We start from the raw sequence: 72,089 nt of genomic DNA on the forward strand, positions 1-72,089 counted from the left end.
TGAGACCTTTACTCTCTACGTTTTTATATTCCTCTTTTGGTTTCCCATCCACGCACAATATCTTGTACGTCTCTCTCAACTCATGATATCCTACTTCACTAATCTTACAATGATAAAATTTTTAAACATATGACACTAGTAAAACCCTATGTGGAATTGATGATAGAGCTTCCTTCTCATCAATTTGTGTTGCCTGTCTAGGGTGAAGCTTGTATTTTAGTTTTTTACAAAATTCATTTTGAGTTAGTTTAGCCTTGTTGGCCTTATTCATCTATTTGGTTATAGAGGTTGAAGCTATTTCATAAATTTAGGATTTTGGTTAAAACTTGAAACTCTTTCTCAGTTAGCACACTCACTTGATTTTCTCAAACATGTTGAAATCTTGATTCAATTGCTCAAACTTCTCTCACACTAATTTTTCTTCTTTGCTCAATTCACAGTTTTGCTCTTGTGAATGCAAGGTGAAAAAATCAATAGTTCAAACCCACTTTCATATAAAAACTCTCCTTTAATGTTTTTATATGGAATAATAAATATTCTATACCATAGACTCAGTTACCATAGAAAAATCAGTTAAGTTATATCTTAATTACCAGCTTGATTAACATAGAAATAGCTTCACACACTCAACTAACTCTATGCCTTCAATTATTGACCATCTTAGTGTGACTCACCAACTCTACTCTCATCCAAAACTTCATGATTTGTTCGTATGCATCTTTCATTATTTGGATATGGATTTTATTCCATTATACACTAGGAACTAATGTAAGATATGACAATATTAATGTAGTTCCATACCTTTTTGCATGATTCAATTCGTAGTAGAGGTTTAACCTAATCCATTGGATGAGGTGTTACCAACTATAGCACTTGATGTACTATTATTGTTCATCTTCTTTCTCCATGTCTTACCCATTTGATTGCAAACTTCATCAACATAATGTTGGTCTCAGATTGGTGAGTGTCAACACAATTAACCAATTCTTAAGTTGATATCGAGTATAATATAGATGTCAAGCTATAGTATGTGTCAAGCCAAAGATTCAATAGGTGTTGAGTGAACTTCAAGTGCCAAGAAAAGTTCAAGTGTCAAGTGATAAGTGATGTCAAGTCACTATAAGTGCCGAGCAAAGTATAGATGTTGAGCAAAATAGAATTACTATAGGAGCCAACTAAGACAAAATTCCTATGTGTGTCGAGCATTAGCAACTAGTAAGTGCCAAGTAAAATAGAATCAACATATGAGTTAGTGTCTTCACAAACTAAGATGTAAACCATTTTTGAGCCTACTTAGGATAAATCTCGAAGGATCTTGAAGATAAGATCGAATCTTTTGCATTACCTTTGTAATCAGCATGTAGCCAATAAGAAAAATGGAGAAGGCATGCAACCAATAGGAAAAGTGAAAGAATTGAGCAAGAAATGAAGAATGAATATTAATCATAGATTCACACCTAACCCTAAGTCTTTGAAACCTTTAAAAGGATAATGAAACCCTATTGTGTGAATCCATGAGCAAGAGTTTATGGGAGAATACTAGAAAAGTGCAGAGGGGTGTAAAGACTTAGAAAGAGCAAAACAACATTGCAGAATTTAGTTGATCAAGAACAAAGTATCAAAATTTTGAGGATAGGTTGGTTTAACAGCCATGTTGTAAGCCTTTCAACAAGGTGCTAAATCCTTTAATAGGGTAACATTCCAAGTGAATGTTTGTAAATCCTTTAACCAGGTCACTTTTAATAAGGTGTAAAGTCTTTAATAAGACAAGCCTTTCATAGGGTAGACCATTGTAAGTGGTCAAACTTTGTAACCTTAAATAGTTACATATTGTTGAAGTGATTCTTTGTGGGTGTCATCCCCACCCTAGTTCTACCTTCTCATTTTGGAGGGTTTTTGGGTTACCAAAATCTTGTGTTATCTGTTTTCATGCATGTCTTTACTTTCATGTTTATTAGATGAACTAGATGCATGTGAATGATTTCAGCTAAAAATTTTTAGAGGTTAAAGGCTAGTTACTTTTAATTCACCCCCCCTCTCAGAAGTAAATGTTCCCACTTGTAAATTCCAAAAATTGGTATCAAGGCCAAGTTCTCACAAGGAGGAGCCTTATAGCTTGGAGAAAAGATCTAGAAATGGAAGTCTAAAAACTTGGGAAGATCATAGAGAATTAGGCAATTGATGTACAACTTGCTCTACACACTTTGGAAGATTATTAGATGAACTAGATGCATGTGAATGATTTCAGCTAAAATGTTTTAGAGGTTAAAGGCTAGTTACTTTTGATTCACCCCCCCTCTTAGAAGTAAATCTTCCCACTTGTAAATTCCAAAAATTGGTATCAAGGCCAAGTTCTCACAAGGAGGAGCCTTATAGCTTGGAGAAAAGATCTAGAAATGGAAGTCTACAAACTTGGGAAGATCATAGAGAATCAGGCAATTGATGTACAACTTGCTCTACACACTTTGGAAGAAGTCAGGGAAGAACTAAGAAAATCCTTAAAGAGAAGAAGAGAGATTGCCATAGCTGAGAATGATACACAATACAAGGAGATTGAAACCTCAAAATTGTTTGCAAATGGAGATTCCAAAGAATTTGATGCAGCAATAGTAGACCTAATGGAGAAGAATAGAGCTCAAGAAGAAGAAATCAAAACACTCAAGATTGAACAAGAATCACAAGCCATGATAATTTGTGAGGTAACTAAATAGAAGAAAAGAGGCAATGAAGATAAGGCTATGCTAGAAGATGACAAGAGAAATCTTGCCAACAGATTGGAAGAAAAGTCAATTGAGCTTACAAGAATTTCAAACATGTAGCTAGACACCCTAAGCCAGATGATGAATGCACATCATGAACTAAATGTCAAGAACATTGAGATCTCCACATTGAAAATGCAAAATGAACAATTGAAAACTGATTTGAAAAGAGAGAAGGAAATTGCAAAGAGCTTCAAAAAACCCAATGAGGCCATCAAATACTTTGAGCAGCTACTGAAATCACCAAGGGCTAGTAATAATACTTCAGGACTAGGATATACCAGCACTAAAAAAGGAGAGTCATCCAAGATTGTAGAAGAAAGAAGTAACAAAGGTAAGAACACTAAACCTACTTGTCATTTCTATGGTAAAAAAGGACATACCTCTATTGTGTGCAGGAGTAAGAATGCCCATCAGCATGAAAAACCTAAGAACATGAGTCACTATCATACGTGCAACAAGCAAGGACATCAAGCACATGACTGTAGGACTAGGACTATTAGAACACCAAGATTTGAAAGTCACTACTACAATTGCAAGAAGTATGGACATAGAGCTTTTGAGTGTAGATCAAAGCCTATGTGGACACCTAATAAGCTAGCAAGGGGAAATAACCATGGACATCACTACAATTGGGACTACAACACCAAGTATATCTATCATTACTATCAGGAATATGGACACATCCTTAAAAATTGCATCAGAACACATTTCAGTGGAAACTACAATAGATGGTCAAGTCAAACCACATGTTTTAGTTGTTTGAAGACTGGTCATATCAGAAGAAATTTCCCAACAAGGTCAAAGGCACCCAACTCAGAGATCAACAAAGGAAAAGAGAAGGTAGATGTTGAACACATTAGAGGAGAAATGAATAAGACATGGAAGAAGAAAGATGGGAGTATCACATCAAATGAAGGGATCACTTGACCTAAAAGGTCAAGTGGTCACACTTCATCAAACTAAGCAAAGAGAAGGCATGAGGGACTGATTTACAAAGCTTTATCATACATCAATTCCTAAACAAGCAAGTACTAAAAATAAGAGATCAACATGAATAGAGATGCAAAGTCAAAACTTCAAGTTTTCATTAGTGTTGCCGAGTTAGAAAAAGTTGCCTTGAGATGCTGAGTAAAATCCTAGTACATGTTGAGTTGACTGTCAAAATTAGTAGAAGCCAAATGATTACTTGCAGTCAAGGTGGTAGAGGAAGCCGAGTGAGGGATACTTCTATGCAAGTCGAGTGGTGGAAATACAATGGAAGCTAAGCAATGCAAAAATGCTTAAGAAGCTCAATGGATAGTTGTAAATGCACTAAGCATTAAACGCTATGAAAATAGGGTATATTATTGCATTTTGAATCATTTTACTTCATCATGAATGAAGAGCAAAGACAAAGAAGAGTGCAAAACAACTTCAAAGAAAAGAATCCAACATTTGAGTTGATTTCAACAATGGTTAGGCACAATTTCATCAAATTCAAGGTATTTACATTTGTGCCAAGTTACGCAACATTACATTTTCTTTTTGTTCAAACCCTAGATTGCACAAATGGTTTCTAGTTCTAGGAAACCACAAGAGAAAGAGTTGTTTGATGTTCAACTACTGTCAAATGAAATAAAACAACTAAATTTTTGGCCAATACTAGAAGTGGCATACAAAAATGACCCAACTAGAGCCATATCTATTATACCCCCTAAGGTAGTTATGGTCCAAAATGTTAGAAGATGTTACAACTGCAAAATTGGAGCCATAGAAGATATGGAGATGAGGAAAGCCTATGACAAATTGTGTGAAAATGGAGTATTGAAAGAAGAGTACCAAATTGTTGAGAAGAAGGGTTTGACACATGCCCTAGAATTCCCCAAAGTTTTCAAAACTAAATGGATAAGGATAGTGCTTAGTAGGATTCATGATGGAAGTTTATGGTTCGAGGATGGTCCAATAAAAATAAAAAAAAGGATTCTACATAGAGTGATAAGGTATAAAACCCTAGATTGACCAAAGACCCTTAGAAGTGATTCCAAGGAAGCTATTAAAAAGAACACTAGTGCCAAATGGAACAAGAGAGGAATGATAATAGACACTATCCAAGACCCTCTTGTTGACTTTGATGTTAGGGTTATTGCACATAAATTATATCAATCTAGTAGACTTAACAACGTACTATGCATTGCAATGGATGTGGGTTAAAAAATAGTGAAAAAGGATCATACTTATGATCTTGCAAAATTGCAACTACAACAAATCAATGAGAATTTAGTAGCAATAAGGAGAACCAATGAAGTATAGTGCAAGTTTGGTGCAATTTTGATTTGCATATTTTTCTATGTACAGAATGAATTTCCATTTTTTGGTGAAGTTGTTTGGAAAGAAAATAGGTCTATAAAAGCTCAAGTTGATGAATATATAGAACAAATGGGAGCTAATTTTGAAACCGTTATGACTAGCTATTCTGAAGATTTCAAGAAGACCATGAAGTAGAGGCTAAGAATACTAGTTTCATTAGTAGAAAATCTTGTAAATGATGTATGCTTTCTTGTAGATATTGATTATACTTATATACAAGCAACCATACCAAGAGTTAGATGGTTAAGACCTCTTGGCTATGAGATAAACATAGATGAGGCATCTGCAACCATAATTGCATTATTAGCTAAGGAAGTGGACAAAAGTGCACCACATTTTGGTATATATGATGTGGTAAGGTCAAAGGTGTACTCCACACTAAAGAAGAAGTACAAACTTGTAAATAAACTTAAAGCAAAATTTGGTGAGGGCATTGCAGAAGAAGAAGAAGAAGGTGAAGAAGTAGAAGATGATGAAGATGAACAAGGAAAGGAGACACTTGCTTTGACCCAAGGCATGGGTGAGGATGTAGAAGAAGAGGAAGGTGCCAAGTAGGAAGCACCAAAGCTAGAGCCTAAGAAGAGAAAGGCACAAAAATAGCCAGTTGCACTGCCCAAGGGGAAGAAGAAAGAAAAAAAGTCGAGCACAACCAAGCCAACTACAAGTGCAGACACAAGGGAAACAACACAAGTGGCTAAGGAATAGGGGAAGTAAAAAGCCATAGAGAAAGGAAGGCCTGCAGAAAAAAGAAGAAGAAGAAAATATGTTGCACCCCCAAAGTCAAATGAAGAAAAGATAGAGTCTGACAATGATCAATTCAAATTGGTAAGACATTCCACCAAATATAATTTGGAAAATATTTGTAATAATATTAGGGACAAGGCAGATTTGATTGGATTAAAAGGAAATGATTTTAATAAATTGTCAAGAGAAGAACAAAACATAGTGGAAGAGTCTATCTACACTATGATGGCCAAGCTCAAGACTACCCCACTTGAACAAGACAATTCTATGCCTAAGGAGCTAAGCTCCATTGTAGAAAATAAATGCCATTATTGCCTAAATATGGAAAAAGAAATAAGGGAGTCAACATTGGCTCATATGATGCCAAGACCTTACCAACGATCAAATAAGCAAGGCTAATAAGAATAATGGGAGCAAATTTGCACCCAAATATAGAGCCTTCAATATTTTACAAAATAAAATAGAGGATGTTGTAAAGAAATCCACACAAATGTGGAAATTAATTTATGGATTGAATAATTTCAAGGAAGGGCAGGAAGATCCCTTTGAGGAAATAAATGATGAGCAAGAAGAGGAGAATGAAAAGGATTAAGGAGAGAAAGAAAAAGAAGAGGTAACAGTGGAGAAGACACAACAAGGTGATGAGGCAACAGCTGAGGAGTAGCAACAAGAATAGAGTGTCCAAGACACCCAACTACCACCACCAAGTCCTCCACATATAGCTCCTACATTTGCAAAAACTGTAACTATAAAGGATGTTCCTGACACCTCAAATCAAAACATCAATCCATTGACTATAGAGGATCTCAAAAAGATCCTTCACCAAACAACATTGCAATCACAATTGTACACAAATCTTGTTTTGGTGAGTGTAGAAGTGTTGCAAAAGGATGTAGTAGAAATTACTAAGGAGAAGGTGAACACACAAGAACCACCTTCACAACCTCCCATAGCTATAGATGATGAACCAAAAGAGAAAGAAACACAAGACACGACTACTAAGGTTGATCCCACAATAATAGCAACAACAACTATCGAGGAGCCACCAAAGGAGTGGACAGGACAAGATGTTCCTACAACACAAAGCCAAGGTGCACCTCCTCAAATCATTTTCATTGATCAAGGTAGAAGTGGAGAAGATAAGGAAGGGGAGAAAAGCCCCAAGGAAAGAGAGCAAGAGGCAATACAGACATTGGTAAACTTTCCTACCTTAGGGACTCCTACCAAACAACCGAGAATTGATGTAGTATCACTACAAATCTTAGCACCAGGCTTGAGCTCCACCAAGGTAGCAAGGGTACTTCACTATGGAGACCCTGCACTTGATGAGGAGATAGTCATACCCAGTTATGACTACAAAACAATGAATCTAGCATAGATAAATGAAGTGCAAGAGGCACTTGAGAGAAAGAAGAAGTAGGAGATACTTAGAAATGAGTATAGACAAAAGAAAGCATTAGTAGAAATCAAAGACATATTCCTTGATGCATTCAACTTGCCTGTACTTGATGAAACAAAGCCCATCATGGAGCAATTGTCCAACATAGTGGACTAGATACAAAATGAAGACCTTGATACTAATGTCAAATTATTAGAATGGTCTGAAAAGAAATTTCAAATGAAAGTTAATGAGAAGATATCCAGTGATATAGCACTATCACAAGTTGAACTGGCTAAGAAAGTTGAGAAAGTTAAAACAGTACTTGAGAACATATTCTCATTGTACTCAAAATTGTGTGATTCATAATATTTCACAAAAGAAACTAGCCAGAGGATACTGAGCTTGGAACATAATCTTAAGATATCTAGCACATAGCTACCTAAAGATCCAGCTCAAAGTGAGAAGCATTTTGCAACAACGCTTCACACTCAGAAGGAGTTAGTTGTATTGACAGTAGAAGAGGCCAATGTTAAGGCCAAATTAATATAGATTCAATCTACTATTATCCCACATTTGGTAGTACTACATAAGGAAGTGGCCTATGCAAAAAATGTTTTAAAGAAAGACTCTAATATTTCTACCTTAGAAGGCCTTGTACATCTTGTAGTAGAAACAACCATCTAGCACAAAGCATTGGAAATTGCCTTAGACAATTGGGATGCTTCTTTGAAGATGATAATGGAGGTAAATAAATTTTTTTTTTCTAAATATTCTATTCATTCTTAGGACCCTTTGACATAAGTGTCAAAAAGGGGGAGATATAAATATTATGCATATAATAAGAATGGGGGAGATAATACATTCTTTGATGGAGGAAATAAAGAATATCAACAAGGGGGAGATATTCATGTAAGGAGGAGATAATCTCACAATTTTGAGGAAGAAATAAGGAAATAAAGCCAAAAGGATGAAAAAAAACTGCAAGATGATGTGTGAAAGGGGGAGCAAAAACAAAGGGGGAGTAGAAACAAAGCAAAAATAGAGTACAACCAAGGAAAATAGTATCAGACACATCAGCATGAGACAAATTCAGCACAAGAGTTTTTGGTTATAGAAATGGCACACTAGCTCAAGGGGAGTTACAATATTTTGAGGTATATAGTCTTCTACAAAATTTTGAACAAGTTTTGTACATATGCCAAACATAATGTGTAGTATACTCATAGAGATCAGATTCATAATGCTTAGTTAAGTATTTTTTCCACTCATGTCAAAGGGGGAGATTGTTGGTCTCATATTGGTTTTGACAATTGAGTGTCAACACAATTAACCAATTCTTAAGTTGATGCTGAGTATAATATAGATGCTAAGCTATAGTATGTGCCGAGCTAGAGATTCAACAGGTGTTGAGTAAACTTCAAGTGTCGAGAAAAGTTCAAGTGCCGAGTGATAAGTGATGTCAAGTCACTATAGGTGCTGAGAAAAGTATAGATGCTGAGTGAAACAAAATTACTATAGGAGCCAAGTGATAAAAAATTCCTATGTGTGTTGAGCATCAATGACTAGTAAGTGTTGAGTAACACAGAATCAACATATGAGTTAGTGTCTTCACAAACTCAGATGTAAACCATTTTTGAGCTAACTCAGGATAAATCTCGAAGGATCTTGAAGATAAGATTGAATCTTTTGCATTGCCTATGTAATCAACATGCAGTCAATAAGAAAAATGGAGAAGGCATGCAACCAATAGGAAAAGTGAAAGAATTGAGTGGGAAGTAAAGAATGAATATTGATCGTAGATTCATACCTAACCCTAAGTCTTTGAAGCCTTTAAAAGGAGAACAAAACCCCATTGTGTACATGCATGAGAAAGAGTTTATGGGAGAATGCTAGCGAAGTGCAGAGGGGTGTAAAGAGTTACAAAGAGTAGAACAACATTGCAGAATTCAGTTGATCAAGAACAAAGTATCAAAATTTCAAGGAGAGATATATCAGATCAAGCAAGGATTAGAATAGATAAAGTAGAATGAGGATCTAGAATCAGCAATTGAAGATTGCAAGTCATCAGGTCAAGACTTTCTAATACTCTCTAGCCAGTATATTAGGAATGAAAATCCTATGATGATAGGTTGGTTTAATAGCCATGTTGTAAGTCTTTCAACAAGGTGCTAAATCCTTTGACAGGATAACATTCCAAGTGAATGTTTGTGAATCCTTTAACCAGGTCACTTTTAATAGGGTGTAAAGTCTTTAATAGGATAGGCCTTTCATAGGGAAAACCATTGGAAGTGGTCAAACTTTGTAACCTTAAACAATTACATATTGTTGCAGTAATACTTTGTGGGTGTCATCCCCACCCCAGTTTTACCTTCTCATTTTGGAGGGTTTCTGAGTTCCCAAAATCTTGTGTTATCTATTTTCATGTATGTCTTTACTATCATGTTTATTAGATGAACTAGATGCATGTGAATGATTTCAGCTAAAAAAAATTACAGGTTAAAGTATAGTTACTTTTGATTCACCCCCCCTCTTAGAAGTAAATCTTCTCACTTGTAAATTCCAACACATAAATTTCCCTTTTCCTTTTATGTCTTCCTCCTTAGGTGTTAATGCTCATAACCTACAATTTTTGCTTAAGTGGCCAACCATATGACAATGATAAAATGTCATTAGTGGATTACTCCAATTTCTAGTTCTTCCTCCAAAGTATAACCTCATGTAATTGGCAGTGATGTGACCATATTTTACACATGTAGGAGAAGTATATCATGTGTTATAGTCCCAATTGATTGTATTATATCTCTTTCTTGGTGTCTCATTAGACTTCTTTTGTGATATGTAGTCTTGTGACTTGTTTCCAAAATTATTATAAGTATATAAATAACCATTTAACTCATATTTCTTATGGTATTGATTGAAGTTGGATCTACATTCATATGATTGATGACCATACTTGTTGTAGTTGTAACAATAATTGTCAAATTTAGGAGTAACATTAGACTTACCAATTTTACTCCTATAGATATTTGTTGTGTGTCCAAGTTTTCCATAGTGATAGCATGTAGGCTTCTTTGGCTTGGGATTTGTATAGCCATTCCTTTCTTCATTTTTCTTACATAATTCTTCTTGCTCAATATTTGAATGCTTTTTGTAGTCTAGTCCTAAAGTGTCTCTCAATTGGCTTTGTCCTCTTAGTTGTCCATCCAACATTCTTATACTTTCCCCCTGATCTCTTCAACCTTTCATTGGTTTCTTTCTTTGATGTTAGTTCACTTTTCAATTTTTCATTCTCAGTTCTTAGTTCAAAAATTTCTTCCAATCGTAATATTTGCATCGAGTAGTTGATTTATCATATCATAGCCATTATGAGTCAACATCATGATTTCTTCATCCTTAGTATCCAGTCTTGTAATAATTTGTCTCTTATCTTATTTAATCATTATTTTCTCATACTCATCTTGTATCTTCTATTTTATTACTTCTTACATCCTAGTAGATTGCAATTCTCACTCTCTTTTCAATAATTTCATTTTCTTTCTAAGGTTATGGTTTTTCTCCAACAGAACATATATGGTAGCATTAAATTCATTAGACAAGTTTCCATTAGATGGTTCTTCAATTACTTCTTCCTAATAAGTTGTGACATTTAGTTTTTGATCAATTTTCTTCTTTCTACTCAATGACTACTTTAGTTTATCCTTGATCTCATTCAAGGTCATCCTTAGTTCCAATTTCTAATTCTCAATAGTCTTGTCAAGCATATACTTTTCCATATCTCATATATTTTCTTTGAGGTGGTAAAACATCTTTACAAGAGAACTATCTCTAATGCCAACTTTAAGTTGAACTTGAACTAGCCTGAAGGTTCAACTTTCTCATATGCAAATAGGAAGGCTGAAAAATAGGAGAATACTTAGAAAAGTAGGATGTTTAGAGAGGGGGTGAATCAGTATCCTCTAAAAATTTAACCCTTGAACAATATTTATGATGCCTTTGTTCTTTTTACAACTCGGTAAACATATCATCAACCACAATACTGAAAATGAATATTAATTTATTTAATCTAACTTGCATAAATCATGAAAACATAAACCATAAAATCATGACACATAAACAAGTAGTTGATCACATAGAAACCCTTGGTTAGAGGGGAAACTATGGTGGGGATGATACCCATAAATCCATCATTTTTGTAGTAAGAGGGTTCCTTGTTAGGGCTTACAATATGGTGTCACTTTTGGTGACTTACTCTACTAGGAGTAATACAACTAGATCTGCTAGGATCTACCTTTTCAAATATTTCACAACATTATAAAAGTGCATACGCAGTTAAGATATTTACACTAACACTATTAAGTCTACCTTGTGAAAGAATTTAATCTACTACAATGTTTAGTGAATAGAAGTAACTTAATCTATATGGTATAAACTTACTTTTCTTAATCCTATCCCTTTGCTTCTCACTATTTTATCACCTTAAGTGACTAATAGTGAATCCTTCCCTATGCTTCTTGAATCTTTACAAATCCTTCTTAATTAACCCATTCTCAACATGACACTAACAACAACAAATCTCATCTCAACAACAACCTTAAATTTTCCTTGTAGCTCCTTATATAGTATTACTTTGTCCTTTTTTTATTTTAAACCTAATTAGGGTTTAAGAATAATCTAAAATATGTCATAGATCAAAATTAGCAATCTAGAATAAAGATTTTTCTATATTTTTTCTTTCTGTTATTTTATCAGTCTTTATTCTGCCTTGGAATTATACATAGTCAATTTAAATTTACCAATAAATATTTCCAAAATATTTTCTTGAACTATGAGAATCTAGTTTCCCACTTGGTTAGTCATTTCACATATGATTATGTGTCATTTCAAACTTTTTTGTAACCTCTGTGTACCCTGGTGAATACTCTATTCAGAGTCAATAAGTTTGGTGTAACATGTTGACCTTCCTACTTAGTTAATATTTCCTTGCTTGGTGATGTCCATTCTTGGTGAGTATTGGTTAACTCAGTGAGTACTAAACTCATTTATAACTTGGAAAACTTATCCTTATCTTCCTTATTTTCTTGAGAAACATAGAGTGACTTAGTGAAAGTGTTCACCAACCAATACTTGCATATATTCTTATCTATCTTTTTGGCACTAATTGACAATATTGAATGTACTATGGGAGTAATGTTAAATCCATTGTGATATTCCTCAAGATGTTAAACTTCTTCTATAATTGAGCTTTTATACCAATTTTTAGAAATGGAGAATACTAGGGGGGAGAATCAATATTTCAATAGTTTTTGCCCAACATTGGATTTCAACAATTAATAATATAGTTGCATAAATATAAAATAAAATAAAATAAAGTGCATAACACAAAGAATCTCACAATAGCATATTATTTTACTAGGAAAACCTTATCAAAGGGAAAACCCTGGTGGGGGTGGTACCCACAAAATGATGCACTAATAAAAAATACCATGTAAAGAGTGTTTGCCCTAATAGGAGCCTATTACATAAATTTGGTACAGAGTCCTTATTAGAGGAATAGACCTCGCTAGAGGTCTCAACCCTATTAGGATTTTAATTACAAAAGGATCTCACCACTCATACAATGAATTACAATTTATATAAGAGATATAGATACTATACCAAAACTGACTATACTAGTAGCTTCAATATCTAGTTAGTCCTTGTGTGTTCCTCACATTTGATCATTGCCCATATAACACTTGATCATATCTAACCATCAAAACATACATATAACAACATACATAGAGTTCTCATAACATAATCAGAGCATAGTACAATCATGTGTGTCTTTGCATATCAAAAATATTGTCTTATATACCATTTTCATTTACTTTGCCCAATTAGTATGATTATAAAATGTGTAATTCTTATCAAACCTTTTTATCATAATCTACTAATTGAGGGTTGACATCTAGGATGTTGTCCCTACATTACATGTTCTTGAATTGTCAAGACAATTCAATTCCTTAGCCCAATTAGATATTTTTCCATTATACTTTGGATCAATGATCTCAGAGTGTCTTCATGCTTTTCATCCAAAACTCATTCCAAATGACATACTAAAATTGGGAAACATAGATATATTACATGCAGAATCCATTATACTATACTCCAAAATTGGGGCAATATATATGCTTCTAGTGAAGCATGTTGACTAAAACTATTGCTCTGCTGATAGTTATTCCTTGTAATAGTTAGACAATTTCTTCATCAATGTTAACCAAAACTATATCTTTATTCAATGCAACCTTATCTAATAATAGTTTTTCCATAAAAGTAAACTTCCATATATCTACATTAGCCAACTTTGAAATAGGAGAGAAAAATAAATCTCTCTAATTCAAGATTTTGACTTTTATCTTATTACAAGGTTATTTCCGTATATGGTTAAGGGTGGCTCCAAGACCAAAGGAAATACAACTTAAGCATTTGTTAATAACCCTATGTCTACTCAATTACCATTCTTTGGGAATCTAATCAAGGAATTTATAAGGATAGTTCATGAATAATTTCAAAAGATGCATCACCAATCAGGAATCAATTCTGAAGAAAAAATTAAGAATGTCAAGGGTATGACCTACATTTTCAATGTTGATTTGAAGAAACATAGGCTAAATTGGAACCAAAATAAAAGGAAAGTGGAATAATTAGGCTAGATTGACTATGATTAGATAGGGGGATTGTTCATGTTACATAATGTAAGTCAAATCATCAGTTGTCAGCATGTGGAGGAAACATTGAAAGACAACCTTAGGGAAAGTTCACAAAGATGGGTGATCAAAATATTTTCACTCAATTTTGTGGTCCCCCCAAAAAGGTATGGCAAGTTGCATATGCTAAATGGTACACACCTTATGATTTGGTGTCTAGATGTAGGCTTGAGAAATCCAATCTTATATGGTGTGTATCAAATATTGTATTTAAAACATGTAAAATTTAGACTTAATCAAATTTTAGTAATCAATTGCTTACACTATTATTTTCTTGTTCTATTTGTATCACTCTCTTTATCTATCTCAAACTATAGAGTTATCTATCTCCCTATCTTCTCTCTGCCCTCTCTCTCCCCTCTCTCTACCTATCTGAGTATCTCCCACCCTCTCTTTATCTCTATATCCCTAGGTATCTTCCTCCCTCCATGTCTACCTCTCTACTCCTACCTCCCTATTTCATTAAACAAATCTCTCTCTCTCTCTCTCTCTCTCTCTCTCTCTCTCTCTCTCTCTCTCTCTCACACACACACACACACACACACACACACACACACACACACACACACACACATGTTAGGATTAACCACAAACAAAAATAACAATTACATGCAAATATAACCAATATCAAAAAATAATAAATTGCACTAAAGAGAACACAAGACATAAAGATTTAACATGGTTCACCCAATCCATGGTCTTCATCCACCAACAACAGGTCTAGTATTATTATTATCCATGGATTATAATCTACAATCCCTTACAACACAATACTTAATCTCATCATACATTATGAAAATCCTAACCCAAGCCATTTTGTACAAGCATAATGTCACTTACAAAATTAGGGCTAGAATAAGTCATCCAATAGAAAAATAATAAATGATGCCTTTTACAATAGTCAATTTATTTTTTCCTTTGGGGGGCACTACCCCCAAAAACCCCCATGGAGACATCCCTTGACCCCACCATGTATTGTGACAGGGAACACACCTCAAGTGTTTCCCTAGAACCCTACAAGGGGTGCTTCTCCTTGAACCCTATAATAACAATCCAAGGGGAAAACCATGTCAAATAAAGTGAGATAAACTAACCTCTGAGTCTTATTAGGCTCCATATCACAACAATCTCCCACTTGGAGACTAATTAGACTCTATACCAATAACCTCCCACTTAGAGACTGATCATAGCATTGTTGAACTTGTAGTTCCCACTGCAATATCAAACCACTGTAGACTCTATTGTTCTTTTATTATGTTTAGTCTAGAAGACCAACCAAAGCTAAAGAGGAGTTCATCGTCTCCCTTATTGCTACCTTGGTAAAGATATCTACTAGATTACCATTTGTATTTATCTTCTCCATCTTTAATTGTCTATCATCCAAAACTGACTGAATGATATCGTATCGTAGTTGTATGTGCTTTTTCTTTGAATGTAGAGCAAAATTCTTTACAAGATGAACAAAACTATAGATATCTATAAATAAATAATTATCCCTTTATGGGCATCCCAATTCTTCCATGAAGAACTAGAGCCATATCATCTCCTTGGTTGCCTCTATAGTGGATAATACATTAACCTTATGCAATTGAGAAATCCAACTTACTGTTGTCCCACCAATAGTAAATGCATAACCTATAGTACTCAAACTAGTATCAATATCACCTGCCAAATCTAAGTCAACATAGCCTTGTAAATCTATAGTAGAGCCCCCAAGATCCCACAAGATAATTTGGGGGGAAACCATACCAAATAAAGTGAAAAAAAAATCTCTTAGTCTAATTAGGCTTTGCATCACAACAACAACACATACACATGTTAGAAACAATAGTCCACCAAGGTAACTTGCGGGGGGGGGGGGGGGGGGGGGGGGGGGGGGGGCGGTTGAATCAGTTATCTAACAATTAAAACATTTATCTTCTTTAAAAAAACTTAACCATTCAACCAAAGTAAATAGCAACCATAATAAAATGCACATAGACAATTACATCAGATATGTTGATTAAGGAAACCCTTGATTAGAGGGAAACCCCCAGTGGGAATGATGCCCACAAGATGATGTAGTAATATAAATATTCTTTGTTAGAGGATGGACCTTGTTAGGAATTTATTACATCATTTAGTAAAATGAGTCCCTATTAGGAGACTTTGAATCCCTGTTAGGAGATTACAACCCTATTAGGAGTTTAAGTACAATGTATGCAAGATGAGCCCACTACCCAAATATGCAATTTCAAATACAAGAAGAGCTCACTGCTCAAACAAGTAATTTACTGTTATCTTCCTTTTTCCTTTGTCCTATCAACTAGACCAATCAATGTCAGACCTTGTAGACTAGGTAACAAACTTTGGATCCAAATATCAAACTCAACAAAACCTCGACAATGAAATTTCCTTCATTTCTACATTGCTCTTCTCAACTTTGCATTCTACACTCTATGTTTCTTATCAATATAATTCATGTCATACAATTGTTAGACCTTATCAATTAATTATTATAGGACCACATTAAGAACATGTTACACTTTGCGATAACATAAATCTTCTACCTTGCAACTTGAATAAATTTTTATACACACAATATTATGATGAGAGAGCTTAGCCACATCTTCACCAACATATCTTCTTCATGTCCTCAACCTCGATCTTCAAGATATCAACTCTACTGAGAGATATAAAAAGTTTACCAGAACATGCCTTTATAAACTCTATCTCAAAACAAACATTACCAAAACTCTCATAACTTCTTCTATACTTATCCTTTCATCTTCTAACTTCAATTTCATATACTAGATACTCATAAGTATCTTTCATAACCTTGAGTAGTTAGAATATGCAATTAGCAGTCCATGCCAACTTGATATTTTTGTTGTTCTTCTGTCAGATACCACAGAAAATTGTTATGTTGGCATCAATGAAAAACTCGGTAATGATTGTAAAATATCATCATAGTAACATATCTACAATACTCCCCCATAGGAATATGATCAGCATTGATGCTTTCAACCAATTGTCTAACAATCTCCCCCTTTGGCATTAATGGCAACATAGATGAAAAACATCTAGTTCCAAGAATACCAACAAAAGACTATTCATCTTTTCAAATCCTCTTCATCAATCATTATCCCCCATTGATATACCTCAATGTGTTTTCTACCAACTATCATTCGATGTTGTTCTTATGTTGAACATACTATACTTATGCTAAACATATTCCTTAACATAATGTTTTTCATGCAATATTCTCCCCCATTGACATCAATGTTAAAGGTTTTAGCAACAAACATCTCTACATCAAACTCTACAACAACTAATACTTACTTAGCTCGAGTGTCAAAAGACACTATTCAAAACAACATTCAACAAGAGTCCTAGATGACTGTCCATCACATATACTCCCCCATACAAGATGCATCAACATTTAGTCCAAACAAACAATGGTGCTTTGTTACCTTGGACTGATGCACTCTTGCATCTTTCACTCTGATGTACGAAGGGGCATAACCCCTAGCATGCCTTGCAACTTTCTCTCTCAACATATGATACTTAATAGAAATGTGCTTGGTCTTTGAATGCAACATTGGATTCTTAGACATATTTATCGTACTTTTGTTGCCACAATGTATAACAATAGGTTCATTGATTTCTATCCTTATATCATTTAGCATCTACTTCATCCAAATCACTTGATTGCAATTATTTGCTGCTGCAACATACTCTGCTTCCACTGTACTTTGTGATGTACAATCCTACTTCTTTCTTAACCAGGAAACCAATCTTCCTTCAAGAAAGAAGGCTCCTCCACTGGTGCTTTTTCTATCATCTATAATGCCTGTCGAATGTACATCAGTATAAGCACTTAGAGTAAAATCATTATATCTATCATACCGCAATCTATACTCTGATGTTCCTTTCAAATATCTAAATATCCTTTTGACTATTGCATAATGTGCTTCTATGGGATCAACTTGGAATCTTGCAACAATTCTAACTGCATTTGCTATATCTGGCCTTGTGTGAGTCAGATATTTCAATCCTCTGATCATAGATTCGTACTTTTTTTGCTCAACAATAAGTGTCTCATCCTTTGTAGATAACTTGCATCTAGTTACCATAGGTGTTCCAACAAGTTTACATGCTTCTAATCCAAACAATGTTGGAAATAGAAGTAATGGTAGAAAGAGAGGAGTGAGGGAATGGTAGAGTAAGGGGGAAGGAGATGGGGAAGAGAGGAAAAGAGAGAGCAGTAAGGGAAGAGAGACTATGAAAAAAATGGAGAAATAATTTAGGATTTAGTAAAAAAGAGAAGGGAGAGGGTTAAAGGGATAAAGTTATAAAGTATTTATAGTTTAGGACATCTGGTATAGTGTTTATATCTTATGGTTATATGGTTTTTGGTTTTGGGCTTAGTTAGGGGTTAGTGTTTATGGGGTAGAGAGGAGGGAGAAGAGGGAGGGAAGGAGGGAGTTAGGGGGGAGAAAGATGGGGATGATAGGAAAAGAATGAGAGCATGGGAAAGAGAGAAGGAGAAGGGAGAAAGAGATAAATAATTTAGCTTTTAGGGCTTATGGTTTATAAGTTTTGGGATTTAGGGTTTTAGGTTTAGGGGAGAGAGAGAGAGAGATGATTTATTGTTATAAATTATAAGGGTTTTATAAACTAGTAAATATTTTAGAGCTTATGATTATAGGATTTATAGTTTTGAGCTTAGATAGGGTTTATGGTTTAGAGGAGAGAGGTGGGAGAGGTAGAGAAGATGGAGAGAAGGAAAAGAGATATGAGAAATGTAGAGAAAGAGAGAGAGGGAGGAAGATGAAGGAGAGAGGAGGAAAGAGGGAGTGGAAAGATGGAGAGAGATAGAGAGGGAGGGAGATGGGAGAGGGTAGAAAAGAGTGAGAGGGAGGGGAATGAAAGATGGAGAAGATATAAAGGGAGAATAGATTTATGGTTCAAGCATTATGGATTGTGGTTTTAATGTTCAAAGAGTCAAGGAATATGTTTTATAGAGGGATGGAAAGAGGGGGGAGGGTGAAGGTAGAGAGAAAGGGAGAGAAGATTTTGATTTAAAGACATGGTTATAAGGTTTAGGGGCTAGTGAAGGGAATAATTTTTTACCTTATTACATTTTTTTTTCTATTAAATTATCAATTTAAGTGTATTATTAAAAAAATAGTAATTCTCTTCAACCTAATTGACTAATAACTTGGAAAATCATTGAGTGTCTGCAAAACAAGTTTTCTAGCTTAACAAAATAGATTTATCTACTTTTGTACCATCTTAAAATGTGTACACTTGTTTTGTAAGACATTTTAGCCCTCCTTGGTGTGATTTAGTACACTAGGATCTCCTAGTGCACTTTATCACTTAAATCAAGGTCCTTTTCTCTGTCCCAACCTTGCTCAAAATTATGGGTTGCCATCAATTTCTATGAATGACTCCTCATTAAATCCTCCAACCACAAAATCATGCTTTAAATGCATTATTGACCATTTTTCCCATATTTGTTATGAATTTTTCTTCGGCTAATGGCATTCCTTAGAGCCAACACCACCTTACCTTGGAGTCTTCACCTTTGAGTAGAGGTTGAGGTTGGTCTTTATCTAGGAGGCCAACTTTGATTGGTTCTAAGGCCCAATACAACTTTTTATATTTGCTCCTACCTTGTACAATCAACCTTTTTGATTTATAAAAGGAGGCCCTCGCACTTTATTTGATTATCTACTATTCTTGTAAGTAATCCACTCTCAAGAAATCAAGAAAGTACATTCATGGAGTTTCCAAGTACGAAATCAAGGCATCCATTTCCATCATTCAAGCATTCAAGATATACATTATCTATCATGCAATTCCTCTCCTAGATCTAGTTTCTTTCTTCAATGGAGATAGTGAAGTCAATCATTAATGAGGAGACTCTACTTTCATGCATTCATTAGTCCATCAATAAGTTGAATTAGAAGCATCAACATACATGAGGTTTTGTCTTACATGACTTCCATTTGGTTTTTGTGTTGAGTCAAGGGTATTGCATTAACATACTTGATCACATATCAAACATAACTGCATCAACATTGCTATGATATTCTTCATTGTTACATCTACTTGTACTACATGTTAGTATTCTTTCATCTATTTAAATTTAAGGTTAATTCCTCAGTCAGGGCTTGACTGAGGAAAGCCCCTCCCCACCAATAGAATTTGTTTTTTGCTTGTGTCCAAATATAGGTTTTGGAGTTTTAGAATAAAGATTATGAAGCAAGGGTTTCATTTTCCATAAGAGCTTTAGATTTCAAAAAATTAGTGTAGAGTAGGTCAAGGTCAACCTTGACCTTGACCCTTCGAAATTTATCCTTAAGCCTTAGTTTTTCCTAGACCCTCTAGTTCTCCCATGACCTAGGACCCTCCAATCACAAGGTTTGCAAGTTTAGGTCCCAAGTGCCTATATTCGACTCGGTTTCTATTTTTATTGCAGTCTAACAATCCATCTTTAGGTTTATAGCTTGGTAAGAAATCTTTCTCTTTTCTCATTTCATAACATTTACTTTTATCATATTTTGTTAGTTTTCCACTCCTCTAAGGGAAAGGAGGAACAAAACCCAAGAATATCTATACCAAGGAGCTCATGCATTAGTACTTCCTCTTCGTACCAATCAAGTTTCCCTTGTGGAGGGATCTTGGTATTCCTCCTCTATTTGTAGTGGAGTGTATCACATTTCACCTCATTATAACTTGAATGATATTTTATTCTATTAATGTTTACAAAAGGTTAAACATGTCTTATTGTACTTGTCGTAGGCAACACTATTGTGTTCCTTGTGTCAATTAGTGAGTTAATTTTAATAAATTAAAATAGTTTTTTTTCTTTCATAAATAATCCCAATTTTTATCAAGTTCTAATTTATGTTTTTTTATTTTTTCTCAAAAAAAAATTTGAAATTTGATTGGTTCGCACAACATTGTGTTATAGGAATACATTTTCTAGCAGCTTCCTCCATTTTGCATTTTTCCCTAACTTTTTTTTATGGATATGCTATTATAAACATAATAAATTAATAATTTAAGTTAAAATATTTTGTCCACAAGAAACTAAAATAACTAAGTAGTTGCAAAATATTCAACTCGACACAAGAGTTCTAATACAAATAAAACTAATTTAATTGATATTATGTAAACAAAACATAAACATAATGACAACAAATATAATCAAGTAATTGTCCATTAATATACTAAACAATTCAAAATCTAATTTAAAAAAGAACAATACATTGACAACCAATAGACAATATTAGCAAAATATAAACTTGTGTTCCTTGAACTATTTTTAAGTTGAAGGCTAAAAACTTTGGGTAAAGGAAAAAGTAAGGTTAAAGGTTGGAAATGTGAGGTTGAGTTAATGTTTGATCATAAGAAATCTTCATGACATTTTAATGGAGCAATAAAAAGAATTCAAATTTAGTTGACAATCATCTTTAATTTTGTCTTTAGACAAACACTTGGTTGCCATATTTGATACTTTCCAAAATGGTGATATGTGAGACCAATAATTGATTATTCTCATCTATTCACTATGAATTATAAAGAATTATTTATTAACAAGACTTTTTAAACATTATTATTATTTATTTATTTTTGGTTCCCCTTATCTCAATAATAAGTAATAATATCCCTTGTAGAGAAAGATTCAAACATAGAAAACAACCTACAACACAATAATAAATTGTGAGCCTCTTATCTCGAAGGTCTTGGGTTTGAGTATACTCAAATTTAACAAATAATAATAATTAATTACAACACAATAATAATTAATCTTAACTTTGACCTCTTACCAATAAAAAGAGAGAGAAAGATTTAATAATAAGTAATAAATATAAAATATAAAAATAAATAATAATAATTTATTTATTTATTTATTATATAAATAAGAAATAAAAATACTTTAATATATAAATAATAATTTAAAAATGTAATGACCATTTTAAACCTCTTAAAATTAGTAATAGAAAAGATTTATCAATTTTAAATCAATAAATCTATTTTATAAAACTACATTGTACATATTTTTAAAATATTTTATCAAAAAATATAATATACACTAAAAAGAAGTTATATGTAGAAATTTAAATGAAAAAAAAAAATAACAAACTCATTGTTATTTTTATATGTCTTAAAAACTAATAATGACATTAACCATAAATATAAATTTCATTTCAACATACAATCAAAGATAGCATCTATTTCTTACTCATTATATCAATTGATTGTTATAATATTCAATTTTTGTCATTACATTCTCTTTCTTTAAAATTCAAATACACATAATTTTGGATGAAGAATTTGTTATCCATAAAATCGCTATAGCTATTAATGTAGGAGCACAAACCTAAGGTTTAACCTATTTCATTAAGAACCAAGAATTGAAAGGTACATATTTTATCAAATTTATTGGAGGTGTGATCTCTAATAGACTCTTTAAGAACCTTTCTACTTTATCAACAAATTAAGAATCTATTGACAATTCTACAAATATACAATCAATTTGAAATAATAAAAAATACACCTACAATTTTAAATTTTAAGATTAACGTTGTCCCTAGTTCAAATATTTACCTAGACTATAATAATATTAAAAGCAAACCAAAATTGACAACAGCAAAAAATAAGCCCTAGCAATAGTTTTATATTAATTTATTTATTACCTAGTCATCATTTGTAATTCACTATTTCCTTTTGCAAATTGTCACATAAAAGACAAAATGAAGCGATTGGAATCTTAAAAATCTAAATGTGGTCGTTGCAATAGAATTCATCGCCTATTTTGAAAGGGCAAAAAAAAGTCATCGCGAATGAATAATAATAATCATATTTTATTTATCGCGAATGAATAATAATAATAATAATAATAATAATAATTTATTTAATAAGGTGCTCATATCTCCCTTTTCTAACAAAGTGAAAGAAGATTAAAACCTATCCGGGCATTTGATAGGTAATATTGGTGGGGCATTGAATAGAGCATGCCCATCTTTGAAGCAACTTAAATCAAAATAGTTGTTGAGATAAAAAGCAAACTTTTGGATTGTATTTTATTATGTATCTATTTAAAACTTGTCTACCATTACAATGATATTGTAGGCTAGGACATGAGTAACTTTTGGGTTGTTCAAGATTCAGAACATAAATTACATATAACCACCTGGAAGTATAGAAAGATCATGGGATGTGGTCTACCATTAGGTGGAGTGTCACTACATTGTGATTATGTCTTGTTTGTCCTATTATATGATCCTTGATAAACTGCATATGAATCATAAGTTTCAAGTTGGGATGTATAAAATGAATGGGAACATTGTTTTTTTTTATTATTGGTGTGTTGGTTTTAGTTAGAAGTGTGGTTTATTGGTATTGTAGAATTTTTATTGAGATATATTAATTCATTAATTTTATGGTGTAATAAATGGTATATGGGGATTAGCCTTTGTTATTATGATATTTAAAAATAGATTAAGTATTTAATTATTGTATAATATAATTGAAATACAAATGAAATTTTATTTATAATTATTATTTTTGAAATATTTTATTAATAAAAAGTTAGTGCACTTTCACATTGTTTATTAGTTTCATTTTTGTAAAATTAAACAAATACATTACAAAGGTTAAAATTCACATGTTAATATCAAGCTAAAATGTTACTAATATATAGTACACAACATATAGTGAAAGAGTTGAATCAAAGACCATCCAACAAAGAAAAGTCATAAGATTGTTCACTGTTTATTAGCATCACTTGGAAGTTTATAATTAAGGAAGCAAGTATGTAAAAATAATTTATATAAGTAGAACTTGAAGTTTCTTTTTTAGGAATTCTAACATTTATGATATTGATATTGTATAGTCGACATACAAAATTGAACAAATGCAAACATAAGGGAAGATCTTTGTATTGCCTATATGCATTGTCTTAATTGTTTGTTTTCTTCATTTTAACTAAAATGATAAATGAAATTAGGCCAAATATTTTATGAACACAAATAAAATAGGCATTGAATAATGACAAAGTGAAACAATTGATGCATATAATAACACAATCATTTTGTAATGAATAACCTAATTAAATTATTAAACAAATACAATCATTTAACAATGACCAAGTCAGAGGGCTTATTATACACACAAGCAAAAGCTCATTTAATAATGATAGAGTCAAAGGGATTATAGAGAAGATAACAAAATCATTATTAATAATTATGATTATAAATAAAAAAAACATAATCATTTAACAATGACTAAATCAAATGTCTTATAAACAACATTTAATAACATAATGCAAATATATGCCTTTTAACCAAGGTTAATGCTAGCTTAGGAGAAAAGTTACTAAACTTCTCATCTTTAATAAAATAAAGCATAAAGGGTGTTGATAACCTAAATTCTTAATAATATTTGATTGGAAGACCATATTTCAATCATACATATACATATAATTGGCCCATGTGGCCAACTAGCAAGTATCTAATAAAAATTACCAATTGATAATCTCATATTGGTTTTGACTAAGTAGTGAAAAACATTTAGTCATTATTTAGCAAAGTGCATGTTGAGCATAATTGGTCAGATAGTACATGCCAAGCAATATGACAATTAGTGTTGAGCACTAGTATGTGTCGAGTAGTTAGTGTGTCAAGTCATTCAGGTGTCAAGCCAACAAAGGGAGCCAAGTAAATAGTATGTGCCGAGTGATTTTGGTGCCAAGTAAATAGAGTGCGCAAAGCTATTCAGAAGTTGAGTTACAACAATAAGAGCACAGTAAAGGCCGAGCATCCTAGCCTTTGGATGTCAAGTGAACAGTTTATGATATGACATAAATGTTTGTAATGGCACAAACTTCTATGTAAATCAAATTTTGGCTGACATAATCATATTTTACGATTGTAAAAGATAAGTATGAAGTCATAGTATGAATCCCTATGCAATAAATGCAACCAATCAAATTGAGGGAATCTTTACGTGGTAAGGATCAACCTTAGTCATTGATTCTTACCTAATCCATCACCACCAATGTTTATTTAAGAAGGCTAAACCCTAAAAAGGTTTGTGTGTGTGCAAGGAGATGAATGCTAAGAGGGAAGAGGGCATTTGTGGTGGAAAAGATGGTTATGACAAACCTATGCATCGTAGAATCAGTTTGAGAAGAACAGAGTAAAGAAGTGAAAGGGAAAAAAAGACATATTTGTGTTAGGATAAACCATGGACATAAATAAACAATTATCCTTCTGAGGATGTCCCAATTCTTCCAAGAAGAACTGAAGCCATATCATCTCCTTCGCTACCTTTGTAGCAGCAACATACTCTGCCTCTGTAGTGGATAGAGCATTAATCTTTTGTAACCTAGAAACCCAGCTCACAGCTACCCCACCAACAGTAAAGATATAACCTGTAGTACTTCGCCTGGTATCAATATCCCCTGCCAAATCTGAGTCAACATAGCCCTGTAAATCAGTAGTAGAGGCCCCAAAGTGTAAACACTTATTGGATGTTCCTCTCAAATATCGGAGAATCCACTTAACATCATTCCAATGCTCAAATCCTGGATGACTCATATACCTGCTAACGACTCCCACTGCATGTGCAATATCTGGCCTAGTGCATACCATAGCATACATCAAGCTTCCTACAGCTGAAGCATAGGTTACCTTGGACATCTTATCCTCCTCTTCCTATGTCTTAGGACACATCTCCTTAGTCAATTTCAAATGACTAGGTAAAGGTGTGCAGACAACTTTAGCATTCTCCATAGAGAAACTTTGTAACACCTTCTCAACATAATCAGCCTGAGATAGCGTCAATGTTCTATTCTTCCTATCTCTGCAAATCTTCATACCAAGGATTTGTTTTGCTGCCCCCAAATTCTTCATAGAAAATGCATGTGCTAACTGGCATTTTAGCCCCTTAATATGATCCATGTTAGACCCAGCTACAAGCATATCATCAACATATAAACATAAAATAATGTAGCTATCATCATCCAACCTCTTAAAATAAACACAATAATCTGAATGACACCTATTCTATCCATGCTCATGCATAAAACTATCAAATTTCAGATACCATTGCCGAGGTGCTTGCTTCAAGCCATATAAACTTTTCTTCAATTTGCACACTAAGTTTTCCTTACCTTTGACCTCAAAACCCTATGGCTGAGCCATATATATTTCTTCATCCAAATCACCATGAAGAAAGGTTGTTTTAACATCCAGCTGCTCTAAATGCAAATCTTCAGCAGCCACAAGATTTAAAACAGTACGAATAGAAGTCATTTTAACAACAGGAGAAAATATCTCATCAAAATCAATTCCCTTTTTCTGTGCAAATCCTTTTACAACTAACCTGGCCTTAAATATTTTCTTGCCTCCTTCCTCTTCTTTCAACCTGTAAACCCACTTATTCTATAAAGCCTTTTTACCTGCAGGTAACTTGCACAAATCCCATGTCTTATTTTTCAGCAAAGAGTCCATTTCATCTTTCATTGCAGACTCCCACTGAATCTTAGTATCCACCTGCATAGCTTCATCATAACTTTTAGGTTCACTAGCATCAGTAAGTAAAATAGAATACAAAGAGGGAGAAAACCTTTGTGGAGGTCTAATTTGCATCGTTCACCGTCTAACATTCACTGGTGTGTGCGGTATTTGTTGTTGCAGTTGTTGCACATCATGACGAATGGCTGGAACATCAGCTTTTGGAGTATCATCCAGCACTACATAATCATCTTCTTTCTTCTCATGTTGCTGCAACAGATCTTTGTACAACACTTTTTCATTGAATATGACATCCCGGCTTCTTATAATTTTATGATTTTCAAAATCCCAAAGCCTATAACCAAATTCATTAATGCCATATCCAACAAAGTCACATTTCTTTGATTTAGCTTCTAGCTTGGTTCTATTTTCAGAGTCTATATGAGCAAAAGCTTCACAACCGAAGGTCTTGAGAAAAGAACAACTCACCTTCTTACCAGTCCATGCTTCCTCTAGAATACCACAACCCAAAGGAGTAGAGGGACCTCTATTAATCAAATATACTACAGTATTGATAGCCTCCACCCACATGTATAAGGGCAACCCAGCATGCAACCTCATGCTCCTTGCGCGCTCCATTATAGTCCTATTCATGCATTCAGCCACTCCATTTTCTTGTGGAGTCCTTGGAACAGTTTTTTGTCTATGAATACATTAGTGGAGCAATAATCTTCAAATTCATGAATGCAATACTCACCACCATTATCAAATCTGAGACATTTTAGTTTCTTACCAGTTTCATTTTCAACCAAGCATTTCCATTTCTTAAAAGTTTGAAATACATCAGATTTCTGTCTAAGGAAATAAACCCATACTTTTCTAGTTGCATCATCAATAAATGTAACATAATAATGAGAGCCACCAAGGGAAGATACCTGAGCTGGTCCCCATACATCTGTATGCACAAGCTCTAATTTTTCCTTTTTGTTTTCCTTTCCAGTCTTTACAAAACTCACTCTCTTTTGTTTTCCATACACACAACTTTCACAGAAATCCATATTAACACATTTCAAACCTGGTAAAACTTTCTTTGAATGAAGTAATTTCATACCTTTCTCACTCATGTGCCCAAGTCTGTTGTGCCATAGTGCTATATTAGAATCTACAGTAGCAATTTGTTCTCCCTGCTCAACTACAACAATTGTTCCTGAACATTCATTTTTCTCTGAAACAATCAAAGTAGAAGGAACAATATGACTTGTACAAAGATATAAGGTGCCTACTTTCACACCTTTTGCTACCACAAGGGAACCCTTTGAAACCTTCCAATTTTTATCATTAAAAGTAACTACACAACCCTCATCACTGAGTTGCCCCACTAAAATTAAATTCCTACTCAGCCGTGGAACATGTCTTACCTCATGTAGTAGCCAATGATTCCCATTCTGTAACTTAATCTTAATTTTTCCCTTTCCAACAATCTGACAGGGTTCATTACCCCCCAAATAAACAAGCCCAAAATCCCTGTGGACATTATCAATGAAATAACCTCTATGAGGTGTAGCATTAAATGAAGCACAAGAATCTAAATCCCATGAATCATCAACACTTTCTAAAGACAAAAGCAAAGCATCCTCATCGGAATTGTTACTTACCACATTTGCCTCCTTGTCTCCATCTGATTTATCTCCTTCATTTTTCTTTCGATTCCAACAATCTTTCTTTTTGTGCCCTGGTTTCCCATAGTACCAGCAATCATTTGGTCCTCTCGATTGAGACCTCCTCCCCTTTGACTTTCCTCTTGATTTCCCACGATTTCCAGAGTTACTTCCTCTCTCAGTCGTTCTGCCCCTGCTTTGTGCATTCAAAGAACTTCCTGATGTAGATCCACCTGAGGATTTCCTACGAGTTTCCTCACTCAAAACAACACCAACCACATCATCATATTTTAGGGTACTAGATCCAGGAACATAATTACTCATAGCCATTACCAAGCCATTCTAGCTTTCAGGCAAAGAACACAAAATCAAGAGAGCCCTAATTTCTTCATCAAAATTGATACCCACAAAAGATAACTGACTAGTAATAGTATTAAACTCATTTAAATGATCTGTAATAGATCCACCTTCTTCCATTTTCATATTAAATAAACACTTCATGAGAAACACCTTGTTTGAAGTGGAGGGCTTTTCATACAGTGTTGCTATGGTTTTCATCAAATCTTCTGTCATCTTTGCTTTTGTAATATTAAATGCCACCGATGGTGCCAAGCATAACCAAATGCTTCTGAGTGCCTTTCTGTCCAAAAGATCCCATTCAGCCTCTAACATAGTTCTCTGATTCTTGGCTTTGCCTTCCAACGGCTTCCATAAATCCTTTTGATATAGATAGTCTTCCATTTGCATCTTCCATAACTCGAAGTTCTGCCCATTAAACCTGTCAACCCTCAACTTACCCTCATCTGCCATCGCTCCCACTCAACCGTGAGACTCCTACTTAACCGTGAGACTTTCTTGCAAAGGATAACTAAAAGACAACCTCGCTTCGATACCACTTGTTAGGATAAACCACTGACAGAAATAAAAACTACATGCAAATATAACCAATAACTGAAAAATAATAGATCACATAGAAATGAACACAAGGCACCAAGATTTAACGTGGTTCACCCAATCCCTAGGCTACGTCCACCAAATAACAAGTCCGATCTTATTATAATCCAGTGATTACAACCTGATTACAATCCGTAATCCCTTACAACTCAATACCGCCACAAGAACCAATTTCGCATCACAACATAATGAAAAAAAAATACCTAACCCTAAAACCTTTTATACAAGTATTTTATGTTGTTTTAGGGTTACAACATGTCGACCATATGTCGGCCATAACTTTAGTGGCGAATCTACGAATGGCGAATAGTACCAAAAAATTTTCTACTAATGGCGAATTGTACCAAAAATTTTTTTTGGGGCGATGCACTGAACCCCACTAATTATGAAGTATGTACAGTACTCTCTTGATCATTCACCATAATCTAACAATTTGATTACAAGGATCAAGGTTTAAACAACAAGGACAAGATCTGACATTAAGAAAAAAAGTGTTAATCAAAGGATCATGGTGCTGGATCATTCTAACATGTGATATAGAGAAAATCTATTTACTGAGTAGTCCTAATAGGCTATTGTAAATCTCTTAATGTAGTGCTTGCTTTATTGTAAGTTCAAATCTTCTAACAAGGTGAGACCTAACAGTCTTTGTAAGTCTTTAACAGGGGAGACCATTCATAGGGTAGATCATAGATTATGATAAAACACATTGTAGCCATAATAGCCCATACATTACAACTACAGTAATGAAGATTTGAGGGTGTCATCCCCACCCCAATTTTTCCTTCTCATTGGAGGGTTTTTGGGTAGCCAAATTTCTTGTATTATGTGCTATTTACTTTATGTTAGGCATGTGATGCATGTTAATTTATTTAAATTTATATGTTAAGTTATGAGATGGATGTTGGTGATATGATTTAAGAGGAAAAAGTTTTAAGTGTTGATTTATCCCCCTCCCCCTCAAAACTTACTTTCCCATTGTTATTTCCAACAATTAGTATTAGATCTTTGTTCTTTAGAAAGGAAATTTTTTAAGCTTTGGAGGTAAGGTTTTGAAGATGGAAGTCTACAAGTTAGGAAAGACTATTGAGAACCAGAAGATTGAAATACAACTTGCCTAACATCAACTCAAGGAGACAAGAGATGAATTATAGTGTTAATTAAAGAGAAGAAAGGAATTAGCTATTCAACAAAATGACACTTAATACCAAGAAGAAGATACTACTAGATTGTTTAAGGATGGCAACTCAAATGAATTGGATGTAGTAGTTGGATGTAGTAGTTGCAACTCAAAATAGAACAAGAAGCACAATCAGTATTGCTATGTGAGACAAGTGAAGACATTAGATGTGCAAAAGCTTGCCAACATGCAATTGAATACTTGATGAATCAATTGATGCTTGCTAACTATGAATTGAATGGAAAGGACATTGAGATAACAACCCTAAAGTCACAGAATGATCTACTATAAAATAAGTTAAGAGAAGAAAAGGAATTCATTGAAAGATTCAATAGACCAAGTGAAGCCATAAAATACATTGAGAAATTGATGGAATCACCAAGACCTAATAATGATTTTGTTGGATTGGGATACATTAATACTAAAGAAGGAGAATCATCTAGAAGTGGTGAACAAAGGAATAAAAAATGTAAGAACTACAAAACCACTTGTCATAATTGTGGAAAATTGGGTCATACATCAAACATTTGTAGGAGGAAGCCTGCCAACCAGAACCTCAAGTAGAAATACAAAGGATACTACTACAACTGCAACAAATAAGGACATCAAGCAAATGAATGCAGGACCAATGCCATGACCATTCAGAGATTTGAAGGATACTGTTACAATTTTCAAAAGTATGGACACAAAGCATATGAATGCAAATCTAAGACCAAGTGGACATCAAATAAGAAGACAAAGGTACACCAAAATGGTAATTCCTATGAATGGGATTATAACACAAGGTACAATTGTCACTATGGTCAAGAATATGGACATGTTCCTAAAAATTGCATAAGGGTGCATTTCAGAGGCAACTATAATAGATGGTTAAGTGAGACTACATGCTTTAGTTGTCTCAAGATCAGTCATGTTAGCAAAAACTATCCGACAAGGTCACCAGTGCCAAACAATGAAACTAGTAAAGGTAAAGAAAAGGACAATGTTGAGAAAGTGAAGGTGTAGATGAACAAGACATGGAGAAAGAAGGAAGAATGCAATACATCAAGTTTAGATGAGGTCACTTCATTCAATGGATCAGTTGATCACATCACCCCCAACTAGGCAATAAAAGGTATGTGTGGAACTGATATTTGAAAAGTTATATTATGCATCAATTCCAAATATTTAAGATTTGAAAAGAATAAATATGCATGAATCAAGATGCAATGAATAAGTTAAGAGTAAGATTTATTCTATAGATATGTTGTTTTACATGTTATTTTTGAGTGATGGAGTCAAGGCTAGTATAATTCAAGCTTGCTATGTTAGCCAAGTATGTTGAAAATCCTATATTGGTTGAGCTTACAACTGTATAAGCATTGAGCATTTATTGTTAAATTTAAAGGATTATATAGTTGATTTTTGACTCATTTGCACTTACTAGAGTTTGAAGAGCACGAAGAGAATGAAGGTGATTTGCAAAAGGAGATTCTAGTGTTTTTTGACAAGATCTAACTACTACTCAATACCATTCTATGGATTCAAGAGGTATTGAACTTGTATTGAGTTACGTTGTTTCATTTATTGCAAACCCTAGGAAAGTAAAATGGCAGCTAGTTCTTCATCAAATATTAGAAAAGAGGGGAAAGAGGTTTTCAATGCTTAGTTGATAAGTAATGATGTTAGTAAACCCCCATTTCAAGCAATTCCTGAGATTTCATACAAGGGTGATCCATCTAGTGCACTATCTATGATACCACAAAAGGTTCTCATGATCTAGGATGTGAGATGTTTCTATACTAGAAAGATTGGAGAGGTAGGAGATATGGAGATTAGAGACACCTATAGTCAGTTATGTAATAATGAAGTTTTGAGGGAAGAGAATAAGAATGTTGAGCAAAAAAGGTTAATGTGTGCCCTAGACTTTCCTCAAATGTTTAGATGTGGCTAGAGGGTAGACCAATCAAGATTTCTAAATGGATTGTGCATAGGGTAATAGGGTATCCTACACTTTACCGACCTAAGAGCATGTAGAGTAATGCATAGGAGGTTGTTGAAAATAATACAGGTGTTGTGTGGAATAAGATATGGATGTCAATAGATAATATTTCATATCCCATTGTTTCCTTTGCAATCAGAGTCATTTCCCATAAGTTCTTTAAGTTAAGCCAGCTGAATAGTGTTTCATGTATGGTTGTGGACTTGGGTTACAAAATTGTCAAGAGAGATATTTCTATGACCTTGCCAAGTTATAACTACAAGATTTATTAGAAAATTTGGAAGCCATTAGGAAAGCCAAAAGTGCATCTTGCAAGTTTGGTTCTTTGATTATTTGCATATTTTTCTATGTGCAAAACACATTCCCCACTTTTGGAAAAGTTGATTGGAAGACCAACATGTCAATTACACAATAGATTTCAGAATTCATTGACCAACTTGGAGACAATTTTAAGTCAGTGATGACTAGTTATTTTGAGGATTTTAAGAAATCCATGAAACAAAGATTGATAATTCTTGTATCATTAGTGGAAAAACATTACAATGATGTGTGTTTCCTAGTTGATGCAGATCATACATATGTGCAAGCATCAATACCTAGGGTTAGATGGTTAAAACCCTTGCCATATGAGATCAATGTGGATGAAGCATTAGTAGAAATCACAACCTTACTAGTAGAGGAAATTGACAAGGATACAACATCCTTTGGAAACTATGATGAAGCGCAATCCAGAATAACCATTGATTTGAAAATAGCTATAGTTTTCAGAAAGAACACATTTGTCAAAAATCTCAAGGAGAGATTTAGTGAAGGTGAAGGTGAAGAAGAAGAAGAAAAAGAATAGGGCCAAACACCATTAAAAATTACCCAAGGCCTAGGTGAAGATTTTGAAGGTGTTGAGGAAGAAGAAGCCAAGGAAGCACCTAAGGGAAGGGAGAAGAAAAGGAAAGAAGAGACTCAAATAATGGAGAAATCTAAGAAGACTGTGAAGAATTCACAGCAAAAGCCAACTGTACCTATAACTAGGTCAAGCACAAGGGAAGCCAATGTACAGGCTAAAGAAGTCATAAATGAAAAAGGAAAGAGAGCTAGCATTGTAGCAGAGCCAAGCCAACCTTCTCCAAAGAAATTCAAGATATTAAGGAAGAAGTACACACCTCAAAAAAATTTAGATGAGGAGAATATTAAGTCAGATGACTTGAGTTAATACAAAGTGGTAAGTCACTATCCCTCTTTTTATATTGACAACTTGTGTGAAAATATTACAACCAATGCAAATTTTTCAGGCTTTACACATGTTGATTTTGATAAGCTAGGTAGTGCTAATAAAAATAATGTTGGAGAGGCCATATATGATATGATGACCACTTTCAAGACCACTCCACTAGAAATTGCCATCTCTCTACCCAAAACTTTTAATGACAACATTGAGAAAAATTGGAAATTTAGTTTGGCCACTAAGAAACAAATAAGGGAAACTACTCTAGTAGAAGTGATGCCTGAATTGAATAAAAAGATAATTTCCAAAGCTATGGAGAAGCATAAAGGCAAAATTTTCCTCAAGTATAGAGCTTTCCATATACTGAAGAAGAGCATAGAAGATGTGGTAACCAAAAGTAAATCAATTTGGAAATTAATCTATGAGTTATCCACTCAAGAAATTATAGAGAAAGGTGAGAAAGATGAGCAAGAACCTAAGAAGAATGGGGAAGAGATAGAAAAAGAGGTGAACCTAGTCAAAGAAGGTAACATGGAGGGTACTAAAGAAACAAAAGATGAGGCAACAACTTAGGAAGAGCATCAAGATGTGTATGATGCATAGATGTCCAGTATCAATCCCCCACATGATGACCAATAGATTCAACAAGACTCAGTGAGCATCAAGGATGTTCCTGATAAAACAACACAGAATGCCAATCCTTTGACTAAAGATGACTTAAAGAAAATTTTGCAAGACTCTACCAATGCAGCACTATTATGCAGCAATCCTATATTGGTGAGAGTAGATGAGATTCAATATGTTGGAAATTATTGAAAAGATCATGAATGAAGAATGATGGAACTGGTAAAGAATGTTTTCAATCATTGTTTTGTCATTGATGTCAAACTTGCTACTTGCAGGAATGACAATTTCTTAAGTGGTCCAAATACTATCAATTGGTTGATTGACAAGGAGGAGGAAATCAATAAGATGTAACTAGAGCACCTAGAGAAAGGTTGAAGTTATGATGTTGTAATGAAGTATAAGGATCAGCTAAGCCATTGATGAAACAGTGTATTGATGACATACTCTAAGACACAGGGAATGGACACACTAAGACACATCAAAGATGTAAGGTTTAAGTAAGTCATTTGTAGAACCTGACTAAGTTAGTGCTGAGAAAGCTAGTTAAAGCCAAGAAAGTTCAACTTCAGTGTGTGCCAACCAATCCTTAAGGTGTTGAGTAACACAGAAGGTGCTGAGAAATCCTTCAAGTTTCGAGTAACACAAAAGATGTTGAGCATCAGTAAATGTAGTAGAAGCTGAGTAACACAGAAGGTGTTGAGCATCAGCAGATGTAATAGAAGCCAAGTAACATAGAAGGTGTCGAGCATCAGTAAACCAATGATGTTGAGTTGCTACATTACTGATAAAACAAAAAGATTTGCCAGATCAGTAATGATAAGTTTGTTACATCGAGTTTTGTGAATTAGTTGGATGATAAGGATGATGAGTAGATGTCACATAATTTCATGTAAACCATGTAAACCAGTTTTGAGCGAATACTGATGGACTTATCATGAAGTTTCTAGAAGAAACAATTTGGAGAAAAAATAATATCGTTCTCTCAAATCAAATCAAATTGATGATCAGGAAGATTTGAGCGGGAAATGAAGAACATAACTTCTTTATAAGGAGTTACAGGTTAGAGATCAAGTGAGACAGAGTTGGTCATAAGTGTGGTCATGTGAAGAAGCCAAGGGGAGGCTAGTGTGAAGTGTCAAGAAGAGGAAACAGTGAGGAGTAAGCACAGAGCATCAAGACTCTGAGTTGATCAAGTGACCATAAAGTGCATTGGCATAATGAGTGGAAGAACTCAAGGAGATAGATCTTGAAGGGTAAACAAGCTGTCAGCACTGCAAGGAAGAAAATCCAAGCAAAGAAAATAAATGAAGAGTGATATGAAATTTGCAAGGTTAGAGTTGCAATCTTTATCAAGTCAAAACCTTTCTAATACTTTCTTACCATTGTATTAGATATTGAAATCCTACATTGCTAGGTTAGGTTAATAGCTAGGTGGATAAGCCTCAGGAAAAGGATAGAAGATCCCCAGAAGAAGGATAAGAGATCCTCAAGAGAAGGATAGGAGATCCTTAGAGAGGGATAAAAGATTGTTTTGAGAAGGTGACTATAAATCCCATGGACTTGGGTGGGCCTAATAGCTCTATGTAAATCCTTTAACAGGGTGGCATTCTAAGTTGAATTTTCTTAAGTCCTCTAACAGGGCACACTCCTAACAGGGTGTAGAAATCCTTTAACAGGGTCACATCTGACAGTGTGTAAAGCCTTTAACAAGGAAAAACATCAGAAGTGGTTGAAATCTATTGTGTAGTAATTTTGTGGGTATCATCCCCACCCCAGTTTTACGTTCTTATTCCTGGAGGGTTTCTGGGTCACCAAAATCTTAAGTGTTATGTGGTGATGCATGTTTACTTTTCATGATTGTTTAATGTTTAATTGCATGCATGATAATTTCAATTATGTGCTATTAAGGATTTGACAAGAAAAGTAAAAAGGCTAGTACTTTTGATTCACCCCTGTTTTATTAAAAAAATTGTATTGGACATTATTGGACCTTGAATAACTAATTCAACCCCCCCTCCTCCCCCTGCCCTCTCAGTTATTCTAAAATAATTCTAACACAATAGGTTGAAGTTGCATATGTAGGGGAGATACAAAAAGATACATCAAATGTTCCACCAACTATAGAAATAAAAGAAAAGGAATCACAAAATCTTCAAAGAGATCAAAGTGTAAACCTGGAACAAAAAGATGATATAAATAAGACACCATCTACAATGCAAAAAATTTTCATTCATATGAAAGAGGTAGAAGCACAAACTATAGATGCACCAGTGCCAAGCCTAAATAGTTTAGGTTTACAAGTTGTAGTGACTATTGAGAAAGATGGAACAAAAGTGCATAAGGGTTAGGAAGCAAGTCCTATAGGGTGAATTCCAAAAGGAAGGAAACAAAACTAAATATTTGAAGTTGACTACTGATCTTGAGGAGAAAACTACAATATAGACTCTAGTTACAATGCTAGTTTCTACTTCTCCCCTTAGAAATCACACTCTTTAGAGGCCAAGTATGATTGTCACACCATTACAAATATCAAGCCCAAGTTCCAGCACACCCAAGAGTTTTGAAGTTGCATCATTTGAGAATGTAAATTTAGATGAAGTGATTGAGTTACCAAATTTTTATCCAACTACAATCATTATTGAAAAAATGTGATTTCTTCAAGATGCTCTACAGAAGAAAAAGAGGAAAGAAATCTTAAGGAGGGATCATAAGAATTTTATTTTTTGAATGAGATCAAAGACATACTTTTTGATGCTTTCAATCTCCCAAAAATGAATGAAGATAAGCCTATAATAGAGCAACTTGTCACCATTGTCGACAAGATAAAGGATGAAGACCTGGATTCTAATGTCAAATTATTAGAATGGTCAGAAAGAAAATTTCATACAAAGGTTTGAGAGAAGATATCTAGTGCTATTGCACTAAGACATGTTGATTTAGCAAATAAAATGGAAAGTATGAAGAAGGTGTTAAAGAACATTTTCACTTTCTACACAAAGCTATGATACACTAATCTATTGACCAAGGAAAATCAATAGGCTATTGACTAGTTGCAAGGAGATCTACAACTCATACCTATAGTACTTTAAAACTATCTCCTGATAATAACCAGATACACTTTCAGAGGTTACTAATGACTTAGAGTAGGCTTGCCAAGTTGCAAGAAAAATATGCTAATATCAAATCTACTCTAGTCAATATCCAATCCATGCTAACACCTCACATGGAAGTATTACACAAGGAACTAAGCTTTGCATATACTTTCATGAAGAAAGATTTTTAACTTTCTACACATGAAGGCTTAGTTTACCTAGCTACTAATCTTGAAATATAGATTCATTCATTCGATGGAACATGTGATAACTAGAATGCAGCATTGAAGATTATTATGGAGCTATACAAACCATTCCTAGACAAACACACTATAAGTGTACAACCCAAATGACACAAGTGTCAAAAAAGGGGGATATGAAGTTTTGAAGGTAATTTATCAAGGCCGAATATCTACTTAGCAGGAGTAATGAATATAGAAAAAAAAATGAAGCATTTACTCAAAGGGGGTAATGGAGTAATAAGGTATGATAGATAGACATAAATTTTGAAAATTTTGAAACTTCAAAGTTTTGTATTGAAGTTGAGTAACAAAAAAACATTATTTGACTTATGCATTAGATAAGAATGTATATGCCATGACAAAGTATTTTTTCCACTCATGTCAAAGGGGGAGATTGTTAATCTTTGATTAGTTTTGATGAAGTAGTAACAAAACACCTAGTCATTATTCAACAAAGTAAAGTGCATGTCGAGCATAATTGGTCATATAATAAATGTCGAGCACTAGTAGGTGTTGAGCAATCAGTGTGCGTCAATTCATTTAGGTGTCGAGCCAAAAAAGGGAGCTGGGTAAATAGTATGTGCTGAGTGATTTTGGTTCCGAGTAAACAGAGTGTGTTAAGCTATTCAGAAGTTGAGCTACAATATTAAGAGCACAGTGAAGGTCGAGCATCAAATTTTTTTAATGCTAAGTGAATAGTTTATGACATAAATGTTTGTAATGGCACAAACTTCTATGTAAACCATTTTTGGGCCAACATAATCGTATTTTGCAATTGTAAAAGATAGGTATGTAGTCATAGTATAAATCCCTATGCAATACATGAAACCAATCAAATTGAGGGAAGCTTTAGGTGGAAATAAGGATCAACCTTGGTCATTGATTCTTACCTAATCCATCATCACCAATGTTTATTTAAGAAGTCTAAACCCTAAGAAGGTTTTGGTGTGTGCGAGGAGATGAATGCTAAGAGGGAAGAGGGCATTTATGGTGGCAGAGATGGCTATGATAGAGCCATGTATTGTAGAATCAACTTGAGAAGACCAAAGTAAAGAAGTGAAAAGGACAGAGGAGACATATTTGATCAGGAGGATCAAGGTTTAAATAGTAAGGAGAAGATTTGACATCAAGTAGTAAGGTGCTAACCAAAGGATCATAGTGTTGAATTATCCTAACACATGATATAGAGAAAATCTCTTAACCGAGTAGTCCTAACAGGTTGTTGTAGATCTCTTAACTAAATGCTTACTTTATTGTAAGTTCAAATTTTCTAACAAGGTGAGATCTAATAGTCTTTGTAAGTCTTTAACAGGGAAGACAATTCATAGACAGATCATAGATTATGATTAAACACATTGTATTCATAATAGGCCACACTTTACAACTATAGTAGTGAAGATTTTTTGGTGTCATCCCCATTGTAGTGCCTTTCATATTTGTAGTTTGTACCTTATTTTATTTTGATCCAAGAGATACTTGTTACTTATGTTATACTTTGGTTTCTAGTATCATAGATGTTAGATTATTATGTTTTTTAGTTGATCATATATGCATGATGATGTCATTTTGATATGACAATATGTTTTATGATGGTATCTCATTATCTGGGATTTGGACATATCTCTGATAAAGTTATATGTTGGATTTAATGCTTAATTATTCTTGCTTTGTTATGCTTTATGTGAATGTGAGTGATGTAAATGAATAAATTTAGTATAATTAAATAAATGGCTAAATTATATTATTTAATGCATTTATTACTTCATCTATGTTTTGATATGCAATTGCACTTGATCATGTGTTTTAGTGTGTAGGATTTATATCCCTGAAGCGGCTAATGGAGTTTGTGATTAAACTGTTCATATGTAGCCAATGTTGTCCTTATATGGTTGATGTATCTTATTTGATTGTTTAAATTAATCCTTTTGGTGATTTATTAAATTTGGACTCATTTGCATTATGTGATTAGACTTGTGAGTTTGTCTATGCATTTAGAGGTTTGCATTTGTCACAAAAGTTTTTAAGAAATTTCATGATTTTGGTTGAAAGGTTTTTGGGCTTGATTTTAATTAATTTTTAATTCTCGATAGCTTTGTCATAGATGAATTCCAATTACTTGGAATAGCCTATTTTCATTTGGGATGATTCGGGATCTAACTAGGTTACGTAGTTTTTTACCCTAATCAATTATTCACTTGATCCAAAGAGGAATTTTATTCCTCATTTCTCACTTTTGGAAATTAGAAAATTGAGAGATTTTTCCAAAAACCTCTTCTGGAGGATTACATTTATATTTTTTGTAGGAGCTATGGGTGTGGAATCTTTTCAAGATTAGTCTCATTGGATCCATCTTGGGGAGACCTTGGTTTGTCGCAACTTTCGGTAGCTTCCGCAAGATATTTTATTTTATCTAGTTGATTCCCATTTTAGCCCTTTTGGATACCAAGTAGGGCTCTCCCATTTTTATGTTTCTACTCTTTTTCTACTTTCATTTCTGGTAGTTGTATGTTAGGAGGTTGAGAACTAGTGCTCCCCACCATCTCTGATTGTTAGGTCTGCCCGGTTGGATGGGTAAGAATGTTTTTCTACTTTTCAAGATGAGGGTTTGGGGTTTCACACATTTATGCTGGCTATTTTTGCATACAGTTTCCAAACCTAAATTTTATTTAATTTTTGTGGCTTTTGTGCCCAAAGACCAAATGGGTTTTAATTTTGAAGTTTTTGAGTTTTGAGTTTTTTACCTCGATTTGTGTCCCACCCAATTTGCTCAATTTTCTTGGCATGATGTTGGTTGTGGACTTGGATTTTCCATAGGATGTTAGTAAGACCATTGTTTCACTTTTACATTACATTAGGATGCGTACCACATCTATACTCTCGAGCTTGTATTCAGTTGAGTGTGATTTTTCTTGTGTTCTCATCCAGCCATTATTTTATCATCTTTGTGATGTTAATGCACCCACACACGAGTGCATGCACATGCATTTTTCAGGTGCTTACAAGGCCTAAACTCATGTTTGTATTTGGTGGAGTTATGTTCATTGGGTTAGGTTAGGAATATGCATGCATATGGGCACTCATCATGTGATGAGCATGGGTATGTAGGGTAGGTAGTGGAGGGGCTTCTCTCGTAACCTCAGTGACTATTTCTGAGGTTGGCATTAAGAAGTTTCTAAGTAATAACTAAAGAAATAAAAATGGATAGTAATACTAAGATAATTAAAATGTGATCCCTATTCAGTTTATCTGAGGGCGAGTGTCTTACGGTTTGATTCTGAGAACACTCAATAATGGCCTCCAAGGGAGTCCCTTGAGAGTGTTTTTGTACTAGGTTAGCTTGAGAGTCCCAAGCATATTACTCTCTTTTTAGCCCCTACACAGTGATCCATAGAGTGTCTGACCAGGACCTGATCCACTTGCATTATCTCATGATCTTGGTTCTAGTCCTCTTTACTATTTGGCATGAGTGTTAGCCATGGATGTTTTCTTTATGTGTGTTTGTGGTTGGATCATTATCTCTGTCATCATAGTGGGAGTGGATCTACAGGCTTCATGTTGTTGGGAGGTGTAGCTACCTATATGACTATTGGGGACCAATGTACAGAGATGCTCTATTATTGTAGTGCAACTAATGCTTGATGTTTCACTTGGCACTTCAGGTTCCAAAGTATGTTACCTTGTGATTTATGCTTTTACTGGGATGCTTGGATATCATATATAGATGATGTTATTTTAATTGTCTCATTCCTATATTATAATGTTAGCATATGGTTAGATGATGTTATTTACTTTTTGGAATATCTTCTACTTTATTGTTGTAGTATGATTAGATGTTCTTAGTTCTTATGATGTTATTATGTTTAGTAGTGACACCTTCATAAGATAGCTCCAACTATCCAGTCAGTAGTTTGGGATGTTACATGCGGGGGATAGCTAGGACCTTAGAGGACTCATGATGCTATTATGGTTGACAAGAACCATGCAAGATTTTAGTTTTTTTTGTACATTGCGATGGTTCTTTTAGTACATTTTATTATATTTCTTTGGCTTAGATGGTTAATTGTGCTTATGTTTTTCTTCTCTTGTGTTTGAGTGTCCAAGCCTCGATTTGTGGATCTAGTACTCCCTAGTGTGGAGGTTATAACTCTCTTTTTAACCCTATGAATGCTCATTAGAGCATTATTTCTTTTCTTGGGTGATAGTATTCTAGCATTGGGTGATAATTATAAAGTATTGCATGCCCAAAGAAGAAACGTTCTGTAATACTAGAAAGTATCACACGCCCAAGGGAATTCTATCATGTGACATTGGAAAGTATTGCATGCCCATTGGAGGACTATTGTACAACATTGGAAGAGTGTCACATGGCCTTAGAAAATTTATCACTTGAACCCTAAAACTATTCAATGGCCATTGTAGAATTGTCATATAATATTGGTAAAGTTTCACCCATGGTTGTTTAGAAATATCACCCCAGTCTATGAGAAAACCTGTGCAAGGGACCAGTGGGAACTTTTAGACTTGATAAAAGGGTTTTGAGAGGTGATTGGGATACCCTTTATGGATTTCTCAAACCCTAGAATTTGACCTTTTAAATTAGTGATGTTTCAGATTCAAATGCATTTTGTGACTTCCATAATTTGTCATTTTTAGTGAGTAGTGGTGTTTGAAGATCCATTGGTGTTTGATGTTTTTTAGTCTTATGTTGCAATCTTTGTGATCCTTGTATGATTTTTTCATGTACATCCATACTTTTAAAAAAAAAAAAATCTTGGCTTATATTTATCCTTGTTCTAAGGATCTCCACGTAAGGCATTACATCTAGTATTAGAGCCCATGTTGCAACATTGGGACCTTTGTGTTATGCTTCCACAATGTTAATTTTTTTAATGTGTATATTGTTATCTTATGTTTTCTATTTTGATATCTTTTTGTGGTTCATGCTTGTGACTCTTATGTTTGTGACATTTGATTCTAACCTTATCTTGTTGCTTCCATAATGATGCCTCCTACAAATAGACCTAGTGGTTGGGGTAGTAATCAATAGAATAACCATGTAGAAGAACACCAAGAGGATGAATGTCAAGTTGGTAGGGAAGAATAGGGTAACAATGATCAAGGTGGCATTGGGTCATTGATGCCTTTTTTTTAGGAGATCATAGCTTGGTTGGGACCTAGTGTAGAGGAAAACCAATGCGACCATGCTCAAGAAGAGGGATCTCATCATGGAGATTCCCACATGTCTGAGCATAGAGAGGAGGAGCACAAGTGTGAACATTCCCAAACACCACCTAGTGGTAGAAGGCACCAACAAGGTGGTAGGGACAATGATAGTGAGGATTCCATCCATTTGGATATCATGAAACCTCTTCAATAGTCCAAACTACCATACTATGATGGTAAGTGAGGTGGCCTTAGGGCAGATACTTGGTTATTGGATATGGAATATTGCTTTTTCATGTACCCATATGCAACCAATCTAAGGGCATGTTGTGTAGTTATGTAGCTAAGGGATCATGCATCCATTTGGTGGAACATCGAGGGGAAGAATATCTAGATTAGTATCATAGATCTCACCTGGGAGATCTTTGAGGAGAGATTCTTATTACCTTAGTTCAAAGTGGCTCAGGTTAATGAGTATTACAAGATTAGATAAGGGAACATGTCATTGGAATAGTACAATATCAGATTCTTTGAGCTTAGGTAGTACTCATGCTCTAATCATGATGAGATACTTCTTACTTGGAATTTTGTATGTGGTCTAAAGGACTCCCTTATTGGAGGGGTTTAAATGCATTAACCTAGGGCACTTATCCTTTCTATGAAGAAGGCATAAATTATAGAGAGAAACTTCATTAGAGGTTTCAGTGGTAAATCAAGTTCTCAAAACCATAGTGCATGGACTTCAGGATAGGATACATAGTTTACTTAGTCCTCTGGAAAGGGCCAAACTTAGTCAACACCCTCGCAAGGGGGTCATGGTCACCAAAAGTGATAGAACCGTTATCAGTGGTCTACAGGTGGACAAAATTCTAGTGCCTCAGGGAAGAAAGGAGATGACCCAAGCCATGGCTAGAAGTCTCAAAAGGATCACCTTCCTCAAAGTAGTCAGCAAAACTCTAGTAGGGTTAGTGCACCATATTCTAGTGCTGTTCAGGGTGGACATGGAACCAGGTCCAACTTTTCAGGAGAATGCTTTTCTTGTGGCCAGATCATCCATAGAGCAACAAAATGTCCTATTAAGACATCTTTAGGACCTAGTAGAGGTGTAGCCAAGTTGGGGCCTACTATGGGAGCTGCAAGTAGAAGCCATCAAATATTTGCAGTGGTTGACAACCATCAAGATGAGAATTAGGGTACCATAGTCAAGGCTATAGGTATGTTGCATGGTATTTCATCTTTAGTGTTATTTTACTCAGGTGCTTCAGATTTGTTTGTTTCACCATCTCTTGTTTAGTGATGTGGGCTAGTGGTAGCATATCAAATCAATAGGTGGCAAGTGGAGTTAGCCACATAATCCATAGTGGTTGTGGACTCCTTGGTTAGGGGTTGTAGTTTAAACTTGGCTACCTTCACAACTACAATGGATCTTCATATCCTACCTCTAGAATCATACGAAATTATGTTAGGCATCGATTGGTTAGCCACCTATTAGGAAAATATAGATTGACATCATAAGTTGGTAGAGTGTGTTGATGAAATAGGTAGGAAGGTGGAGCTTTTAGGGGTCCAAAGACCAATCTCACTTCGGATGATCTCTGCTAATCTGCAAAAGTAGAGTGTGCAGAGAGGATGTTAGATTTTTGTAGTTTCTATCAGTGATCTTAAGGATGCCAAGAGCCATATGGTGACACTTGATAATCACCCACTCTTTCGTGAGTATGCAGACATGTTTCCTAATGAGATCTCACATTTGCCACCATAGCATGGTATTGATTTGTGGATCAATCTCATACTAGGAGTAGAGTTGATTTCATGAGATCCTTACCACATGACTACTCAAGAGTTGAGTGAGCTCAGATTGTAGTTTAAGGAATTATTGGCCAAGGGCCATATTCATCTTAGTGTATCTTTGTGGGTGCACTAGTAATCTTTGTAAAGAAGAAGGATGGATCATTGTGTTTATGCATTGACTACTAACAGTTGAATAAGGTGATGGTGAAGAACTAATACCCTTTATTGAGGATACATGACTTGTTTGATTAGATGAAGGGAGCTCGGGTGTTCTTGAAAATTGATCTTAAGTTGAGATACCATTAGCTTCATATTCAAGAGGCTAACATTCATCAAATCAATTTTCATACATGATATGGGAGTTATGAGTTCATGGTTTTACCCTTTGGGTTAACCAATGTGCCATTAGTGTTCATGAGCCTAATGGATGGAGTATTTTACATGTACCTTGATCATTGTTTTATTGCATTCTTGGATGACATATTGATCAATTCTAAGATTGTAGAGGAACATGAGGTCTATTTACACCAAATGTTCTAGTGCTTGCAAGAACATCAATTGTATGGAAACTTGGGTAAATGTGCTTTCTTCTAGTTAAAGGTGAAGTATTTGGGGCATATCATCATTGGTGATTGTATTGTAGTGAATTTGAAGAAAATTTGAGCTATCATGGATTGGATGGTACCCACTAATGTTTCTAAAGTTTGTAGTTTCATGGGATTGGTGAGTTATTACCATCACCTAATGAAGGATTTTTGATTTGTAGCTCATCCCATCACTTCTCTTCAGTGGAAGGGGAAGAGGTCTATTTGGTCATACTAGTGTAAGGTAGAATTTATTACTCTTAAGGAGTGTTTGATGAGCCCACCATTCCTTGCAGTGCCTAATGTTGTAGGCAATTTTATGGTTTACACAAATTCTTCGTTGGAAGGTGTGGGCGTAGTGTTAATGCAAGATGTTTGCGTGATTGCATATGAGTCTAGAAAAATCAAGGACCATGAGCTTAACTACCCCACTCATGATTTGGAACTTGCAGCCATCATGCATGCTCTTTTTCATTGGAGGCATTTCCTTTGGGGAAACAGGTTTGAGTTGCATAGCAATCATATGAGCTTGCAGTATATCTTTACTCAACCAAACCTAAATGTATGACAACATCATTGGACGTAGTTCCTATGTGAGTATGACTTTGATGTTCACTGCATTAAAGGGAAAGAAAATATTTTTGTAGATGCCTTGAGTAGGAGGTAACATGAGATATTAGTTTTGTCACTGGGAGTGGATTTGTGAGGCTATATCTTGGAGGCTTTATCTAGTGACACTTGGTATCAGGAAGTGAGGGAAAAGATATATTTAGGATGTACCCTTGAGGGGAGGTTTTTAGGGTACTTTCTTGAGTTTGATGGACTACTACAACACTTGGGTGTATCTATGTACCAGTGATTGGTGATCTTTGTACCTTAGGTTTTTTGGAAGCACATCATGCACTATATTCTGCACATCCTAGAGTCAAGAAGATGTATGCTAATCTTAAATAATTTTACTTTTTGGTAGGGATAAGGCATGATGTTATTGATTTTGTTTCTTGATGCCTGGGGTGTCAGAGGGTGAAGGCAGAGCATTAGCATCTCGTAGGTCTTTTGCAACCGCATGCCATTCCAGAGTGGAAATGAGATACCATATCTATTGATTTTATCATAGGGTTTTCTATGTCATCATGATGACATGATTGTTTCATGGTGATAGTGGAAAAGTTGTCGAAGGTAGCACATTTTTCACCCATGTGGACATCTTACACAGCTTCTTCTATAACACATATTTTCTTGGAAGGATATTGTTTGATTGCATGGGATCCCTCATCGAATTATTTCAAATAGAGATCCAATGTTTATTTTAGCACTGTGGATGTTTCTCTAGCATGCTTTGGGCATGCAGCTCAATTTTAGTTTGGCTTATCACCCAGAGACCAATGGTTAGACTAGTAGATAGGGTGGTTACTATTTATGGGAACTTGCTATTTTTAGTAAGTTTTCCATACGAATTTATAATGTTCTCATTTTTTACATGAAGGTTCATTTTAGAGTTATACACCTACCATAAAAATCTCATTGCTCCAACTTAAGTATCAGAGAAGTTATTATGGATTTTCAAAGGTAAATTTTGAGGAAAAATCTTTAGGCTCACTATTAGAGGTCTTAGAGTGCTTGGATGAGGTCTGAAAACTCAAAGGGAAGGACACTTGCATGATTTCAAGCTTGTGGATCAATAGCTGGCATTTATGAAAAGTGGTTATAATAGCCAATCGAAGCAATGGTTTGAGAGTTATGGCCTTCCAAAGTTGGGCTACCCAAAACATCTAAAATAATTATCAAACATGTAGTTGGCCAACTCTATATGTATTGTTAGGGTCTGTTGGCCCTAGGTATTAAGTTTCATTGTCTAGAAACTTCTCAAGTAGCATAAAATTGCCTATTTAAGAAAGGCTCGACCAATGTCTAGGACAACTTTGGGTGATAGTTCATAGCTTGTCTTGCAAATTACTGTAATGAAGGTGCCCATGAGGGTTAGCATATTGTACTTTTAAATTCTATAATTCCACATTTGTGGTGATAATAAGAAATCCATATTTTGTTCTCATATATATATATTTTTTTTTAAATTTTTGTTGCGAGTTTATGGTATTAAGGGGAGCACCTTTCATCAAGTGGTATCAAAGCTAGATTTTTTGAGTGTGTGGATAGATCATTAATTGTGAGACAATTTGCACCAAGACCATGGTTTGGGTGGAGCATGTAGATAGATCACCAATTGTGAGGCAGTTTACACTAGGGTTTCAACAATAGCATGAAAATGCCTCCAAGAAGAGAGTGTAGTAGAAGAGCTATAGGTGTTATACCTAAGGGTTTTAGAGCCCTCCAAAGACAAAAGCAAGCATTGAAAGAACAAATGTGTAAAGGAATAAATCTTCCTATAAGATATGAAAGCAAGGAGGAGGACAAAGAAGAAGAAAATGATGAACTACAGGCAATTCTAAACCCAGAGGAACATAAGCTTTTTAAGGCCATCTCCAAGATTGGAAAAAGACCTAAGTTTGAGGTTCCAACATTTTTGGGAAATCTTAACCCAGAGGAGTTGATCAATTAGATCAATGAATTGGAGGAGTACTTTGAGTGTGAAGATATTGATGATCTTGATAGGATCAAGTTTGTGAAGGTGAAACTAAAGGGACATGCAGAGATTTGGTGGCAGGAGGTTCAATTTGAGTGAAATAGAAAAGGAAAGGACAAAATCACCAGATGAGATTAGATGCTAGCTAAACTAAAGTGGCAATTCATTCCTATGGATTATGATCTTGATCTATTGAAGAAAATGTAAGGGTTGAAGCAAGTGGGAAAATCTATTCAAGAGAGTACTAAAGATTTCTACCAAATTTTTATTAGAACTGGCCATGCAAAAGTTAATAAGGAGAAAGTGGCCCATTATCTTAATGGGTTAAGGCCAAGTATTCAAGATGAGCTGATTCTGGTTTGAATGAATATTATTGAGGAGGCATACTAGTTTTTCCTAATAGTTGAAGAGAAAATGAGCAAGAAGTTTGACAACAAGAATAATGGAAGAGGTTGTAGTGGAATATTTGGCAAATGATCTTATGGTGGCCATAATGATGATCAAAATAACAAGGATGAGACTACAAGTAGTATTCAGAACTAGCAGGGAAACAATTCTAATCATTTTCATGATCATAACAATAGAGATCAAAGAGGAAGAGGTAGAGGGCAAGGATCTAGGATAGGAGGCTTCCATGGGAACTATTTTCATTATAGAGAAGAAGGGCATAGAGCATTTGAATGTTCCTAGCACCAAGGAAGGACAGATCGAAGAATAGAAGGCCAGGCTAGAGTTGCACATGTTGATGAAGATTCCAAATCATCACATTCTAAAGATTCCAAAAGAGGAGAAGTCCTAGTTAATTGAAGAGTCTTGTTGAGTGGTGAGAATGAACCTAATTAAATAAGAAGCTTGTTTCACACAAGGTGCAGATGTGAAGATAAGTGTTGTGATGTGATCATTGATAGTGGAAGTATTGACAATCTGGTGTTAGAAACAATGGTCTTAAAGTTGAATCTAAATAGATAGAAACACCCACATCCATATTATATTGCTTGGGTGCAAGATGAGCACAAAGTCATGGTCAATGACAAGTGTTTAGTGAAGTTCAAGATTGGAAGCTACTAGGATGAGGTGCTATGTGATATCATACCTATGGACATATGTCATATGTTGTTGTGTAGGCCATTGCAGTTTGGCAGGCATGATGTATATGATAGGCAAGCAAATAACTACACTTTGACCAAGGATGGAGTGAAATATAAGTTGAAGTTGTTGAAGGAGAAAGAAGCAAAGGTATGTAGTGCTGCCAGAATATGTTTTGTTGATGGAAAATAGTTTCTCAAATGTATGAAGTGTGATCATATGTGTTTTCCTATAATTCCAAAACATAGTAAAGAAGAGGTAGAAGAGGTACCTACAGGATTTGCAAATATGGTGGGATACTTTTATGATATTGTATCAGATAATGTACCTAATGGATTGCCCCCGGTGAGGACTATCAGTCACCAAATGGATTTGGTTCCAAGAGCCAGTTTGTCAAACAAGGCAGTGCATAGAATGACACTAGTAGAAAGTGAAGAGTCAAACAAACAAGTTCATGAATTTTTGATAAAAGGGTTGATTCAAGAGAGTTTAATTCCATGTGCTATACTAGTCATATTAGCACCAAAGAATAATAGAGAATGGAATCAACAAGATCACAATCAAGTATAAATTTCCATTGCTAAGGATGGATGATGTTATGGACTATTTGAGTAGAGCTAAGTATTTCACAAAGATAGATCTGAAGAGTGGGTACCATCAAATTCGTATCAAAGAAGGTGATGAGTGGAAGACTACTTTCAAGACAAGGGAAGGATTCTATGAGTGGTTAGTCATGCCTTTTGGGCTAACCAAAGCACTGAGAACTTTCATGAGTCTCATGAATAAGGTACTGAAGGAGTTTCTGGGTAAGTTTGGCATTGTTTACCTAGATAATATTTTTATCTATCGTAAGACATTGGTGAAGCATTTCATTCATATCTACAAGGCATTTGATAAATTGAGGGAAGAAAAGTTGTTGATAAAACTAAAGAAGTGTATTTTTGTAAAGGAGTTGGTGTACCTGGGATTTATAGTCTCAGTAAAAGGTTTGAAAATGGACCTAGAGAAAGTGAAGGCTATCCTTGAATGGCCTACTCCAAGGAGTGCAACAAAGGTAAGATCTTTTCATGGGTTGGCTAGTTTTGACAAAAAGTTCATAAGAGGTTTTAGCAGTATTTGTGGACCCCTAACTAAAATAATGAGAGAGGATAGGAAATAATTTAAGTGGATTATAGGAGCAGACTAGAGTTTTAAAGTATTGAAATATAAAGTTACTGATTAGTTTGCTTTAGCACTTCCTAATTTTAACAAGGTGTTTCAAGTAGACTGTGATGCTAGTGGTATTACAATAGGAGATATTTTGAGCCAAGAAGGTAGACCTGTTGCTTAGTTTAGTGAGATTGAATGATGCAAAAGAAAATATTATGTTTATGATCAGGAATTTTATGTTGTAGTTCAAGCATTGAAAAAATGGAGACATTGTCTTCTTGCTAAGGGTTTTGTTTTGTATACTGATCATCAAGCTTTACAATATTTGAATAGTCAAGGAAAATTAAACCAAAGGCATTTGAAGTGGGTTGAGTTTTTGCAGAGTTATATATTTGTTTTGAAACACAGGAGTGGGAAATCTAACAACATTGTAGATGCTCTTAGTAGAAGACAAGTTTTGCTAAGAGAATACAGATAGAGGTGGTTGGGTTCAATGAACTCAGTACTTTGTATCTAGATGATCCTAATTTTGGTGAAGCATGGAAGGCTTGTAAGGAACTTGTTACACATGATAGGACAAAGTGGTTGAATTTTATGATCTAGGATAGTATCATATTCAAAGGAAGCTAGTTGTGCATTCTTAAAAGTTCAATGAGAGAGAATCTCATCAAGGAGAAGCATAGTGGAGGATTGGTTAGACATTTTGGCAGAGATATGACCATAGCTTTGGTTGCTGAGAATTATTACTACCATAGTTACAGAAAGATGTGAAGAATTTTGTATAGAGTTACAAAGTATGTTAGATGCAAAAAGGAGAGTAGCAAAATACAAGGTTGTATCAGCCATTCTCTGTACTAGACAAGTTATAGGAGGATGTCAGCATGGATTTTGTTCTTGGGTTACTAAGGACGTAGCATGGGCATGATTCTATTTTTTTGGTGGTTGATAGGTTTTCAAAGATGAAACATTTTATTCCTTGGAAGAAGACTAGTGATGTTGTTCATGTGGCAAAGTTTTTTTAGAGAAATGGTGAGACTACATGGTCTGCCAAAGAGTATAGTTTTAGATCAAGATACAAAATTTGTTGGGTATTTCTGACATACATTGTGGAAGAAATTGAAGACGAAGTTGAAGTCATCCACAAATTGATGGATAAAAAAAGTTGTGAATCACAGTTTGGGAAACTTGCTGAGATGATTGGTTGGAGACAAACCAAAAGGGTGGTACCTAATTTTAACTTAGGCAAAATTTGCATATAATAATTCTATCAATAGGAGTATTGGTAAATCACCATTCCAAATTGTATATGAGAGTAGTCCCAGAAATGCTTCTGAATTGTAGCACTTGGATAAAGGAGAGCTAAGTAGTGCTGAAGTAGAAAAATTTGTTGAACATTTGAAGAATATCCATGAGGAGGTGAGGAAGCACATCATAAAAATGAATACATAGTAAAAGGCTAAGGAAGATGTAAAAATGAGGTATAAGGAATTATAAATTGGAGATGAAGTCATAGTTCATTTGAGAAAATAGCATTTTCTAGTGGGTACATATAATAAGTTGAAGATGAAGAAGTTTGGACTGTGCAAGATAGTGAAAAGGCATGATTCTAGAAATGCTTATGAAGTGGAGTTGCCCTCTGAATTGAATATGTCACTAGTATTTAATATTTTAGATTTGGTAGAGTATTATGAAAGAGGTGATGGAAATGAAGCTGTAGAACTGCAATGGAGTATTCTAATAGCTAGTTTGGCTATAAAGGAGATTGAGGAGATGTTGGATAGTCATGTTGGAAAAAGTACAAGGAATAGAACTTATGAAGAATACCTAGTCAAATGGAAAGGAAGGCTAGTAGAGGATTCATCATGGCTAGCAAGGGAGGAGGTTAACTATCTTGGTTTTCCTCTAAACACCTGGGACGTGAAAAATTCATTTCTCAAATTACCCTAGGTGTCTAATGTAGGAGCATCTTGGGTGTGAGAGCAATCTTGCATCACCCAAAAATATTTTTATTTTTAGCCTTTTCTATTTTAATAACGACTAGTAGATAGGTTGATTATTGTTTATGAGAACTTGCTATTTTTAGTAAGTTTTTCATATAAGCTCAAAATGTTCTCATTTTCTACATGAAGGTTCATTTTAGAGTTATAAGCCTACCATTAAAAATCTCATTTTTCTAGCTTAAGTATCAGAGAATTAATTGCAAATTTTTGGTGGAAACATTTCCAAAAAAAATTTTAGGCTCACTATTAGAGGCATTAGAGTTCTCAGATGAGGTTCAAAAACTTGACCAAAGGGCACTTGTGAGGTTTTGAGCCTATAGATTAGGAGTTGGCATTTCCGAAAAGTGGTTATAATAGCCACTTGGAGCAATGATTCAAGAGTTATGGCCTTCCAAAGTTGGGCTATCCAAAATATCTAAAATAATTGTCAAAGATGTATTTGGCTGGCTATATATGTATTGTTAGGGTCTTTCAACCCTAGGTATTAAGTTTAATTGTCTAGAACCTTCCCGGGTGACATGAAATTGCCTATTTAAGAAAGCCTCAAACATTGTCTAGGACAACTCTAGGTGATAGTTCACAGCTTCTCTTTTAGATTACTATAATGAAGGTTCCCATGTGGGTTAGCATATTTTACTTGTGAATTCTATAATTCCACATTTGTGGCAATAATAAGAAGTATATATTTTGTTCTAGCATTTGTTTTTGTTTCTTTATTTCAGTATGGATTTATGGTATTAAAGGGAGCATCCTATTGTGATGTGGAGCTTAATCAAACTCGAAGGTTTATTCAATCAAACTCAAAGGTTTATTCAACATGGTTTTCTCCCATATTATTTCTATGGGGGTTTGGGGGGCAGCGCCCCTACGGGGTCCTAGATTGTAATCAGGTTTTAATCACTAGATAATAATAATATTAGAATTGTTGGTGGACATAGCCTAGGGATTGGGTGAACCACATTAAATCTTGGTATCTTGTGTTCTCTTTTATGTGATCTAATATTTTTTTTTATTAGTTATATTTGCATGTAACTATTATTTATTTCTGAAGTTAATCCTAACAAGTGGTATCAGAGCCAAGCGGTCATCATTATTTTTTTAGCTAGACCATCATTTTTTTTTAAAGAAATCCTCTATAGGAAGGTCTCATGGTTGAGTGGGAGTCTCACAGTTGAGTGGGAGTGATGGCAGATAAGGGTAAGTTGAGGGTTAACAAGTTTAATGGCTAGAACTTTTAGTTATAAAAAATTGAAATGGAGGACTACCTTTATCAGAAGGATTTATGGAAGCTGTTAGAAGGAAAAACTAAGAATCGAGGATCTATGACAAATGATGACTAGAATCTTTTAGACAAAGAGGCACTTGGAAGCATTTGATTATGCTTGGCACCATCAGTGGCATTTAATATGACAAAAGAGAAGATGATAGAAGACTTGATGCAAACCCTAGAAAAAGTATATGAAAAGCCCTTCACTTCAAACAAGGTATTTCTCAGGAAGCATTTATTTAATATGAAAATGATAGAAGGTGGATCTATTAAAGATCATTTAAATAAGTTTAATAATATTACTAATTAGTTATATTCTTTGGGTATCAATCATGATGAAGAAATTAGGGCTCTCTTCATTTTGTGTTCTTTGCCTGAAAGCTAGAATGGCTTGGTAATCGCTGTAAGTAATTCCATTTCTAGATCTAATACTCTAAAATATGATGATGTGATTGGTGTTGTTTTGAGTGAGGAAACTTGTAGGAAAACCTCAGGTGGATCTACATCAGGAAGTGCTTTGAATGTACATAGCAAAGCCAAAATGATCAAGAGAGGAAATAATTTTGAAAATCATGAGAAATCAAGAGGAAAGTCAAAGGGGAAGAGGTCTCAATCCAAAGGACAGAGAGATTGTTGGTACTATGGTAAACCAAGGCATAAGAAGAAAGATTATTGGACTTGAAAGAACAATGAAGGAGAAAAACTAGAAGAGAACAACAAGGCAAATGTGGTAAGTAACAAATCTGAAGTGGATGCTTTACTTCTTTCTTTAGAAAGTATTGATGATTCATGGGTTTTAGATTATGGTGCTTCATTTCATGCTACACCTCATAGAGGTTATTTCATTGATTATGTCCAAATGGATTTTGAGCTTGTTTATTTGGGGGATAATGAACCCTATTAGATTTTTGGAAAGGGAAAAGTTAAGATTAAGTTGTAGAATGAAAATCATTGACTACTATATGATGTAAGACAAGTTCCAAGGTTGAGTATGAATTTAATTTCAATAGAGAAAATTGGTGATGAGTGTTGTGTAGTAACATTTAATGATAAAAATTGGAAGGTTTCAAAAGGTTCCCTTATAGTAGCAAAAGGTGTGAAAGTAGGAACCTTATATCTTTGTACAAGTCATATTATTCCTTCTACTTTGATTATTTCAAAGAGAAATAAATGTTTAGGAATAGTTGCTATAGTTGAGCAGGGAGAACAAATAGTTGTTGTAGATTCTAATATAGTGTTGTGGCACAATAGACTTGGGCACATGAGTGAGAAAGGTATAAAAGTACTTCATTCAAAGAAAGTTTTAACAGGTTTGAAATGTGTTTATATGAATTTCTATGAAAGTTGTGTGTATGAAAAACAAAAGAGAGTGAGTTTCATGAAGAATGGGAAGGAAAATAAAAGTGATAAATTAGAGATTGTGTATACAGATGTATGGGGATGAGCTTAGGTATCTTCCTTTGGTGGCTCTCATTATTATGTTACATTTATTGATGATGCAACTAGAAAAGTATGGGTTTATTTCTTTATACAGAAATATGATGTATTTAAAACTTTTAAGAAATGGAAATGCTTGGTTGAAAATGAGATTGGAAAGAAATTAAAATGTCTCAGATCTAATAATGGTGGTGAGAATTGTAGTCATGAATCTAAAGATTATTTCTCCACTAATAATATTCATAAATAGAAAATTGTTCCAAGGACTCCATAGGAAAATGGACTACCTGAAAACATCAACAGGGCTATAATGTAGTATTGAAGAAGCATGAGATTGCATGCAGGGTTTCCCTTAAACATGTGGGTGGAGGTGTTGTATATTTTATTAATAAAGGTTGCTCTAGAGAAAGCATGGACTGGTAAGAAGGTGAGTTATTCTTTTCTCAAAACCTTCGGTTGTGAAGCATTTTCTCATATAGATTCTGAAAATAGAACTAAGCTAGAACTTAAGTCAAAGAAATGTGTATTTTTTGGATATGGAATTAATGAATTTGGTTATAGGCTTTGAGATTTTGAAAATCATAAAATTAGAAGTAGGGATGTCATATTCAATGAGAAAGTGTTGTAGAAAGATCTATTGCAACAACATGAGAAGAAAGAAGATGATTATATAGTGTTGGATGATACTCCAAAAGCTGATGTTCCAACAATTCCTCATGATCTGCAACAACCACAACAAAAATTACCACACACCCTAGTGAATGTTAGATGGTCAACAAGACTAAGTAGACCTTTAGAAATATTTTCTCTTTCCTTGTATTCTATTTTACTTACTAATGCTAATGAACTTGAATGTTATGATGAAGTTGTGCAGGTGGATACTAAGATTCAGTGGGAGTTTACAATGAAAGATGAAATAGACTCTTTGCTACAAAATAAGACATGGGATTTATGCAAGTTGCCTAGAGGTAAAAGGGCTTTAGATAATAAGTGGGTTTATAGGTTGAAAGAAGAGGATGGAGGTAAGAAAAGATTTAAAACCAGGTTAGTGGTAAAAGGATTTGCATAAAAAAATGGTATTGATTTTGATGAGATATTTTCTCTTGTTGTTAAAATGACTTCTATTCACATTTTTTAAAGTATTGTGGCTATTGAAGATTTGCATTTGGAGCAACTTGATGTTAAAATAGTCTTTTTTCATGGAGATTTGGATGAAGAGATATATATGACATAGCCATAGAGATTTGAGGTCAAAGTTGGGTCCAACATGAATCACATTAAGGGTTTAAAGAAATAGTTAGCACATGCATTTTCTATGAACGATTTGGGAGAAGCAAATAAAATCTTTGGTATGAAGATTTGTAGAGATAGCAAGAACATGAAATTAACATTATCTCTGGCTAATTATATTGCAAAGGTGTTGCACCATTTCTCTATGGAGAATGCTAAAGCTATCAGTACACCTTTCCTCGATCATTTGAAGTTGACTAAGGAAATGTGTCCCAAGACACAAGAAGAGGAGGATAAGATGTCTAAGGTATCTTATGCTTCAGTTCTATAAAGCTTGATGTATGCTATGGTATGTACTAGGCCAAATATTGCACATGTACTGGGAGTCGTTAGCAGGTATATGAGTCATCCAAGAATTGAGCAATGGAATGTAGTTAGATGGATTCTCAGATATTTGAGAGGTACATCTAGTAAGTGTTTACACTTTGGGGTCTCTACTATTAATTTACAGGGCTATGTTGACTTAGATTTGGAAGGGGATATTGATACCAGTTGGAGTACTATAAGTTATGTATTTGCTGTTAGTGGGGTAGCAGTGAGTCGGGTTTCTCAATTATAGAAGGTTAATACTTTATCCACTATAGAGGTAGAGTATGTTACCGCTACAGAGGTAGCCAAAGAGATGATATGGCTTCAGTTCTTCTTGAAAGTATTGGGACACCTTCAGAAAGATAATTATTTATTTACAAATAGTCAGAGTTCCATTCATCTTGCAAAGAATTCAGCTCTACATTCAAAGAAAAAATACATTTAGTTGTGCTACCATTTCATTCAGTCAATTTTGGATGATGGATAGTTAAAGCTGGACAAGATAGATATAGATGAAAATCTAGCAAATATGTTTAGAAAGGTAGTAACAAGGGGGTAAAAGCACAAACTCGTGTCACCTTTTATAAAGGAAAAGTGATATCAAAATTTAAACTTTTCAACTTTAATGACATAAAAGTGGCATTTGTGTTTAGAATTTGAAGTTGATGTAAACTAATGAAATGTGTAAAATTGGATAAAGTTTATGTCTGTAATTTTTTTTAAAAAATTGAGGGAAATTTTTATTTATTTTTGAATTTTTAAAGTCTATTTTAAAAAAATATATGCAAATGTTCATATTTTGGCCTAATTTTGGAATATGTTAGAGTTGACATGTATACCTAGTGCACGAAAAAAGAAAAATTGAAATTCGGCTAATATTTTTCAAGTTATAATTGGTCAAAGTCAAAGTTATTAGAAATTGATAATTTTTTTCTCCCACCAAACTTTTTCCATCAAATCTACATATTTTTAAAAATAAATTACATATTCTTGAAGAAGACTCTCTCCTCTAGTGTAACATTAAAAAATAATAAATTTTTTAACATGATTTACTATTTTTTTCTTATTTTTGAATAGACATCTTCCTAAATTTTAAAATACCTACTTGTAATATTTTCAAATTATAACACATTATCCATAATTAAAATAATAAAAAAATTATATGATAATAATTATGACTCCGAGACCTACAAAAGTATATTTTTTATTTTTTTTTAAAACTTCAATTTAGTAGGTCAAATTGGCCTTCAAAGTGAGATGTTTATAGAAGTTCTTATTTTTTCTTGTGTGACTCCCACCTAGGATGCCACATAGGCTGTTATGACTGGAACCGTTTCAGCCATAACCCTTTCGGCTGGACTAGTTCTAGCTAAAACCCCTATTGGCCAATTAAACTACATGTGGTTAATGTCGCTGTTTGATATAAAATAAAGTTTATTTTTCTTTTTTTTAAATAAATATATAGAACAATAAAAATTGGAAGAGAATTTTCGGAAGACAACTAATTTTGAAGCAATTTTCAGCAACTATTCTGCAAATTTAATCAAGAATGCAAAGGATCAAATATTTTGAAGGTGTTTTTCCCATATACTTATTTTTATTTTTATGTATTCTATATTGAAGCATTAGCTGATATTTAGTGAAATCTAAATTTATTTATTTTTGTTTCTATAGATTAAAGTATTCAATGGGCAGTAAAAGGAAAAGATCAAGGAAATATGATAGAATAAGAGATGAAAAAATCAAAGGTCATACAAATCATAATCAAAACCAACCTACTAAAATTCCTAAACAAGATGAGATTCATAAAGAAAATGAAAGTAATGAAGAGGAAGAAATTGGCAGTTCTATTGATAGAGAAAAATTAGAAGGCATAAAAAATTTGATGGATTTGGATGAGGAACTACTTTTTAACCAAATTCCATCTAAATATATGATAAATGATAACACTATCAGAAAGCATTGTCAAAACATGTGGGATGAATATTTCAAGGATAAAAGTATATTTGGACAGGAACAATAATTTGTCAAGTTATTTGGGAGAAAGATATGAGACCTATTTTGGAGTTTTTGGGTGTTGATAATAGGAATAGCCATGCACATAATATTAATAAAACAATAGCTGAAAACTTGCAAAATGCTTATAAAAAAATTGATAACACAACTCGAGGAGGTGATTTGAGTAATGCACGTAGAGCATTGATGACTACTATATCTAGTAGAAAATTGACACATAGAAAATAGGTATGTACAATTTCTGATTTACTACATATATCTAGAAGAACTTTTGAGAGATTCATCAAGAGGAGAAATATGCTAGATGATAACATTGAGAATAACTAGGTGAATATTTGTAGAGTTCCTTGAAAAGACAGAATTTTTGAAGATGTAAAAAGACAAGTTATTGAATTTTGGACCACACATTCTCGTGTTTCTTCCAAAAAACATGATACTATACAAATTAAAGATCAAGAGACAAGGGCCAAAATTGAACATCCAAAGCATTTCATAGATATAACTCAAAGTGAATTATTTCAAACATTCAAACAAGAATTTTCAAATGTCAAAATATGTCAAAGGATGTTTGAGAGTTTGCATCCTTCCTTTGTATGCATAAATAAGATGCATGAAACTTGTTGTTGTCAAAATCATGTTGAATTTGGTCTACACTTGCAATGATATAAAAAAATTATGGTAGTACTTGACCCTAATTTGGTCATCCCTAGTAGTACAACACAATTTGTGAGGTCCATATTATGTGATAAATTAGAAGATTTAGATGAATTCAAAGTGTAATGCATCAAAAATTAGTGTGATGATTGTGGAGATTTATGCAAATTTTCTAAAATTATGCAAGTTGAGAATATTAATGAAACCACACTAGTTTAATGGATGAGATATGAATATGAGACATACCAAAATAAGAGAGGAGATGAATCCAGAAAAATTGTATTGAAGGAGAGTGAATTGCATTATGATGAGTTCATAACCAAGTTTCATCCATTGATATATCCACATATCCAACATTGTCATGGTGCACGATGGCAAGCTAAATAGTTTCATGATTCCAAAAATTGTTTTCCACCTGGTTGTATACTTTCAATTGTAGATTTTTTTGAGAATTATACATTTGCACCTCAAACAGAGCTTCAAGGGCAATATTATCATTCTGAACAAGTTGCAATATTTGTGCAAGTGACCTATAGACATGCATAATTTGAGGTGGATCAAATAGAAAGGTTGGATGAAAATGAATGCATCATCATCAAAGAGGTTCATTTCTATATTAGTGATGATAGAGTTCATGATAGGAGTTATGTGGCTCATTTTTTTGCAATGTTCTCTGAATATCTCAAAAATCATGGAATAAATGTTTCAGAGCACTGGATTTGGTTTGATGGATGTGTAGGTTAGTCTACATGAACTTACACATTTATTTAATTTTATTTTAACTTATATTTATTTTGACATGTCTATTTCAATTTGATACATGTACACAGATAATTGTAGATACTTATTATGTTTCATGTTCATAGGACAATTCAAATCTGCAAAAGTATTTAATTAGTTAGCAATGCTTTTTATGGCATTTCTTTGAAAGTGGACATAGAAAAGGGGAGCATGATGGAGTAGGAGCATGTATAAAAAGTGTGCTTTGACAACATGAACTTACAGGTAAATATATGCATTTTTAATGTGCATGTTTAATACTAGTACCATATATTTTAAATTTTATATATATGCATATTGTATGTAGATATAGGAAATAGGATAGAGAGCGCAAATCAAATTGTTGAATGGTGCAAAGTTCATTTTGCTACTCGAGATACTAAATACAATAAGTATTACTTTTGGGAGGTGAAAGGTGAACTAAGTTATATTTATTTTTAATGTATTTTCCAAATCAAGTTGAGTTTTTACTTAAATATTTATTTTGAAATATGACAATTATTTTGTTTATTTGTAACAGATATAGATCGATGTAATCCTTACAATTTTCAAACAATTCCTAGTATTAGAAGTTTACATTAAGTGATGACTATAGGAAACTATAAACCTCCAGCAATTAAAGTAAGAGAGAAAATATGTTTTTGTGATGATTGCATTAAGGACAATCCAGTGAGTGCATGTGAAAATATTGTGAATGGATATGTTTCACATTGGGATTTGAAGGAGATGGTTAGGAAGCCTCCTTTTGAAGATGCTGACATTAACATTGACATTCATGATCGTATATATTCAGCTAATTATGAGACATTAAATATAGTTAGATTAAATATAGTTAATTATAGTTAATTAAGACATGTCATTAAATATAGTTAATTATACTTAGATTAAAGCATCAAAAATAGTAACATATACATAAACATGAATATTGAAAACATATACATGTATTAACTTTTATTAATTAAATGTTGTAACATGCAATCTTTAGGTGATAGTCTTTATATGTTCTTATGTACATGTATATGTTATATTGTTACCTATGCATTAATCTAAACATTCTTATAACATATTAATTTTAGGATCTCCCCTTAAGACATGTCATTAAATATAGTTAATTATATACTTAGATTTTGAGGCATTAAAAACAATAACATATACATTTAAACATGATTATTGAAAACATACATGTCCACATTTAACATGAACATATTTACATACATCTATGAAATAAAATATACATTAATATACATTCTTATGTATAATTTAGGATCTCCCCTTAAGACATGTCATTAAATATAGTTAATTACACTTAGATTAAGGCATTAAGATGAATAATATATATAGAAACATGAATAACACATACATAAACATAAAAGATTAAGAGATTAAAAGATCAATAAGATACATGTACATATATCTAGAGAATAATGTACCCATATCAAATGTATAAAAGTATCATGTATTAAATGTCTGAAAATAACATATATAAAACATTAAAATACATCCATATAAACATGTATCTGGAAATAACATATAAAACATCAAAGTGTCCATATAAACATGTATCTAGAAATAACATATAAAACATCAAAGTGTCCATATAAACATGTATCTAGAAATAACATGTTTGTAATAAAATAAAAGGCCATGATGATAATCAACTACATCCCCCTCTTGATCCTGGTTATCCCCAAAAGGGTCTATCGATTATGTCTATACCCTGTGTCAAATGATAGTGGACCATTTAATTATGTACAAAAAAATGATATCAAGATACATGTATATAAATCAAATATATATATTTAAATTGTAACATACCTGAGACTCAAGACGTGTAGGATCTGTTGGTGTCTGCAGATTAGCAAAATGTAAGATACTATCACTCAAACCCTATAACACATACACAAACACACACATATATATAAATTTAAACATATAGACATATTATTTACCATAATTAAAATAAATTTAAACATATAGAGATATTTACTATAGCAATGTGCAATGCTCTGCCGATTTGATTGATATCTAAATCATGCATTGAAAAACACTATCAACATCCAAGTCAATAGTGTGGCCCTAATCTAAAAGCGTGGAGGTAAATAGACTAGGCTATCTAGTAGTGACATCCTGAGTAGGGGGAGGGGGGGGTTGTAGGGTCCTGAGTAGCTAGGGCTGGTGTTGTAGCCTAGGCCTGTGTAGTAGCAGGAGTAGTAGAAGGTGCAAGAATGTCCTCCTACCTCTATGAATCCTTTGGGATTGTTGTACATGACAAAATATGACTAATTTGAGAGCTTATTTCATGAAGTGGAATCCCTATGACTGTAGATAATGCTTGATATGCATCTAAAAAATTAGATGCTAAATATGATCCCAAATGTCGCAATGCATCCACCTCTGAGACTACAGAAACCTCTAGCGGAGAACGTATGTCTACTACTCCATAATCATCATCAACAGGTGCACTAGATGATGTAGCTATGGGAATGGTACCTCGAGAGCATAGCATATATCTACCACACTAATTAGAAGAAATCTTGTGCAAATATGTGGTAACAGTGGTGATGCTCAAATAAATCTATGTCCTGATTGGGTCATTAGGAACACTCTAACCTACAACAACCATCTGTGGATCTCTCGCCATAACCAAAAGGTTTGGACCCACCATTGCATGTTTGTTAATGGGTACAAGAGTGTCTGCGGGTCTAAATCTATCTGAAAGTCTTCCCAAACCCTACCCAACATGCCCTGGATAATCTATGTAGTCAACATCATAGTGTAAATGAAATTCTACAAACAATTATTTGCAGAAATAGAGAGGGAACTCATCCTTCTGTGGCTATCTATGATGAGTGGCCAACTAGTGAGGATACATAAATGGTGCGATGATCTGATCAGTACACTTTGTTGAAAAGTAGCCTCTGACATTGTGATGATCTCTATAAAATGGAAACATGGTTTTCACCATGGCGGTAGAAACCTTAGTGTCAATATTTGTGTACTTCACAATGCCAGTGACACTATGATATAGAGAAGAATATAATTTCTCAATGCTCATATCATCAAAAGGGTTGTATGATTCAATTGTTTGAATAATATGAAACAAATCCTCTCACATCGCTATGATCTTCTCCCTATTAGGGAGGGTGGTAGAAGAGGAAAGTGAGGTGTCCAAAACCTCTATAGCATGAGATAATCTCACAACTGTATCTCTGAATAACTACTCTCTATCCTAAGTGGAGGAGGTTGATCTACGTGCTGTACCAGACTCAACACTCTGACCCCCTCTATAGACACTAGCATCCCCTAAGGATGCAGGATCACGATCCCCAGAACTAGATGCCATAATGTATATATGTATATAAATACGAGGATATGAATGTGAAGCTACAAGACTGATGAATATCTAGAGATTTGCACATGCATATATATACAAATATAAAGATACAAGTGTATAAATTAAAATAAGTAAAAGTTAAATTTAATTTGAAACACACGTACATATAAATACACAACATTAAATGTATGGTGTTATTCAATCATGTAACATGTATGTATTTTTAAACAAATTATCTTAGAGACCATATCTAATGTATTGTAATGTGCTCATGCAAATGTGAAAAATAAATATTTGTATATGTACATACATATATGCGATAAAAAAATAAAAATTCTTGATTAAATTATAACTAAGTGTACACATGTATATGCAATAAAAAAATAAAATTCTTGACTAAATTCTAGATTTTGATGTAAATGCTTTGATGATTATGGGGAGTGTAGATGAGAGTTAGGACATAGGGATAGAAAAATTACTAAACTAAAATAATATTAATAGATATATTTATTTTCATATTTGTGAATTTAGTGCAATTTAATATATAGTTCAGTCCAATTAATATGATTGATATCAATATATTGTACGAATCTATTTACACGTTTTTTATTTTATCATATTTATGTATTAATATTTATTTACTATCTAAAGAATCAATATTATTTTATTTTATTTTTGTACGTAGAGGTCAAATGGGCATGTTGTGAACTTGTGAATTTAAAACTAAGTCTTTATGATTTGCATCATATTGAATCAGAACTTTGTGTATATTAAGACTTATTAGAACCTATAAAAAATATTATGACCTATTAGGACTCCTATGTCCCCTTAAGACACACATGTATGGATAACGTACCTAAAAATGTGCTAGTAAATGTATCAATACCTATTAGAACCTATAATAGACATAATGACCTAGTAGGACTCCCTAGGTCCCCTTAACATATATATGGGTAAAAATACCTACAAATGTATCATAAGAGGTCCTTATGTGTCATTGGGTAATGTAAGAATCATTATTACCTAATAAGACCTATTATATCCTAATAATACATATTAAGATTTATTAGAACCTATAAAAAATATTATGACCTATTAGGACTCCTATGTCCCCTTAAGACACACATGTATGGATAACGTACCTAAAAATGTATCATTAGTGATCTTAATGTGTTGTTTGGTAATGTAAGACTCATTATTACCTAACAATGCCTATCATGTGCTAGTAAACATATCAATACCTCTTAGAACCTATGACAGACATAATGACCTAGTAGGACTCCCTAGGTCCCCTTAACATATATCTGGATAAAAATACCTACAAATGTATCATAAGAGGTCCTTATACATGTCAATTTTTAATGTAAGAATTATTATTACCTAATAAATGGCTCATAGCAATAAGTTCAAAATTTTCTTAATTAGTGCAAAGATAATGGGAGAATGGGTTTAAAAAGTAGCAAATCCAAATGAGCACACGAGAACACCATAAGAAACTTGTGTAGGTAGCTTGAACTCTATTTAACTTTATAATTAGATCTACAACTAAATTGCATGAGTAGATTAGAATATTAAGTCCTTAAACACTTTTTAAGTGATATGTCATGTAGACTACACTATTGAATCCTCAAGCACTCTATTATGACTTGTGTAAGTAGTTTATTAGAAAGGAATCCTTAGAGTTCTTTTGAGTGACTTGTTTGAGCGACGTTACTCCATACACTTATCACTCTTATTTCAACGTCCTTATAGTTAGGTATCATTTAAAATATCATTGTTTTAATATCCCCTTCTAAATATTTCATTATGATCTCACCTTATAGATTATTACATTGTCTATTGGGCACATATCTTACCTTATTTTGTATTCTTTGTTGATTTGTGTTCTTAAAGTTGGTTGATTCACCACAGTTTTATCTTTTTCAACCTATTATGTTTGGGGTGTGTGTGTGTGTGTGCATGTGTCTATCTTCTTATATGCTTTATTATTTAAGCATAATACTATTAAGCATAGATATATAGGTAAATGACTTTATTCAAAGTCATCATTGTATTCCTTCCACACTTGTCTTTCTTATTCTCTAACTCATATTAGTAAAAGTTTTTGGGATATTGTTACTATGATTTAAATTGTAAATAAAAATAGATGATTTTTTATTGATTGAGTTTTACCTCAAAATATTTATTGTTCTACTAATATGGTGTCTGATTAATTATGTTAACCTTACACTATAAGATCAAACTAGTTGTTAAAATGAACATCGTGAATATCTAAGTGTGGTTCATTCAGTTAGTAAAGTGCCTATGTTATGGTTAGAATGTGGTATAGGTTATGATTGTAGTTGATATAGGGTTATGTTAGAAGGTGTATTTAATATCAAAATTAATTTCACCATAAGAGATTACTGTTTCACCTAGATCCATCAGGTTATGTTAGAAACTAGACAATGTGCCTTAAAGTTTTTCTACATTTTTAACTAATGTTTTTCTACATTTTTACCTAATGTTTTTCTACATTTTTTAACTAATTTTTTTCACATTTTACCTAATGTTTTTCTATATTTTTACCCAATGTTTTTCTACACTTTTAACTAATGTTTTTCTACATTTTTACCTAGTGTTTGACTACATTCTTGCTTATGTTTTAAATAATTTACTGACAAATTAATTTAAGTACCATTCTAAAATAATTTAAAACAATTTAATTAATTTAATTTCTAACAAATTAATTAATCAAAATAATTTAAATATATTAAAAATTTAACAATTCTAAATATTTCACTCATAAAATAGGTAAAAAATAATTAATTTAAGTACCATTAACATTTACTAATCAAAATACACATTAAAAATTTTTTTAAATGGAAAAAAAAAAACCCACTAACCTATTACAGCTGAAACACCTAGACTGCTCTCCGAGAACTTAGGAACCATGATAGTCAAAATGATAGTTGCAAAGGGTTTTTTGGCACTTTTATAAGACTACAGGGTTTTGGCCATAATTGTTTTAGCTAGAACACTTCCAGCCAAAATGGTACATGCCACATCGACATGGAAAACTATTTCGGCTGAAATACCTTTTGTTATCACTAAAGGTGATACAGGTTTGTGCTTCCACCCAAGGGAGAATTTGAATTCCTCTTCAACTTTCGTTGGTCTTCTTGAGTAAACAGAATAAAAGAACATCAGAGTCTAGGGTGATTTGATATATTCCAATGGGAGCTATAGGTTTAGCACTGCTATAATCAATCTCCAAGTGGGAGGTTATTTTTGTGGAGTCTGATTAGTCTCCAAGTGGGAGATTATTGTGATGTGGAGCCTAATCAAAGTTAGAGGTTTATTCGGCATCATTTTCTCCCCATATTATTTCTATGGGGGTTTGGGAGTGGTGCCCCCAAGACGAGGTCAAGGGGCAGCACCCCTGCGGAGTCCTGGGGTAGTGCCCCAGGTGTGCTCCTTGTCACAATATAGGGTCGGGTCAAGGGGAAATGCACTCATGGGATTTTTTGGGGCCAGTACCCCCAAAGCCAAAAATGCCCTTATATTGTAAAAGGCATCAGCTAATATTTTTCTATTATTTTGGCCCTAATGTTTTAAGCGGTAAAAAGCTTATATAAAAAGGGCTTAGGGTTAGAGGTTTTTCACAATGTGTGATGTAAAAATTGGTTCTTGTGGTGGTATTGAGTTGTAAGGGATTGCAAATTGTAATCAAAATATACTCACTAGATAATAATAATATTGGACTTTTTTTGGTGCACGTAGCCTAGGGATTGGGTGAACCACGTTAAATCTTGGTGTCTTGTGTTCTCTTTTATGTGATCTACTATTTTTTGGTATTGGTTATATTTGCATGTAACTGTTATTTCTATCTGAGGTTAATCCTAACATGCTCTTCATAACATAGTTCTCTTGGTATGTGACCTTTCCAGGCCTTGTACAGTAGACCATATTGTACCCCTTCGAGTTGGGATCATTTGGAGGACTGAGTACTACTGGGTGCAGAGATTCTTCAAGCTTGGAGCAACAAGTTGTTTACATTAGAGAGCATTTGGTTACTGCTTGGGACTGACAAAAGAAGTATGCAAATTCCCATAGGTTGGATCATCACTTTTATGTTGGTGAGAGGGTATTTTTGAGAGTGCATCTGAGGAAGAGCCCCATTCATTATGGGAAAGGCTCTAAGTTGGGGCCACATTTTTTTGAAATGTTTGAGATCCTCAAGAGGATTGGTCCTATTTTTTTATCTACGAGCATTGCCACCTAGCCTATCACACATCCATGATGTTTTCCATGTTTCTATTTTTGAGAAAGTATATTCCTAATGTGACCCATGTTCTAGATTGGGATGCTTTACAGGTGGAGGATGGGCAACTTTATTTGGAGGCCATTTATATCCTTTAGCATCAAAGACTGACTTTGAGAGGTCAGGACATAGAGTAGGTAAGGGTCCAATGGGACCCAAGCAATGAGACTTATGCTACATGGGAAGATGCTACACAATTAAGAGGATTGTATCCCTATCTTTTTGTAGGATTCTATGAGTAAGCATGTGCCTAATGGGGGAGGATGTAGTGCCTCTCATGTTTGTAGTTTGTACCTTGTTTTATTTTGAACCAAGAGTACTTCTTACTCATGTTATTTTTACATTTGAGATGACCTAAGGGTCAGATGTTACACTTTGATTTCTAGTATCATAGATGTTAGATTATTATGTTATTCATTTGATCATACCTGCATGGTGATGCAATTTTGAGATGACTACATGTTTTATGATGATATCTAGTTATCCAGTATTTGGACATATGTCTAATTATTATATATGTTGGATTTAATGCTATGGTAATTTACTTCATTCTTTCCTTGTTATGCTTTATGCGAATGTGATTGATGTAAATGGATCAATTAGGTTATTTAATGCATTTATTGCTTCATCTATGTTATTATATGCAATTGCACTTGATCATGTGTTTTAGTCTATAGGATTTATATCCCTGGAAGTGGCACATGGAGTTAGTGATTTAATTGTTCATATCTAGCCAATGTCATCCCTGTATGGTCGACATTTCTTATTTGATTATTTAAATTAAACCTTCTAGTGATTTATTAAATTTGGAATAATTTGAATTATGTGATTAGACCTGTGAGAGTGTCTATACATTTAGACGGTCACAATTGTTGTGAAAGTTTTTAAGAAATTCTATAATTTTGGTTTAAAAAAATTTGGGCTTGATTTTAATTAATTTTCTATTCTTGGAAGCTTTTTTATAGATGAATTCCAATTACTTGGAATAGCCTATTTTCATTTGGGATGATTCAGGGTCTAGCTAAGTTACTTGGTTATTTACCCTAATCGATTATTCACTCGAAAAGTGAATAAGTATCCAAAGAGGAATTTGATTCCTCACTTCTCACTTTTGGAAATTAGAAAATTGAGAGCTTTTCCCAAAATCCTCTTTTGGAGGATTATATTTCTATTTTTTATAGGAGTTATAGGCATGGAATCATCGCAAGATTGATCTTGTTGGATCCAGCTTGGGGAGACCTTGGTTTTTTGTGACTTTCAGCAGCTTCCGTAGGATATTTATTTTATCTGGTTGATTCCCATTTTAGCCCTTTTGGTTGTCAAGTAGGGCTCTCCCATTTTTATATTTTAGCTCTTTTTCTACTTTTTTTCTGGTAGTTGTATGTTAGGAGGCTAAGAACTAGTGTTGCCTACCATCTCTAATTATTAGTTCTACCTAGTTGGGTGAGTATGAACATTTTCCTTAATTACAGGATGAGGGTTTGGTGTTTTACACCATTATGATAGTCATTTTTACATATGATGTTCAAACCTAAATTTTATGGATTTTCATGGCTTTTGTGCCCTAGACCCAAATGAGTTTTAATATTAAAGTTTTTAAGTTTTGAGCTTTTTACCTCAATTTGTGTGTCATCTAGGTTTCTCAAGATTTCATGAGATGATGTTGGTCGTGGACTTGGATTATCTATAGGATGTCATTCAAACCATTCTTGCACTTTTATGTTGCATTGGGATGTGTGCCACATCCATACTCCCAAGCTTGTATTTGGTTGAGTTTGATTTTTCTTATGTTCTCATCTAGCCCTTATTTTATGATCTTTGTGATGTTGGTGCACCAACACACAAGTACGTGTGTATGAATTTGTCAGGTGGTTATGAGGCCCAAACTCCTAATTGTATTTAGTGGAGTTATGTTCATTTTTTTGGTTGGGAATATGCATTCCTATCAAAACTCATCGTGTGATGAGCATGGGTATGTAGGGTAGGTAGTGGAGGGGATTCTCTCATAACCTTGATGACTATTTCCCAGGTTGATGCAAAGAATTTTCTAAGTAAATTATAACTAAAGAAATAAAACCAAGTAATTATACTAAGATAATTAAAATTTTATGCATGTTTGGTTATCCGAGGGTGAGTGTCTTACTATTTTATTTCAAGAAAACTCAGTGAGGGCCTCCAAGGGGCTCCCTTGAGAGTGTTTCTACACTAGTGTGATGGCCTCCAAGGGATTCCTTTGAGAGAGTTTTCACATTAGGTCAACTTGGGAATTCCAAGCTTATTACTCTCTACCATAGCCCCTACATAGTGACCCATAGTGTGTATGACCAGGACCTAATCACTTGCATTGTTTTATGATCTTTGTTGTAGTCCTTTTTATTGTCTGGTATTAGTGTTAGCCATGGATGTTATATTTATGTGCATTTGTGGTTAGATCATTATCTCCATCAGCATGGTGAGAATGGACCTATTGGTTTCACATGGTTGGGAGGTGTAGCAACCTATACCTCTACTGGCAACTAATGTACACAGACGGTCTACTATTCTAGTGTGATGGTGCTTGATGTTTTACTTGATACTTCAGGTTTTGGAGTATGTTACCTTGTGATTTATGATTTTATTGGAATGCTTGGATATCATATTTAGATGATGTTAGTTTAATTATCGCATTCCTGTATTATGATGTTAGCATATGGTAAGATGATGTGATTTACTTTTTGGAATATCTTCTTCTATATTGTTGTATCATGATTATATATTCTTAGTTCTTATGATGTTATTATGTTTAGTAGTGATGCACTCATAAGATAGCTCTTACTATCTAGTCGATAGTTTGAGATTTTACATGTGGGGGATAGCTAGGACCTTCAAGGTCTCATGATATGATTATGGTTGGGAGGAACGACATAAGATTTTAGTTGTTTTTATACATTGCGATGTTGCTTTTAGTATGTTTTCTTATACTTCTTTGGCTTAGATGGTAAATTGTGCTTCTATTTTGCTTCTCTTATGTTTGAGTGTTCAAGCCTCGATTTGTGGATTTGGTACTCCTTGATGTGGAGGTTCTAACTCTCCTTTTACCTCTCTAAAATATTTTTGGAGCATTCTTTCTTTTCCTAGGTGACAATGTTCCAACATTGGGTGATACTTATAAAGTATTGCACACTTAAAGAAGAAACATTGTGTGATATTGGAAAGTATTACATGCCCAAGGGAATTCTATCTTGCGATATTGGAAAGTATCATATTCCCATTGGAGAATTGTTGTACAACCCTAGAAGAGTGTCACATGGTCTTAAAAAATTTAATGCTCAAACCCTAAAAGTATCTCAGAACCATTGTAGAAATTTCATACAAAACTAGTAAAGTATCACCCATGGCTATTTAGAAATATCCCTTGGATCTATGAGAAAACCTGCGTGGGTGACAAGCAGGAACTTTTTGACTTGAAAGCTTTTGAGAGGTGATTGGGATACCCTTTATAGAGTTCTCAAACCATAGTATTTGACCTTTCAAATTTAGAATCTTTTAGATTCAAATGCATTTTATGACTTCTATAATTTGTCATTTTTGGTTAGTAGTGGCATTTGGAGATCCGTTGGTGTTGGATGTTGTTTAGTCTCATGTTGTGGTCTTTGTGATCCTTGTATGATTTTGATGTGTGCATCCACACTTGTTTTAAAAAAAATTATCTTAGCTTATATTTATCCTTATTCCAAGGATCTCCAGGTGGGGCATTACACCCACCCCAATTTTACCTTCTCATTGAAGGGTTCCTAGGTAATTATTGTCATAAAATTTTGCACCCTTGTCCAATTTTTTTACCTAAGGATAACCTTGTGAAACATGGAAACAACCTCCAATCTATGGGACTTGAACAATGAGGTTAAGTCTCAAGAGAAGATTGGTTTCCTTTACTATCAAGGTGCACCTAACTACACTTAGAGAGGAAAAGGGGGAAGGAATGCATGAAAGAAAATCTACCTACTCTGACCTAAGGGGTGATGCACCAAAATAGAGTGTTCAAACCAATCTCTTACCATACATGCACTTTTGAACCACTATGACACCAAAAGATATACACCTCCAAACTTATTTTAATCTAACAATCACATGAAAATCAAAAAACCCAAATAAATGATACGAGGAAGATGAGATTCACTTGTATATCATTCATAGGTCAAAGAGATATAGTCATGAAAAATTGCAAATATCCACAATACACTAATGAGAGGCAAATAAGTCTTGCACAATACATCAATGACTGAAGGAGATAAGGTAGAATGCCATATAGTTCAAAGGAAAAGGGTATTTAATGTAGCATGCTAGAGCAATGCAAAAGAAAAACAAAGAATAGTCAACCTTAAGAAATGATTACAACCTTGCTTTTTAGTTCAAGCATAACTGAGATAAATTTCTAAAGAAGCCAAGTAAAACCACAAAAAATTAAAGTTGTAGAGAATGATCATACAGATTTGGAAAAAATTTGATCTTGGCACACATTCAGATGCAAGAAAATCTAATATTTTGCACAAAGAACAAAACCTTGAGAAGACATAAATGGTGCGATTAATCATTCTAACCAAGTAGATGGATAACCTAGATGGTGGAGAGATTTCTTTCATTGTTTCTAGCCCTGCAATAACTCTGGAGTGGTTGAAATTGATTGAAAAGATTAGATCATGAAAGAAACCCTATATTTCCTTGTTCCCGGCTTATGAAATCAGCAAGGTTAGTAGGTCAACCCAATCATGTAGCTAGAATAAGCCACGTGGGCCAACTATGTTATTTCTTTTCACCACCTTGGAAAGTCTTCATGGGTTTGATCATTTAATTAGCATAACTGTGCCACCTTTTAAAACCCTAATGATGACTTCCTTATAAAACTACCAACTTAA

This window comes from Cupressus sempervirens, chromosome 10, assembly GCF_028749045.1.
Source record: "Cupressus sempervirens isolate cs-2001-9-10 chromosome 10, ASM2874904v1, whole genome shotgun sequence".
NCBI classification, from domain to species: domain Eukaryota; kingdom Viridiplantae; phylum Streptophyta; class Pinopsida; order Cupressales; family Cupressaceae; genus Cupressus; species Cupressus sempervirens.